The following is a 72,089-nucleotide window of genomic DNA, read 5'->3' as shown; positions in this document are numbered from 1 at the left end:
TCCTATTTCTTATCTGATATCAGCTAGTAGCCAGAAATCCTTGTTAACAGCTGATATTTACTGAGCACTCACTATGTGCCTGGGACTATTCTGAACTCTCGGCAGATACTGACTCATTTAATACCCACGATACTTGAAGGCTCATCACTTACTCACAAAACTAAGATTCCCTTTCCTTGGTGTCTGCAGGAACCTTGGTTCCTCCTCTTTCATCCACTTCCAGACTTCAAACCATTCTGACTTATTCCAAACCCAAGTTTATGTCTCGGAAGAAAAGAAAAGACTACCTGACTTCTGACCATTCGGGGTTCAGGGATAAACCCTCAAATTTTTACATCTTCTTTTGGAAACAAAGCAATTGACCCCAAAGGGCTACAGGGACCACTGTGAGACACAGACACTGACAGAGCCCACCTGAAGAGCACCACCAGCTGGCCTCCGCCCTGCACAATCTCATTGCCCCTTAAGTTTCTGACCAAGTGCCTGAAAGTACTTCTTCTCCCTTTTGTGGCCCTCACCTGTTCTCCCACAGGGCCATCAGGAACCAAGTGCACTGGCTGTTCGTTCTCCAGGTTCCGAGTGCTTGGGTCTGCCCCCTTCCTCATCAGCAGGCGGACGGCATCCAGCTGCGTCACCCGATACTGCAGACTGGCAGCGACATGGAGGGCAGTGTTTCCATTGTAAGCCTGAAGACCAAGAGATGAAACGACACCCATCAGGAAGGAAGACTTTCATGAAAGCAGCTCAAAAGCTTGAATAAGGTATAAAGAAGGTCATCCCAACTCTCGTGCAATTCTTGAATCTTTCTAAAAGTACCTTTGTGTTCACAAAAGACAGGCAACTAGGCAGTTCCAAAAAGAGGCGAATGAGTTCCAGATTTGCTTCTTCAGCTGCTAAATGCAGGGCTGTGCGGCCACTTTTACGATCCTTGTCAAGGCAAGAGGGGGAGAGAAGTGAATGTTCAGACACCACGCTCGCCGTCTCTCACATGTCTGACTCATTCTTGCAGACTCACTCTGAATACTCCCTTCTCCACAAAGCCTTCCTTCACCCCAAGCTCCATGGAATCTCTCATTCCTCCTAAATTCCCTGTTAATATGCCTCTTATCACATCTACCCTGTATTCAGGGTGGTCATAAAATGCAGAAGCATAGATGATACTGTTTTATTATGTACTGTAACATAATACAAGAAATCACTTATTATGGATTCACCTGTGTTTCCAAACTTGGTGGCCACTCTGTAACTTATAACAAGCTGTATCTCTCACCTCTTCTGTTGGACAGTAAGCTCCCCAAGGACCCAAGTTGCTTATGATTTAGGTATTTTTCCCCCAGAGCCACTAACTTAGTGCCCTGTATATAGGTGATACTCAGTAAATAAAGCTCAAACTTAAAGAGAATAAAATCTTTTCCAGTTTAAAAAACAGAAGATTAAGTCCAGATGCCAAAACAATGAAGAAATCCTTACAAAAAGCACTACCTTAATTATCCATGTATGACAGTGAAAGCCAAAATGAAAATATCAATTTTCAAGCATTTCCATTTCCTTTCAAAGAGTAACTTATTTTACAGCTAAATGATCTTTGGGATAATAATCCAAAAGCGAATCAAAAAAGCAGATGAGATGATCTTTTAAAATTTAAGCTTCTGAACTATCTATACATTACTATTCACTCCATTAATTTAAAAAGAGGGAAAAGCTTTAACTTATACTTGGGAACATGACCTTTTACTATAACCACTTCTCCCCTACATCCCATTTCCAAACCCTTCTGTGAATTTACCTTGGCTTCCACTGCTGCTCCCATTTGAATCAGACACTTAATGGTTTCAACGAGACTCTTATTCTTCAGTAAAAGCTCCTGAACTTCAGGTGAATGCGGCTGCTGATTTCTCTGGAGTTCGTGCACCACAGCATTGTGGGCCAAAACTGCACAGTGCAGAGGAGTCAGGCCTAGAAAAAGTATAATAAAGCAGCGGTCAAGCATCCCATCAAGTCTTTCAGTTGCTCTATAACTACAAGCCTTGAGGATGGCCTCTCGTATGATGTACACGTGGGCTCCGCATGAAGCAGTAAAGCAATCTGAGTAACCCCTCCAGTGGGTATTAGTGCTAACTCTTTCTATAGAGTATTTTAGCTTGAATTACACCTCTCTTCCTTCTTGGTATAGAACTTAATACCCTTACAACTAATGGGCCCCTCTCTCTGAATATTTCTTCACCCAAAAAATGAATGTGTCAATTGCTTACCATCATAGTTAGTTGCCTCAAGATCCACGAACTGATGACTCTTCACTGCTCCCTTCTGAATTGCCTGCAGAAGTTAAAAACACATATCTGTTAGCAAAAGGCAAGCTGCACAAATACTCATCTACAAGTATTCCAGAAAAGGAGTAAGTCAACTCAAAAGAGATTATTGCAACAGGCAACCTACATTGGACTTCTAATCTCCACGCCCTATCCCTCTGGCCCTATGATAATGGGAGCCTGGCTCGCTGCCTCTTACCTGGAGCACCTGGGAGTGGCCCTTCTCCGCACAAACGTGCACAGGGGTTCTGCCCCAGCAGTCAGTGGTGTTCACCTGGGCCCCGAGGTTCACCAGATCCTGCACAATGAGGTGCTGATTGGCAGCCACTGCCACCTGAAAGGCACTCTGTGGACATTCAGAGGAAAAAAAATATTTTTAAAAACATGTAACACTATCATAACAAGGAACATAAGCCTAAGCTAAGACTGAGAGGAAAATCCATGTAGAGAAAATAAATCCTATTAATAAGCAATAAGACCTTGTAACACAAGGAAACTAAAAAGCTTAGGGTGCGGCTTTATTATACTCAGTTGGTCTTTGATCAAATAACTACAAAGTTAATGTTAATAACTTCAAGGTTGACAGTGACAAAGAGTCAACATCCTGAAGTTAATATTAACTGAACTCTCTTGATCTAGGACTCTGAAATGACCTACACATAAATATGAGACTAGCCGTCATTTCTTCGCCATGACCACATCTTTGCCGTTTCCCTGTCAAGGTCCTCACCTGCCCATTGTGTTCTTTAATATCCAGCATGTGAAGAGCATTCATCTTTCTTGCAAGGACATAGGAAAGTGCCCTTCTCCCTTGGGCAACAGCAATGTGGAGGAACCTGGGGAAAAAGAGAAGGAAAAGAGGTGAATTGCTTCTGATTTCACTAAGTTCATCCTTCTTGTAAAAAAAATTCTTCCTTTAGCCCCTTTCTTGGTATGTGGGTGTACTCAAGTGAAACAGTACAGAGCATAATTTGTCTTTTCTGCCAGTTGCGACAAGATAAGCTAGGCTACCAGAAGAAGTGAGTATGCCAGTCACCATGCTGACTGCTTTAAGTCTATTATTTTTAATATTCATAAAAACCCTATAAGGGAGGTAGTATCATTTTGCATGTCCAGAAACTGAGGCATAGAGAGGTTAAACAACTTGCCCAAGGCCATAAAGATGTTAGCACAGATCAGGACTCAATCTACAAATCAACTCACACTTTAACCACAACCAACTAATCATGATCTAACTGATTTTGCTCCATAGACACAATCCAAGCTGGTCTTTCAAAACCAATTATTCAAAGACACATATATATTTTATTAACTTAGAACAGATAATTCATTCAGCCAGAAAAGAAAAAAGAAACAAAAACTCTTTCATAAAATATTAGCCATCACTGAACAGCAGCTTCTGCCTCCACCAGTCATCTTGATTAGCCAACCTCTTACTAAGACCTAATTTGGCAGAGCCTAGAGAAAATCTATGCCCACTCTGTCCAACAAGGATGGCTTACCAAATAAGGTAATGAGATAAAGGGATACTTACGTGTCACCATCTGCATCCTTGGAAAGAAACTGGTCTTGGGAGATATTCACCAATTTGCTTTCCTCCTGCTCTACTTGCCACTGGAAAAATGACTTTCCTAACTGTGTGGTGTTCATTGGATTTCCAACGATGTTCTGGAACGGCAGTGCCGTGCTTAAAGGGGCAGGGGTGGCACCATGCCCCGCCAGGGCCTCACACGCACCGTGTGGCATCATGTGGAAGTTTTGTAGGGGCGCGTCATTTGGCTGCTGAACACTGGGGGAGGTCTGAGTGGGAACAGCGATAATCTCAGATTCCCTGGGATCATTTAGAAGGGACGCAAAACTTTGGTTCAGGCAGAACTGTGGTTCTTGATCATCAAAGAAGTTTGGTTCATAGCTGGGGGACAGGGACGTTCTGGAATAAGGACTGTATTCCAGAGTCGGGTTGTGGGTGTAGTGCTGCGGCGGCGGCTGCACGGTCTGGCTCTGTGGGGAGTACTGGTACATGGCAGCCTGCTCCACCATGGGCGGGGAGCTGCTGACTTGGAACGGCTGGTATTTCTGAGGTGGAGAGAAGACCTGCCCTCCGTGGAAGTCCTGACACTGCTCGTGGGGGGAGCTCTGAGGGACCCCCACAGGGCTCATCCAGCTAACTTGGACAGTATTCAGGGACACCGGGCTGCATTCATTCTTAATGTTGATAATGTTCTGAAGCAGATCGGCACTGCTCTCCTGTTTGGATTCATTGTGATGAACATCTTCCATGCTCTCTGCGGGTGTGGGTGTTTGAGGTGGTGTCTGGAAAGGCAGGAAAAGTAAATTGCATACTCCCTTTCAAAATCATTCCAGAAATAACTGCCAAAGGGCATCCAGAAGAAAACAGTTAAATACATACCAAAAACTGGGTATGTAAAAAAGTTGATCTTTTGCAAACTGGTCCATCAGACAGTGAGTCAGGTCCTTTCCTTTTTCCACTATATGATACTGTGTTCTTCAATTCTGTACCCAAGAAGAAGAAATGAAATCTGTGAGCATTTTATTTTACAAATTTTTACCCATAGTCAAACTACATTATTTTACCCGAAAGCCCCCATAATATTATAAATAGAAGTAACTCTTACCTGTGAATTGCTCTCTGTTCACACCCTGTGTCTATAAGGAAAAAAAAGTTTCCAATTTAGTGTATATTAAATGGTTTCCTGATTAATATATACCAATAAATAGACTTATCGCTACCATTCTTTATAGCTCACCATAAACCTTGATACAGCCATTCTAGCAATATTTATTTTCTATGTTAATTTCCATCTTATCTTGCAACTTCCCCTATTTTCACTTTTCATCTTAGTTCAAAATTAATAAGGCCCTTTGAGTTTCCCCTTTCTAATAAAAATGCTCCGTTTTAATTGAACCCTATTAATCCCCTTGCCCCCAATTTACCTTCACTTATTCATTCATTAAATTTCTCTTGCACATCTGCCAAGTACCTAGCTAAGTGACAGGAATATTGGAGACAGGAAAACAAACAGGCTCTCTTTCTGGTCTACAAAAGACTTACTGGACCTATGTGAGCAGAGAGTAATAATCCTGACAGACTAACCTCCCTGATCCCCAACCCAAAACAAAAAAGTTAGGTGCCACCTTGAAGTCATCACTGGCTTGGCCAGAGGCCTTCTGTTTATGACTTCGGATGTGCAGCAGGAGTTCCTTCACTGAGTTCTTCACACGAACACCTTGAAAGGGTCCTCTTTGCTGCCTTCCAACCCCCATATGGGGCTCAACTGTTCAAAAGAAAACAAAAACGTATTTCAATTAAGTCTCTTCATGGACACCAATCTTAATAACCTCAAAAGCATAGCCGTCTAACGTAACAAAGTCTCCGACCAACAGACTGCAAAGTCTTTCCAACATGACCTTGCCCGTCAGGCCTCAGCCCTACTTAAGGGGACGATGTTGCCTGAAACCTTTCCCCAGCAGGCACTGTAAGGAATTAAAGCTCATAAAAACACGGTATGGGGGGTCCCCAGAGCCAACAGTTAAACCCAAATTAAGTCTCTGTCTCTCAGCCCCATCCACCCACGAGACAGGATCATAGATTTTGCCACGCTAACTCTCATAAATCTATAGTTATTCTTGACATTTGAAAAACCTTGGGGGAGCAAGGGATAAATGATGAACTTTTAGCTTTTCAAACCAAAGGCTTTATATCCACAGAGAAATTTTAAAGTCTATCAATTCCACTCACCTAAGAAGGCACAAAACAAACTTCCAAAGATCTCAATGTACCAAAGCCTAACAATGAACAATGTGTTAGTTTCTTATTAGTTCCCTCAGTTCAGCTATGCCAAGAAAGCTGCTTAAATTCACTGAGCTTAACACATTTCCGCGTACACACACAGGATTTCCCCTCACCGACTGCTTTTGGAATTGCTCACATAGGCCTTCTAAGTAAAAAGGAAATAATCTTCTTTCATATTGAAGCTTTAAAATACACTTTAAAATGGAGTCAATGAGTAGTACAGCATTCCACTCTGACCACTACTGTGTCACAACCTCTCGGGACAAGTTGAGCACAAAGTAAACACACAAAGAGTCAGGAAATGAATAATTTAGCAACTCCTTTGAGAGGGGAAAAGCTAAGATGGGCCAAAACAACAAGGCATAATTTGAACATATATATCATTAATATATGAGAGAAGCAACTCAATGATAGGGCAAATTAAACAACTAGTTGGTTTTATGTTTAAGTTTAGGAATATCTTGCCAGAATCTAACACAGCATTTCTCGGGAATGACAGCTATTTAATAATTCAATGTCACAGAGAAAAATGCAGTTTCAGAAATCCCCTACGGTAAACCAAAGAACTAGCAAAATACTTTCGGCCAGATGAAGGCCAAATGTGGAGAAAAAAACGTTTTAAGTACACACCCACATATACACAATTTTTGTATTTGCTACACGTTTAACATACAGAGAGTGTGTTGTACAACTGACTGGTTTAAACCACCTTTTTAAATGAAAGTGAAAAATCACATTTTAAAATAAAACATAACCAAAACGAGAGTGGCTTAGCAGTGGGGAATACCCAAAAGAGAACGTTCTTTAAAATCACTCTAATTAGATTTTCCAACATTTGAGATTATCTAAACGTTCTTACCCACAGTGGCATCCTGTTTTTCCCAATTAGGCCACTCAGTTCATTAAGAAAAGAAACTAACAATTCACAGCCGAATAAAGGAAACGATACACTTTTTCCTTGTCAGATACGGCCTAACCATTCTAAAGTACATAAAACAAACAAAAAAAAAGACCGCAGAAATTCTGGGCAGACTTCGGAAAAATCAAACTTAAGGTGTAAACTGGTTTTCAGTCCAGCTTCACCTTACATCTTGATAATATCGGTTTCCTTTCTTTAAGATTAAGTCGTTTTATTTAAAATTTCCACAAGTACCTACTTAGGAAGAAATAAATCATGACTTGAAACAGTACTTGAAACCCTTATGGCCAGCTACAGCCGTTCACTAAAACAGCCACAAGAAAAAGTTACACCTACATCAGATGCAAAATCTCGCCACAGTCTGTGATTTATAACTTAATAAAGGTGGTTTTTAAAACAAGAAAGAAGAAAAGAGAAAATCGAACGTGGGCCATTCCCGCCCCCTCCCCAGAAGTCAGAACTGTGCGTTTCAAGCTACGAGGGCAGCTGATGGCGCCTAGGACTCAGACGGTCAAAGGGCACGGAGGGCTATCACACGCCCAGCACTGGGCCGGCGTCCGGTCGCGACCTAATATTGATGGCTAGTGTGATGTTTAGCCATAAGGCGGGCGCAGGGGCCACCTAACATCTGGCCGAAACACTTCACATCTGGGCGGCACAGACCCCCGTCCCCTCCGTGAGGGCTGCCCCCGCCCGGGGGGGTGGGTACCTTGCAGCCGCTCGGAACGGGCGCCGCCTCTCGGCCGCGACTCGACCGCCCCGCAGGAGGACGCGGACGAGACGGAGAAGTCGGAGGAGTCGGAGCCGGGCGAGCCGGGCGCCGAGGGCCCGGACGACGAGCAGCTGGCGTCGCAGGCGCCGGGCGCGGCGGCGGGCGGCGACGCGTTGTAGAAGTAGGCCAGGTTGAGCGGGCTGGTCATGAGGCCGCAGTCGCCGGCCGCGTCCAGCAGCCCCTCTCCGCCGCGGCTGTCGTCCAGCAGTTTGTCCACGATCATGCTCCCGGGCTAGGCGCTCCGGGACCCCAACACCTGTGCCACCGGCTTGCTGCGCGCGGCTGCCTCCCGGCTGCGGCTGCGGCTGCGGCTGCGATGGACTCAGGGACCTACCGGCGGGAGGACGGCGCGGGCACGGGCGCGGCCCGGGGCTGCACGACTATTTAAACCGGCCTTCGAGGCCAGGGGCGGGGAGAAGGGGCCCCCGCCTCGGCGGCCTCCACCGCGCCCGGCCGGGCCATTGGCGGCGTCTGGGCGGCCTCCCGGCCCCTCCTCCGGATGCGCCCCGTTTCCAGTAAAATGTACAAGATGAGGCAATATGCCCTCCGCCCTCGCCCCGCCCGCCCGGCTCCGCCCAGACCGGCCGGTTGTTTTCTCGCCCTTCACCTAGAAACCCCGACACGGCGTGGCCTCCCGGCCCCCGGCCCGGTCGCCCGCCGAGAGATGCCGGGGCCCGCCCTGCCTGGGCGCACTCCGGCCTGGGCACCCGGGAAGAGTGCGCGCGGGGTGGGGCTCGGCTCGCAGAGGGCGGCGAGGAGGCGGGGAGGCGGGGAGGCGGGGAGGCAGCGGTGGGAACTGGTCGGCCTGGTTCCGCCGAGTAGGAAGCGCTGGAAGGTGCGCGCCACGCATCCCTTCGGCCGCCCTGGCGGGGAGCTTCTTGCCAACCGCAGCCAAGGCGTCTCTGGAAGGTTCTTAAGGGCCCGTCTCTTCTTAACTTAGTAAGAACGGTGCCCTACACCCCTGTATCCTTCAATACCGGGACAAAGCCGTCTTAGCCAAATGATAGAATACCTGTATGTGTCTGTATTTACATATATGTAGTTTTTATTCTGCATAACTTTACACTGTCGGATAAACACAGGAATTTCGCTCTTTCCTGTCTTAAGTACTTTTTTTTTCATGGAGTTACACAAATTTTTAAATTGTTCTATTACTTGCTAAAACCGTGGCTAGGAGTTAGCAGGAACAAAACATGATTGAAAACATGACTATGTCTGTCCTTTCAAGTACATTATAATCTTGTAAGAATGAAAAGTAAGTACGCACATACTGTATTAAAAGAAATCAATTATGAGTAAATAGGAGGGGTGCAAACTTCAGTGAATATCCTAAAAAGAAAGACAACGTCCAGTGGAGGGAAAGATGAGGCCATAAGGCATATCTTTGCAGAGAAGGTGGCATATGAGACAGGCTGAAAAGGATGGGTGGGATTTCCATCCACCGTATTATATAGGAAGAGGGAACAGCATGAGCAAAGAATTTTAAAAAGAGCTGGATAAAAGTTTACAGCCCATTTTAGGATAGTCAAAGGGAAGACGATAACATTAAATGTAAAAGGTAACTTGGTGCCTTCGGGTGGAGCACCTCCAGTGACAGGCTGAGATACTAGGTCTTTGTTTAATAAACACTGAGTGAACATGAAAGAATCTGAGGCAGGCAAAATTAATCTGGAGCTGCTCAGAGGAGATGAGACTGAGGGGCCCAGAGGCCATCAGAAACCAGGCCAGAAGAGAAGTGACCTGACCCTGGGACAGAGGCAGCAGGAAAGAGGAAAGTAAATGGAAAGAAAACAAGGCTGGGCAGCATTGCTAGGGCAGAATGCACAGGTCTGACTCGGCTGGAGGTGGGCAGCAATGAAGGAGTCCCCAGTAAGGCTATGGTTTGGGGCGGGATGACTATGCAAATAGGGATGCCAGCCTCAGATTCCAGGGATATCAGAAGTAGAATGTTAGGGTCTTAGGAGGAAGAAGTGAGGGAGGGAAAGGAGGGAGACAATGAGCTTAATTGTCACTCAGTATTAATAGGTGGTATAAGACCCCAGCGGGTGTTTCAAAGTAAGTATTTCCTTGTTTTTCACAAGTGTTGTATTGCCCCAGAAACTTCTTGCCACCTCTTCCTCCTGCTAATTTTTGGGGTTTGGTAAATTTTTTTAAAAAATAGAAAGGAAGCGACTCCCTTGATGTATCTGCAGAAAATATAAGGCTCCAGTAATTGTAGTTCCTCAGAAACCAAAATCTCTTAAAAGATACTCCAAATGAGATATTGGGCTTTCTTGATAAAATCTATTTGGATTTTTTTTCCCCTCCCTACTAACATATTTTATGTATAATAAAGGCCTTAGATGGCCATCAAAATAAATTCATGGAAATTTTTTTTTCCAAAATAAATCCTCCCCTAAAATTATTTGCTGTTTTACTTGGTATATAAGAATTCAAACTTCAAAATCATAGCTTCTGGAGAACTTAATATAGATAAATATGGTCAGCAGATTAATGTTTCAAACTAAAGTTTTCTATGAAATGTCAAAGCAATCATACTGTTTAAAAAGACCACAACCCTCAACACACAGTCAAGAATGATTGTTAATAGCACTACAAAAATAAATTTTAAATGTCCTTTGCTTCATTTAAGTGGTGAAATAGAAACTCAATTTGGTCTGTTGGCTGAGTGATAGGACACTGCCATTGTTCTAATCAAATATGGTAGAACATCCACTCTGTGGAGACAGCCAAGCATGTTATGAGGATTCTCTGGAAAAGTCCACTGAAGCCAACAGCCAGCACCAACTTGCCAGCCATGTGGGTGAGCCATTTTGAAAGCTGATCATCCAGCTCCATGTCCAGCCTTCAGATGACCGCAGCTCTGACCAACATCTTGAAGGTAGTTGGATGAGTAACCTTGAGTTAGAAACGCCCCCTCCAAAGCTACTCCCAGATTCCGAACCACAAAAACAGTATTCGGAAAATGAGCCCTAAGAATTTGCCCAATTTACACTGGTCATCATAGATAGAAGAGCTTAAAATCCTTATCTGACTGTGTCTGGAGCCCAATCTCTTGCTTTAAAGAGGGAAATCAGAAGACTCATTATTTCAAGGCTCAGATGCACTGTCTACATCTAAAGATACAGAAAAAGATGAAAACGACACATCAGAGAGTTCCCTGACTACTGGAAAGAAGAAACCAATTCCAAAGCAATTGGAAGGAACTGTAAATAAAAAATAAAAATATAAATGACGCTATCTTCCCCTTGGCTTTATAGATGTTAATAATTTACCTTATTGTGTCTTATACAATAGAACATTTCTGCAGAGTATTATAGTACCAGTTAAGCTGTAATACCATTCTGAAACCAACCATTCAGAGTTTTAAAAAAGGAATTGACTTTTTAAATGTAGGTGTAATGAACTTTTGAGAAGCCAAAAATTATTTGGTGCAGCTTTTCAAACTTAAGGAGAAAAAGCCAGTGAAGTATCTTACAGGGTAAGTTATTGTACTGCATTGGCTGTAGAAGTAAACATCACAGGTGAGAGAATAAGAAAGCCTGGTAGAATTGATCTTGCTGAATGCCTTCTAGATGAGATGTCAGCAAAAGAAACCATGGTGCTGCCACTTTCCAATGTCATAGGATTTAACTGCAAACATTAAACTGCTCTTTTCTGCAGAACTGCACTTTTGCCTTAGAGATAGACAGTTCTACAGCCTGTCTGGACTTGCCATTTTGGTTGTATTCATCAGGTGTCAGCCCCCGCTAATCATCAAAGATCTTTTATATGAATGCTTGGCAACAAACACAAGAGGTGATTGAAGCATACAAGTTTGGGGGGTTTTTTGTTTTGTTTTGTTTTGTTTTTGTTTTTGTTTTTGTTTTTTGAATCTTATCATTTATCCTAGAACAGTTGGGTTGACATTTGCACTGATGATATAAAAGTAACTGTTAGTAAACCTGCCGTTACTTTTATGCCTTACAACAAATCAAGCAAATGGCAACAAAATGAACTAGTAGGCATTGTTTTCTTCACCACTGCCCATTTGCAGAAAAAGGAAAAAAAGAGAGAGAGAAGCCAGTTTCACTTAAGAAAGTCACAGATGAAATGGTAACAATTACTAACTATTAAAACTTGATGCTTTAAATGTATCTTTAATATTCTATGGTGATTATCTGGAAAGGCATTTGGTCTATCAGGTTGAATGATATGCTATGACATGGCCATTTGTTCTAACCAATTGCTGTTTGAGTTGTGAGCTGACCTAATCACTGTTTTTCATGGATCACCAATTTTACTTGACCGGCAAAGTGGTTATTCAGACTTGGGTATGTGTCAGATATATTTTTTTAATGAACAAAGTAAACCTGTCATGTCAAGAAACAACTGAGAGTATTTGTCCCCAAGGTTAAAACTCAAGCCTTCAAATGAAAATTAGAATTTGGGAGACTTCTGTCTGACACCCTGAGCTCTGCGAGCTTCCCAGTATTTTCAGGGTGTTTTTGATGAGGTCAATTGTGATATGTTATTAACAAGTATGATTTTTTTCCATCTTATATAATGAAAGGTGGCAACATTTAGAAAATTTGCATAACTCAATTAACTAACATTTTTCAAATGAACAATGCGAGAGACATTACAAAGTCACACTTAGGTACAAGATCCATTCAGCGTGCAAGAGAGACCAACGGATATTAATATATCAGTACAAAAGTTCCACTGACATGGTTTCAGAGTCCACAATGCATTTACCCTTTAAGGAACTATCACTTACTTTTGTATATTATTAAAAAGGGATATCCACAATTATCTGAAGTAACTATTAAGACATTTCTTCCTTTTCCAACTACATATCTGTATGAGGACAGATTTTCTTCATATACTTCAACCAGAACAACATATTGCAACAAATTAAATGCAAAAAAAGGCATGAGACCCTATCTTCTATAAAGCCAGACATTAAGAGATTTGCAAAAATGTAAAACAATACTGCTCTTCTCACTATTTTTCTAGATTAGAAAATACAGTTTTTTAAATAAATTAGTAGGTAAAGATTTTTTTTATTTTATTGGTAGAATGTAGGCAGTATGTTATTCAAACTAACAGTTCCAGATTGGACAATTAATTGCTGAACACCTGATCTGGAACCTCTCTCTCTTCTCCATCTCTATTTAAACTGCCCAAGATGGGCCTTCATCTCTCACCTGAGCCAAATGTTTGCCCATCCAGCCGTGCCCACCTAAATTCTACCCTCCAGACTGACACCAGCATGCCATACGTACAACCAAATCTAAGAATTCCTCTGCTCTACTTAGGGATCCTTCAGTGACTCTCTATCAGCTCTAGTTTCGAGTTCAGTCTTCTTAGGATGGCAGGTGTCAAAGCCCAGCATTCCTCACAAGCCTTGTCTTCCTCATCACTTGCCATCTTACCAAACTGAATGCAGTTGCACACAGATCTGGGACTTCGCTCCTGTGGTTCCTTCTGAACAGAATGCTCTACCCTTCCTCGCCTGACCAACTCACCCTCATCTTCCCAAAGACTCAGGTTAGTTTCCATCACCTCTGGAGCCCTCCCTGACCCTCCCTGCTCTTCACCCTCACTCCACCCTCAGTCTGGCATAGGGACCCCCATTCTGTGTCCCCAAACAGACTTGGATCATAGTCCTTAAAATGTGTGGAAATTATCCATTTAGGTGAGTCTGTCTCCTCTATTCCACTATAAATTCCCAGGACATGTATGCTTTGTAAGTAGTCAACTACCTGTTACTTAGTACACATTTAATTGACCAGCAGAAACAAATGTAAGTGCTTCCGTAAGTATTTTACATGCAACACCACAGACATCACAATAGACCCTTTGGCCCCCCGAATTAGAATCCCTTCATTCTCAGCACCTGGATTACTGTAAAACTACTACATATGTCTTACAAATATAAAAAGCCCCTGCTGTCTTTGGTTCATATCAATTCTGTAAAGAAGGTGAAATGCTTTCAGGGGCTTTCAAAACAGATGTAACATACTGATTTTTGATGCTTTCTCTGAAAAATAATAATTTATTATCTCCATAGCAATGTAAAACACTTTTTAACATCTCACGAAACATTTAAACTTCTGGGTATTCTAAGAGTTGTTTTTGTTTTTTTTTTTAATGCACAGGAGCAAATTAGACCATCTATTTTTAAATTCCATGTATTCTTCAATATGATAGTGTCTTCTAAATGGCAGGTACTTTTCAGGGCACTGGGGCACAGCAGTGCATCAGATAAAAACTCCTGTCTTTGTGGAGCTTATATCCAGAGGTATGAACATTCTGGTCATAAATTGAGAGACTAGTACTATTCCTGAGACACATATACTCAGTTCTCCTGAGACTCATATGCTCCTCAACAGAACACCTACAACATTTGACCTTCTAGGCTATGGCACAGACATCTGTAGTTACTAAGAACCATAAACTGTTTCCTTACAAATGACATAACATTTTGTGTGTTCTGGCCTGGAAAGACCAAAAAATTATCTCTGGAAGTAGTTTCCTAGGTCCTGTTTGCAGCAAATTACTAACATCTGACATCAAAGGACACTAACCCTTATATTTCTGTTGAGGGAATTTCTCAAAGCAGGTAAATATACCTGTCTGGTATCCTAATCATCACACAGATGGATTAGCAAAAGATGTGCACATCTTGGAACACTCCACAGTGCTGTCCAAATGAATCTGAAACGCCTCTAAATACTGTATGTACAACTTTACACACTATGGACTGACTGTGTCAAGGCAAAAATCAATGCTGAGGTGTCCCTGGAGACATCTCTCTGGAGCTTTCTCTTGCCTCAAGTATCCATAAAGAGATGCCATTCACTTCATCCCACAAATATTTTCTGAGCATCTGTGATGTCTACTATGTAAAGTAACTCCAGTGCTTTCCACTAGGTATGCAAGACCTGTCCTCTGACAGGTGGGCAGAAGAGGCTCCTTGTACAAAGCCAGGTCACACAGCTAAATATCCCAGTCGATTAGATGCCCTGTACACAGAGGCTGCATCACAGCAGTGCGGCAGTACCCGAAATACCTTTCAGCCCAGCAACAGACTGAAATCCTAGTATGTAAACTGGAAGACAAAACAAATTTGTCTTCCACTTTAAGGGCACTTCATTTCCAAAGAAATAAACTTTTTCCCATTGGATTTGAGGAAATATTCACACACTATAAATGTATGATTCATGCAAAATCATATGATATATGTGATGGAGAAATGTTCAGTGTTGGTCAGAAGAGCTACCTGGAATAATACAGTCTTTAATAAGTAATGGTCAAAACTCGCACAAGACTTCCACATGAAACAAGTGCACTCTCCTAAAATTTACCCTTAGAGTAAGTTGTTCTTCGCTCATCAGTTTTCCTGGTTTCTATTTATAATAATGAACTTTATCCATAATAGACACATAGAAATATAGATGATGTAGGTGAGCTTTGTCTAAAATAGCAGAGAATTACAAGTTCTGTGATGGCTTCTGCTTTCTCTGCCTTGTTGACAATTCACATATTTCATTTCTACACATATGAAAGAAATCACCATCATATATACTGGATATGCGAACATCTGCTTTAGAGGTTACTAAAATCTGAACCACCTTAAATAGAATGGTGAAGAAAGAAGAGTATCTTCTCCCAGCTCTCCCTTTTCCCTCCCTTTTTTCCTCTCCATTTTCCTTTTTGCCACTCCTTTTCCCACACAAATCTATAGACTCCAGACAGTAACACAAAATCCAGAATTATCCTTCTGCATCTATCCTTATACTACTAAAAAACAACCTGCCAGCATTCATCATTTGTGGACTTTTGAATGATAGCCATTCTGACTCATTGTAGTTTTGATTTGCGTTTCTCTAATAATTAGAAAGGCTGAGCATTTTTCATGAGCCTATTGGCCATTTGTATGTCTTCATTGGAGAACTGCTTGTTTAGGTCTTCTGCCCATTTTTTGATTGGTTTGTTTGGTTTTTTTGTTATTACGTTGTATGAGCTATTTGTATGTTCTGGTAATTAAGCCCTTGTCAGTTGCATCATTTGCAAATATTTTCTTCCATTCTGTAGGTTGTCTTTTCATTTTGTTTATAGTTTCCTTTGCTGTGCAAAAGCTTATAAGTTTAATTAAGGTCCATTTGTTTATTTTTGCTTTTATTTCTATTGCCTTGATAGATGGCCCTAGGAGAACAGCGCTAAAATTTATGCCAGAGAATGTTTTGCCTATGTTTTCTTCTAGGAAGTTTATAGTGTCTTGTCTTATGTTTAAGTCTTTGAGCCATTTTGAGTTTATTTTCATGTATGGTGTGAGGGAGTGTTCTAACTTCACTGATTTACATGTGGCTGAATGGCCATCATTAGAAAAGTCCACAAACAATAAATGCTGGAGAGGGTGTGGAGAAAGGGGAGCCCTCCTACACTGTTGGTAGGAATGTAGTTTGGTGCAGCCATTATGGAAACCAGTATGGAGATTCCTTTAAAAACTAAAAACAGTCTTATTATATGACCCAACAATCCCACTTCTAGACATATATCCAGAGAAAACTCTACTTCAAAAAGATACATGCACCTTAATGTACATAGCAGCACTATTTTTAATAGCCAACATAGAAGCAACCTAAATGTCCACTGACAAATGATCAGATAAGGAAGATGTGGCATACATATACAATAGAATACTACTCAGCCATAAAAAAAATAATAATAAAATAATGCCCTTTGCAGCAACACGGATGGACCTGGAGCACATCATACTAAGTGAAGTAAGCCAGAAAGAGAAAGACAAACGATATCACTTCTATGTGGAATCTAAAAAAATGACACAAATTAACTTATTTATGAAACAGAAAAAGATTCACAGACACAGAAAACATAGTTACCAATGGGGAAAGGTGGGGGTGGAGAAATAAATTGGGAGTTTGGGATTTGCAGATACTAATTACTGTACACAAAATGGATGAACATGCATAGCACAGGGAGCTGTAATCAGTATCTTACAAGAGCCTATAATGAAAAAGAATATGAAAAGAAATATATCTATGTATAACTGAATCACTATGCTGTACACCAGAAATTAACACAACATTGTAAACCAACTATATACTTCAATTTTTTTTAATTTATAATAAACATGTTGATTGATTTATATGTCGACTTATCTTTTTTGAAACTTTCATAATCATAATCTCCTTTTCCCTTCCCTTTTAAACACAAGTAACACATATTTGTCGAATTAGATTAGGGATGAAAATGTAATTTCATGCCTTATATAAAGAAGTATTTTATCAAGAAGAATTTTACTTCTAGAATTTTTAATTCAGAATTTAAAACTTGAAGTTTGGGAGTTTTAGGGGAGGGAGTGGGGCTTGGGTTTTTTTCATATAAATCTACAAGGGATTTATTTTAAATTTCTATAAGCAAGGATAATAGTATGTACTAGATAGTAAGATTAATTATAAAATAATTTAAGAGCTGAGAAAGAAATTAAGCTAGCTCATATGCAGAAAAGACATTGTTACCTCAAATAATAATAAAAAATTATAGACCCACAATATAATAATACTTTCATATACTGATAAGGTTAATAGGAACTATTACTGAATGTACACCGTGTACTGAATACTATGATAGGTACCTTATATATACTTTATCTCTAATGTAATTAATGCCTGGGAGAATGGCCAAAGATCAAGGTGAAATATGCAGTTATGAAATTTTCCCAACCATCATTCATATTAGCAGACAAACTATAATAAACATGTATTGCTATAAGCAGATTGAAAGGATAATATTGGAATTAATTAATGAGGAAGTCCAAACTCTCCATTACTAAAAGACTATGCAAATTTCATACAACATTAATGACAATTATTTGTTCAGTCGCCTCACCTCCCCCCAAAATTGCTTTTGCTCACTACTGCAGCCTGCAGGCCAAAACTGGCCTATTTCACAGCCTGTCACTTAAGAATGGTTTTTACATTTGTAAGTGGTTACATTTTAAATGTTTATATAGGGGCCTACATGATATCCTCCATCTTGTCTCTTATTCCACAAAAGCTAAAATATTTACCATTTGGCTTATTGCAGGAAGAGCTTGCCAACACTTGCCTTAAGTGCTCAGAGGCACAGCAGTGTCGTGGCTTGAAGCCTGCAGACGCGGCGCTAACACCAGCCGTGCGATTCAGGGCAAGTCCTTTTGTTTCTGAGCCTGTTTACTCACATATAAACTGGGATACTACTCACGGCGAAACAAAATGTGACAATGAATATACGTACGTTCAGGTATAACTGAAAAATGATGCTCTACAATGGAATTTGACACAACACTGTAAAATGACTATGACTCAATTAAAAAAAGTCAAAAAATAAATGAATAAACTGGGATACTAGCATCTAAATCAAATTGCTATGATGACATGAGATAATGTACAACACATGTACAGCATGTGACACCTCCTAGACACTTTGTCAGTTCCCTTCCCATTCCCATAAATTATTACGACCATTGAGTAAATCTTCAACCAGCTTGTTTGCGTGTATGGCTGGGAGGAGAAGGGAGAACAGACTACATGCTGGACAAAAACTTGTCATAGCTCATGTCTGCAGAGCATATTCTCCCCAGAGTACTTTCACACTTGCGAGATCAAACTGGTTAGGAAGGAGCCCAATGTATTTTTCAAAATCATAACTGTAGAATTTACAGGTCAGGAAACTATTATAATGAACAATTCCTAAAGGTGCACTAAATTAGACATGAGCTTCAGTAAACAGATTCTCCTGTTAAGATCCTTCCATTTTTCTTTACTTCCAACAAGCATGTTCAAATTTCATCTCTTAACCTCACCACGTTGCCCTGCAGAGCTTCCTCGTCCCATTAGCCTACCTCATCCTGTACAGTTTAAAAGTTCCATAAAGTGCTAGCGCACAGGCTCTGGGGGGACCAGAAGAGCACCAGTGACACAGAGAAAAAGGCAGACAGAAACCAAGTCATCTTCTAGTATCATGTGCTCTGTTTGCTTTACCTCTCAGAATCTTTGACCAGTGCTCAGCCCTTCCCTCCCCCAGCACACCTGAGAAGCATGATATACTCCCACCAGGAAGCTGTTCTCTGGCCACAGTGATTTCAAAATGGGGGTGTAGGGCTCTTGAAAACACTTCCCCAGTGATTAAGAGAGTCCTTTAGGGAGAAATCCGCAATCTGTTGGAAGACTATTGCCTTAAATTATTTTACCCAATAATTCTAGTGCCATTTATACCACTCAGACTACCTGAAAAAAAAGGGGCTAAATTTAATGACTGTTCACGTGTGTGAAATATAAGCCGATTCAGATTTACTTTGATTATGATTCCTTAGAAAATAGGAGGGTGGACTTGGTTTCAATTCCTCTCCTACCTATAGTTAGATTTTATGAAACACCATATCATAACCAGCAGTCCTCCTGGAGGAAACTGTAGAGAAAGGTGACAGGCTTATGTTTGTACAAACTGTTAGCACCCACGTACGTACAGTGACATGTCAATCTTTAAATACAGGTATGATAAGTAACAGGAAAAGAGATCCAACAGAAACCAAGGACTTCACAAATAACCTATGAAAAAGACAACAAAAAGAGTACATACAAACAGCTAATCCGACAAGAGTAATCAGACTACTGAAACATCTGGATTTTTAAAGACAGTCGCACCTCCTTTCTCATAAAGAAATGCTATTGCAGAGAAGGGACTATTTGATCGAGATTTGGGGAAAGCATAATCTAAGGAAAAACACAGAGAAACAAAACTAAGTTTTTAGGTTGTATATTTAAAGATTCTCAAATATATGTGTCTGGGTGTTCATTTAACTACATCTTCTTGCTAAACAAAAAAATTTTATTTTAAGAAGAAACAAAAAGGCAATATCCAGCAATCTGTCTTCAATTTAAATTCTATTGATCATAAAAAATTAACGTATTCATAGATTCATTCAGCAAATATTTACTGAGCACCTACAATATTTAGGGCCCTCTTCCAGGTACTAGGAACAGAGCATTGTACAAAAACACAGTCTGTGTCCTCGTGGAGCTTATATTCTTTTGGGAAAAACAGACAATAATCAAATAGCTGTACAAATATAACGCCAGGCTATGATACTATGCTATGAAGAAAAACAAACCAAGTCAAAGAAAGAGAGCCAGAGGGGCTATTTTAGCTACAGAGGTCCTAGAAAGCTTCTGTAGTATCTTTCAAACCTATGTGACCACAAAGCAGTTTAAGACCTGAGAATTCTAGCCTCTTGTCTTTTTAGAACTCTGAGTCAGCTTCCCCACTCACATAGATTCAAATCTGATCTGTATAAAAACTCCAGATTCCTAGCTCCTGCTGATCTTTTCTCTGAGTTGAAATTCCCCGATGCCATATTCCTCCTTTGCTCCTTCGCCCCCACCGAAAGATGATCTTCTGTAAGATCCACTGTAAAAAAGTACTAAGAATTCCTTCTCCAAAACCCTTCCCACATACCCCACAGTCTTCCTTTTCACTAGCATCATGTTTAAGAGCAGCTGGAAACTTGTTTGGGAAAGCCACGACAGTCATGTCTTCCCCTGCTCAACCACAGTTGGACCCTATGACCTCCCATATAAAAACTAAATCCCTATGCCTGGCTTTTAAAGCCTTTAAAATCCAGCTGCATCAGATTTACATGTTAAAGACTGAACTGTGTACTCTTGAAATTCATATGTTGAAGCCCTAACCCCCAGTATTTCAGAGTGTGATTGTATTTAGAGATAAGGGCCTTTAAAGAGATAATTAAGTTAAAATGAGGCCATTAGGGTGTGCCCTAATCTAATCTGACAGGTGTCCTTGTTAGAAGAGAAAGAGACATGAGGGCTTCGTGTGAAGAGAACAGGCCACGTGTGGACACGTGAGAAGGTAGCCACCTACAAGCCAAGGAGAGAGGCTTCAGGAGAAACCAGCCCTGCTGGTGCTTTGATCTTGGACTGTGAGAAAATAAATCTGTTACATAAGCCGCCCAGTCTGCAGTAGTGTTATGACAGTCCTAGCAAACTACTGCACTATCCCTTCACACTTCTACCTACTGCTCAACTCACAGGCCTTACAAATAATCCTGGAAAACAGCACATTAATTCCTGCCCCAAACATCTATCCAAGATAGAATTCTTGCCCATAACAGTCTTCATCCCTTGCTTAAAAGCATAGGGTTTTGAAGTCAAACGAACTTGGGTTCAGATCCCAGCTTCACTCATTTAATAGCCATGAAGCTTTAATTAACTTCTCTAAGATTCCATTTTCTCATCCATAGAATGGGTCTCCCACCTGCATTTAGTCAGTATATAGGTTAAATGAGGCAGTGTACATGATATGCCTAGCACAGCTCCTGGCACACAGCACACATTCCATGGTGGTAGTTGTAGCTGTTATCCGGTTTTCAAAGCTTCATTTAATACCTGATTGTTGAATATGAAAACAAATATATGTATATATATGCATGATTGGGACATTGTGATGTACACCAGATACTGACACATTGTAAGTGACTGTACTTCTAGAATTTTTAATTCAGAACTTAAAACTTGAAGTTTGGGAGTTTTAGGGGAGGGAGTGGAGCTTGGCTTTTTTCATATAAGTCTACAAGGGATTTATTTTAAATTTCTATAAGCAAGGATAATAGTATGTACCAGATAGTAAGACTAATTATAAAATGATTTAAAAGCTGAGAAAGAGAAATTAAGCTAGCTCATATGTACAAAGTGAGTTTAAAAAAATCATCATGGTACAGCTTTTTTTAAAGAAAACAGTATGGCAGTTCCTCAAAATATTAAAGACAGATCCAACAATTCCACTTCCGGGTATACACCCAAAAGAATTGAAAGCAGGGACTAAAAACAGATTATTTGTACACCTATGTTCACTGCAGCATTATTCACAGTAACCAAAAGGTAGAAGCCACTCAGATGTCTATCAAGGGATGAATGGATAAACAAAACAGGGTATATACATAAAACGGAGTATTATTCAGCCTTAGAAGGAATTTCTGACATATGCTACAACCTGGATGAACCTTGAGGATATTACGTTGAGTGAAATAAGCCAGCCACAAAAGGATAAATATTGTATGATTCCACTTATATGAAGTTTCTAGAGTTGTCAACTTCATAGAGACAGAAAGTAAAATAGTAGTTGCCAAGGGCTGGGGTAGGGATGAATAGGGAATCATTGTTCGATGGATATGAAATTTCAGTTTGAGAAGAGGAGAAATTTCTGAAGATGAATAGTAGTTATGGTTGTATAACAATGTGACTGTGCTTAATACCACTGAACTATACACCTAAAAATGGTTAAGATGGTGAATTTTGTGTTATGTATATTTTACCACAATTTCTTCAAATATTAAAAGACATTTAAGGAGGGAAGTGGGTATAGCTCAGTGGTAGAGTACATACTTAGTATGCACAAGGTCCTGGGTTCAATCCCCAGTACCTCCATTTAAATAAATAAATAAATTGTAAAAAAAAAAAAAAAAAATTAAGGATATAATAGAAGAAAATGTTCCTGAAATAAAGAAAGAAATATGGAATAGATACAAATTACTATATATAAAACAAACAAGGTCAGAGTGTATAGCACAGAAAACTATATTCAGTAACTTGTAATAACCCATAATGAAAAAGACTATATATAACTGAATCACTAGGCTGTACACAGGAAACTAATACAACATTGTAAGTCAACTATACTTCAATAAAATAAAAATATGGGTAGAAAAAAGGAATCATCCCTCTTCTGGAAGCAGGTACTTTAAAAATCCATGGCAATGATGCAGACACAAAACAAGATACAAACAGACCACAAGCTAGAGGAAAATCTTTTTGACTTCAATTGAATAAGCATGTGTAAGAGCACTTACGGCTGTGTGTCTCAACCTTGCTTTCATTATCACACCCACTTAAGGAGCCTTTGTAGCTATTTTTTCCCTGATTGTCTCCTGATGAAAGTTTTAAACCACAGATATACTTTGTATCTGTTTATGTACTATGGTCCTTTCGAGGGCCCTAAACCAGTGTAATATCTGAGATATTTCCCCTCAATAACCAATTTTGCCCTCTTGTGGACAATATCACCCTCTTTGAGAAGGCATGAGTGGGAATGTAGTTTTGTGTAGCCATTATGGAAAACTATATGCAGATTCCTCAAAAGACTAAAAATGGACTTACCATATGAACCAGCAATCCCACTCCTGGGCATATATTCAGAGGGATCCTTACTTCAAAAAGATACATGCACCCCAGTGTTCACAGCAGCACTATATACAATAGCTAAGACATGGAAACAACTTAAACATCCATCAACAGGTGACTGGACAAAGAAGCTGTGGTATATTTATACAATTTATGCAATACTACTCAGCCATAAAAATGAATAAAATAATGTCATTTGCAGCAACATGGATGAACCTGGAGAGTGTCATTCTAAGTGAAGTAAGCCAGAAAGAGAAAGAAAAATACTATATGATATCACTTGTATGTGGAATCTTAAAAAAAAAAAAAAAAAGGAGAAACTTATTTACAAAACAGACTCACAGACATAGAAAATAAATTTTTGGTTAGAAGGCAGGAAGAGGGTGGGAAGAGATAAGTTGGGAGCTGGAGATTTGCAGATAGTAACTAATATATATATAATAGATAAACAAGTTTATACTGTATAGCACAGGGAACTATATTCAATATCTTGTAGTAACTTACGGTGAAGAAGAATATACATATGTTCATGTATCACTGAAGCATTATGCTGTGTACCAGAAATTGACACAACATTGTGAATTGACTATACTTCAATAAAAAAAATATACAAAAAAAGGCATGATTTACAGTATCAGCCACTCTATAAAATGGGTGCCATGATAAATAGCAAATTTGACTGAAATAATCAGAGGACTGGGGATATACAATATACTAACTAATCCAAAAATGTGTCCCAAAATCTTATACCAATATTAAAAGTATCTGCACACTATTAAACATCTGGACAAAAAGTGAGAAATTCATTTTGTGTCTCCAAATATTTAGACATTGCCATTGTACAGATGGTATAACATCTAACTGACTAACAGAATTTTGAGGAGTTTAATTCATATATTTGGTATCATGTATAGAGAATGTACATTACCACTATGCCCTAACATAACCATGACAGAATTTATTTTTCTACATGGTAAAATGATACGTGCAGATTTTACAGAAAAACTCTGTAATTTTTCTTATTATCTGGAATATAAGGAGCCTAATAATTTTGCTACTCAGAGCGTGGACTTCAGGCCAGCAACATCACCATCATGTGCCAAGGTATTAAAATGCAGAATTACAAGCTCCATCCCAGAACTACTGAAACAGAATCTGTAGTTTAGTGAGATCTCCAGGTAATTCTCATGCACATTATAGTCTGAGAAACACTGCCTTAAAAGACACATGCAGAAATTCTTTTTTAATTCATGACAGTATTTTATTTTCTAACCATCCAAATAGATTGATGTATCATTCTACACATCCTATACTATAGAACCTATATGAAATGCAACTAGAAAAGAATCCTGCAAAAACAAATTGTAAATCACCAGATACAAAATGTGCACATTTCTACCCTGGGGGCTATTCTCAAAGAGGTTAATTCAAGTAGTTAAGTCACTCTGCAACAGCAGGGATGGCAGAGAACTGGTGAATGGGTTTGCCAGGTGCCCAAAGCTCCTCTCTCCAGAAGCAGCAGCAGAGGGCCCTTCACCAGAGGAGAAGGAAGTACAACTAGGAATGCTCTTCCAAGCCTTAGCTCTCCAGCACAGAAGGAAACGTCCTGAGAGGAGCAGCATGAACGAGCAGCAGAGTTCCCTTTTCCCTATAACCCCAGCTGTTGTGTAAGTAAGAGGCTGCCTCTCCCCAAACATTAGCCCAAACATTCCCATAGATTCCACCATATAGCTTCACTCTTCGGCGTCTGAAAGATTTTCCTGTGGTCTTCTTAAAATATGCAGGGTTATGGTGGTCATCAACTACCGTAACTAACTATCAGTTAAATCTGAACAGGGAGTAGATGGTATTCAGGTGTGAGCTCGGGGAAAAGGAAAGACCTTAGGGAAATCAGAGCCCTGGAAGGAGGTTGACCTCTCCCACTGAACCTCTGCTAACATCCCTGTGCCAAGGCAAGAGTGCTGGCTTTGGAGACAAGGCCCATCAGATTCAAATCCAAGCTCTGCCACTTACTATCTGGGGGGCCTGGAACCAACTGCTCAATCCCTCTGAGCCTCAACTTCCTCACCTGTAAAATAAGCCTAATTATGCTGACCTCAGATGCCATTATGAGGGCTAAATGAGATCCTGCTGGTCAACTCCCAAAACAAGTTAATTCTCTATTCACTAACTCCCCAAAAGAGCAGTAAAATATTTTCATCGACTAAGTTAAGAAGGAAAGTGTTTTACCTCACAGACAGTCCCAAATTAAAGGAACAGGAAGTGCTTTAATCAGAAACCACGTATGCTAGCTTTAATGACCCGCTTCACCAAAACCGTACAGGGCATGCTGCTCTCTGAGACTGCGAAAGATTACATAACCCCGAAACTGCCAGTCAGCAGAGAGCCGAATTCCCCTCTTAGACCCATTCATGCATCCTCCTCTCATGGAAAATAGTGGAAATTCAAATTAGTTAAAATGATCCTAACCACCAAAAAAAAATTATAGTTCACAAGAAATCACAGTAAAATGCCTATAGTGTAAAATTCATAGCAACTTTAAGACAACTTCAACAATTGATTAAGAGATGCAAGAAATCACAGATATTTTAGAAAACACCCACCCCCCGGCCGCCCATTTTGACTCTATCAGTCAAGGCCCGGTAACATCTGGATCCTTCTCCAGGAGCCAGAATGGCGGGATTCTGGAATGGAGTGGTTAGGAATATCCACCTTTCTCACCATCAGGAGTTCAGCATCAGGACAAGAAAGCCAAAAGGTGAAGTCAGCCTCCTGATCTTCCTGTTAACCTGAGGGGAAAAAAATCAAGAGGCAACAGATCAGTGTCAGCTAAGAGATAAATGGAAATGGTTTTCTCGGGAGCAATTCATCGTGGGTCTCAGAACAGTCAGAAAGTCTTTCCTCTCGGTAGTGCTCTCCCTGGCTCTTTAACTTCAGAGAGGGTTTCTTTTGCTTTCTGACTTCTTTCAGGACAAAGTAGAATGAGAGGGGTTTGCCTCAACTTCCTCAGCGAGGAAAAGTCTGTAGCTGGACAGCTAAATGATGCTGAGCAGGGTCATCCCCTTCACGCTGGGAAGGGTACCGCCAAGCATTTCACATTGTATGTGTTGTGCCGACTTCTCGTGCTAGCTCATCCTAGACTGACTCTTCTGTCACACCTGTACCCTCCCCAATGGCGTCCTTAGCCCAAGCAAAATGTTGCTGTAACAGAGTCGGGGGGGGGGGGGGTCATACATTGTATTCTGAGGCCAAATAAAAAGACTTCCGGATCATGAGTGTTTAAATGATCTGTGTGGCTGACTCCCTCCTCTATCAGGGATTATTAAGGGTAGTGAAACTTTTCTCCTTTTATTGTCTAAACAACCTACTAAGAGAGGCAAAAAAAATTCCACCCGACCAGGATAATGTATTTCTTTGGATACCAGATTTAAAGTGCTTAAAATTTACCCAGTGCTTAAAATTTACATAATAAATGTCCTCCTCTTTGGGACACCCCAACCCCATGACAGCTAGTTCATGAATCCTTGTGGAGACAATCTCAATCCATCCTACCTAGAAATGTGCTTTTATTCACACAAAATCCCCGATTGCTTTAAATCTGGGGGTCCAGTCAAGTCATCAGATTTCAGGATTTCCCTCATTCATAAAGTGGTCTTGTAATAGATGTCTTTAATTTTACAGAAGTAATATAAGAATTACACACTATATAACATTTCCATCTACTCAGATACATCTTTCCATAAAGATACAGTTCTATGCCTACCCTTGGTAAGAAAGTATACCTCTAAACCCACACCCAAACCTCCTGGGAGATTTCTGCCAAGGAGTACCACAGTTCTACATCACTGGCTAAATATAAGGTTTTATGTTAGATTTATTATATTTTTGTTACCCATTCAATCCACCTCCTTCATCAGTATCTTAATCTTTCCTGGGCCTTCAAGGCAAACAGACGATTCAGAGCCAGCCATTAACAAACTATAAAAACAGCCCAAATTTTCCTTCCCCTCAGAAACTGGTCCCTAATATTTTGCCCCCAAACAAGTATGATCATCCAAATACCAGAAAGTGACTCCAAAGTAAAGAATCCGAATATGGGAAAAGCAGGAAAAAAAAAAAAAAGAGCTTAACATTTAAGATACTTTTTCATACTAAATATCGAATAATAAAAATATACCTTCGTGTTTGAAGAGTCAAGTCATACAAATACGTAAAGGCAAAGCAATTGTTTCCAGCTGTAATCAGCGATAATAACCCAAGTACGTGAGAGCATGAGAAAGATGAGCAGTTTCCTTTTGAGGTTACATGATAAGCAGCAGCAGTTAAGCAGCCTTTTTCTCTAAGAACTCCGTGTCTGACCTCGTGGCAAGAGGAGGGCAGCCCCTCTGCGGGTCCCCTTTATAGCGATCGCTTTCTGCTCACCCCTCTGAAGAGGGATGGGGGCGGGGGAAGCTAAGGACCTGATTTCCGAAATATAGAATACGGTCAAACTCTCGTTAGAAAGGGGCTGCGTGGGCACAGAGGAGGGGCAGAGGAGGCAGGAGGGGAGCAACGAGGACTGGCTTGTGGATTTTTTTTTCTGCACCCTGGAAATTCCCAGGCCAAAAAGGTACAGACCCGAGTCCCGGACATTCCCCTCAAGGGCCGGCACCAAGACCTGGACTGGAACCGCGCAGAGGAATCAGAAGCAAATCTAGGAACTAAAAGTTTTTCTTAGGGATGCCTTTTAAAAATGTTGCAATGAACTCACGGCAGGGCATTAGAGTTGCCTCCTCCTTAGATTCACCATCTGTTTTTCTTTCGTTTTTTTCTGCCTCTAAGTGTGTGTGTGTGTGTGTGTGTGTGTGTGTGTGTGTGTGTGTGTGTGTGTGTGTGTGTGTGTGTTGGGGGGGTTCTACAGCACAGCTTTTGGGTATGGCAATCAGAACGTAGTATCCCTATTACGTGCCTTCACTGACAAATTAAAGGACAAGGAATCTGCGACATAAGTAAAGCAGTGGTCCTGTAACATGAAGATCACATTTTCAGATGGGGTAGAGCCTGGTGAATTTAAACAGAGAATGAACATTGCACAACACTGAAAGGATTTCTTCTATGACACTTGGTTTCACTGTGACTTCTTTTCCTTTTTGGGGCACTTTCTACTGTAATCTCTGTAACTACTTCCTTCCTCCCCTGCACCGCCCCCCCACACACCCACCCCGCCACACCGGTGTTAACAATCCAGCTTTATAATTAGACAGATGTCTGGCTCTCCAATAGCAATGGCCATCTAGACCTAAACACTAGAGGCCGATAAAACTTAAAGACAACAGAATGTTCTTCTTGAAAGAAGCCTGTCTTTCTCTCACTTCATTCAGAATATTAAAAAGCAAAAGATGACACCCTTAAGTTCACGCTTTTTCTAAAAAGTTAAAATGTAGGTGCCCTTTTGAGACAGGTCAGATTGAAGCTGGTGAGGTGCGTTTTGTGCCCTTCCACCTCCTGCATCTATAAACTTCTCTCTCAGCAACCCTCTTATCTTCCACTACCCCAACTCCCCAAGGATTCTAGCACTCAGAGTCTGTGTCTCACCTTCAAAGAGAAAAAGAGCACCTCCCAGATCATACTTACTTATTGCACATCGAGGAGTCAGACGAATGCACAGAGACTCCACTGTTGATATAAACTCTGGGGAGAATAATGCTTAACACAGGAGAACACACTGCAAGTGGATTTCTGGCATGAGCAACTAGCTAATCTTTAAAAGCTGAATTTATCCAGATCTACAAAGATAATGCTGGGCAGAATTTTGCGGGGGAGACGGGGTTGGTGGTGCTGGGGGAGGTCTCATTTCTGTTGCTTCCCTTGGGGGTTAATTTCCCAGTACTCTGTGGGGAATTGCTATCTCCTTTAATAGAGCCCAGGAACAGACTCACCTCCCTCTGGCATGCAACAAACAAATATGTAAAGGCTTACCGTAGACATTCTTGTCAAGCACCCTGATGTATCGATCTAAAACTTAATACTTGAACCCAGGAAGTATCAGTCAACTGGTATTTAATAAAATGATGGTTGTTCAGAATGATAAAATGGATCATATTGGAACACCAAACTTGCATTTGCTTAAGAAAAGTTACTCTTAACTTCTATAAAATATAATTTGTATGGAAGGGCCTTATTATAGATTCTCCCTTTCACAAGTAGCATCAAATCAATCGTTTGAGTTCTAGAATCTGAGGAGATCCACAACTGAAGTTAATGCTCTCCTTCGAAAATAAAAATCCTTGTTTTAACCCAATGAAATTGTATATAACTCATTGTTTTGACATTTTATTATAAATCTAAATGTCTGACCACAATGGCCAATTTATTATGTAAATCATGATGTAATTTAGCTAAACTATTAAGTAGATTTTAATAATTAAGTCATGAAGACTAAAAGAAAAATATTTGTATGTTAAATTAAAAAACACACATACAAATTACATGTTATCTGTGATTACAGCTATGTGATTTTTAAAAATCTAGAAGAAAATAAACTGAATTGCCAAGGCTTATTGGAATTCAAATACTAGAATTATGGATTCTATAGATAGGTTTTCTTCTTTTAAATTTTATAATTTTTTAAACTTTTTATATTATAATGGAAAATACACATACTTATATATACATACTTAAAACAAGATATATTACCTAGCTGGCCCTCTATCCCCAGGCTGGGGAATGGAGGGGCACCCCGTCTCACAGAGACATGACATGGGGTGCGCCTCCACCCCCAGGCAAGAGATAGTTACCCCAGGCCTTGTGATTGATTGATTGATTGACAACTCAGTTTCCCTGCGCTCTGGCTGATTGAGAGCTCAGGTTTCTTGTGTTCTGGATTTTTCTTTTCCCCTTCCTCTCCCTTGAGGTCCAATCCTCATGTCTGTCTAAGCTACCAAAGACTCCCCCCTCTAGTCATAAGACCCCCATTCTTGGGGACGTAGAGAGCGAGGACCGCTCTAGCTACTTCCTGCTGATCTGGGGCAATAATGGAGCTCGCGGGGGTCCCAGACTAGCTCGCTGTCCTTGGGCCTGATGTGAGCGAAGGGTTGGTGTTCATTGAGGGGCTTGTATAGATGCGGTCTTGGCTGATTGGTTGATTACCTTGTTATATAATCATTTGAATTTTATCTCTAGTCAAGAAGAAACACTTTTCATAAGAAGGTCAAAAAGATAGAGGTCAAATACAGAGAGCTAATCCTAGCCAAAGGATGAAAGGGACAAACAAGGGTCTTAAACAACATTGATTTCTGTGCCTTCTGTTAGTTTAGGTTTTAGAAAGCAGGTGTTGGAGCTTAGTCCAGTGAACTAAAAGAGGAGTCAAAAGAGGGACCCGAGTGTCAGAGACATTTTAAATTAGTACTAAAACAGTTTGCTGGGGGCCCTAAAACAGAAAAGATTTGAACCAGGAGACATTTAAGAGGTTTATCTAACGGGGATCCATAGTCCCCTAGGGCGAGGGAAGAGTCTCACCAGAGTGTTGCTCAGAAAGCAGTTGCAGATCGCTAAGAGGTTCACAAGAATATGTGGCTCCCATCAGTGAACCAGACCTCATCCGGGTTTTCCAGGGGTTGGTCGGTGAGATCTGTTCTAGTTCCTAGAGAAATGGATAGGGTCTCATGACATAGGCGGAAGGGAAGAGACTTGTCTGGTGATGGTAATAGTGTAGCAGGATTGAGTGTCCCACAAACAGAGACACTGACATCTGAGTTTTCCAGTAAGAATGCCTGCTATTTAAGAAGCCGAGCATCTGAGAGCCAGAAATGTCCCTTGCCTTTTAAAAGGTCAGAAACTTGATGGTTAGCGTATTCTTGTATAGGGGCCCCCAGAGTGAGCTTAAAAGCATCCTCCGGGAGAGTGGAGAGGGCTCCCTACACTCTTAGGCAGGAAGGCCAGCCTCAAGCAGTGGGATCTAGCTGCGTGGAGAGGTATCCCATAGGCTGTTGGGTAGGACCCAGCCGTTGGGTGAGGAACCCCAAGGCTATTCCTCCTCTCTCAGGAACTTAGAACTGGAAGGGCCTTGTGGGATCTGGAGGCCCCAAGGCCGGGGATCTTACTAGGAGATTTTTTGAATTCTTCCATTGCTTCCTGTTGGGAAGGATGCCACTGGAGTTGTCTTCCCAGTCATCTACCCCTAAGGCCCCTTCTGGGCAGCCGGGGACCCCAGATCCCCATGAATCAGCTCATGGATCTGGTGTTTAAAGTATTGAACAATAGAGACAGGGCTAAAAAGGCAGAAAAGGATTCAGGGACAACAGCAAAAGGCGCAATTCTTAGCGGCAGCCTTCATCTCTCCATCACCTCAGGGTTACCCTCCACCGAGACCCATGGATCCAGGGTGCCCGCATCAGAGCCACTGTCTCGCCAAAAAGGGACCTATTTTAAGTATAGCCAGGAGGGCCACTGGGAAAACAAATGCCCCATGTATGGGAAAAGTCCACCATAACCCTGCCCCATATGCAAGCAAAAAGGCCGCTGGAAGCAGGACTGCCCCCAGTCCCGAAGGGGGCTTGCGGCTCCCAAACCAATGATGGCTGAGACGACTAAAGACTGACGGAGCCCGGGACACTTCCTGGCTCCCATAGGACACCGGGTCATTTCTCTGGCAGAGCCTTGGGTAACCCTTGACGTGGCAGGTAGAAAAGTTGTCTTCTTATTAGATAAGGGAGCCACCTACTCTGTGCTGACTGCTCTCCCTGGACCCTTGTGCTCCTAATCCTGTGTAATAATGGGGAATCCATAGAAGGCCCGAAACAAGGTGCTTTCTAAGAATTACTTTTACACAGCAGTTTTTGCTGGTGGCTGAGTGCCCCATCCCCTCATTGGGAAGGGATCTACTTGCTCAGTAAATCCCAAGAAATAATCCCATTCAAAGACCCTTCCATGAAAGACACGCACCCAAAAAAATGTCTGCTCTTGGCTCTGGGAGCCTGCCTCAGTCCCAAGCCAGAAGAGGTCTCCCTTCTACCCCATATTGATTCTCAAGGAAACCCTGCTGCCTGGAAAAATGAGGTCCCTGACAGAGCTACTGTTGTCAGGTTATCATCAGAAATGGGACCATGTGAGGCTACAGGCAAGCCTCTTCAGATCAAAGGCCAAACCAAGAGCCTTAATGAAAAAACCTCTCAAACCCAGGAAGGCTCCTCAAAAGTGTTCGTAAATAGATGGCCAAACGGGAGGCCATCGGTTGGACTAAACTGACCATCGCTGATATTCAGAGCCTAGTAAAAATTTCTTGGAAAAGTCTCCCCTAAGCTAAATGAGAAAAAATAAAACTGTCTTTGTTTTACAAATCTAGTCTTTACAGGACCAGAGGTGTGGTTCCAAAAAGGATACAAAGTTCACCAATCCTTCCACCACTCCCAAAACCTCCCCTATGTATTTACCTTAAGAGACAACTATTAAAAAAAGACGTTTTTTTCTGGCCTTTGAAAAACAAAGTTCTTCTAGGAGAAACTTGCCTTCCTACGCCTTAGAGATACAAATATTCTACCTTGTCTTCTCCGGGAGCTCTGATCTCACCATTTTTTAAAATGCAAATTTCAAAAAGGGGTGGGGTATAAATAATTTGGAACTTAATTTGCTAAGGACAAGTGAAAATTTTATCTCTTTCTCATAAATATTAGTAAAAAGGCTTAGCCATCTAGATGGGTGACTTTGATTTGTTCTGTCAAAAACCCCAGTTTAAATCCAACCTCTTTTGTAGCCAGTGGGTTTTACTTTGTTCTACCTGATTCATGACTAAAATTTTAAAATGAAAACTATAAGGTGTCTGGTTTGTATGCCATAGATGTACGGTATCGGCACAATTAAACGGTAAAAGAGCTCTTTAACTGGCTGAAAGGAAATTAAGTACTTATATAAATACTCAAACATAGAGAAAATTGGTCAAAATAAATTTCAGGTTCACGTTATCCTCAGTACTGGTATTGGTATTGAAGCCAGCTTAAGCTTGTTGGTTTAATTAACATACACATGTCTTTAGAGACATCAGTGTTAAGTATAATAGTTCGGTTGGGCCTAGGCTTACTGGAGGTCAAGCAAACCTTTATTATATCTGTTACAATTTTGTCAACAAAAAATGGAACTCAATGTAAAAAAAATTTCAAAAAGTAAACAAAATAAGAGCTTTAGGGTAAACTCTATAGGCATTTTCTTTTGAAAGTATCTACCTAAAAGTGTCTCTCCAAATTTTGGTACTTAAAACTAAGTTACAAAGTTCACTGACTGTCTGTATCATTTATAAAATATTAAAACATTAATTGCTGAGCAGATCTAAGTTTATCTATCTTTGCTTTAGGGAAAAAAAAAAAAAAAACTAAAACGTGTTTCCAGTCAGGAAACGGTGATATGACAACCAATTCACAGTTGCTTGCTTCTTGGTTTTTGCCAGAGATTTAAGGTTTTTGATGGTTAAAATGGTAATATATGTAATTAAAGCTCCTAAAATAACTATTTCACTATACAGTAGGAAAGTAAGGTGTATGTTTTCAGTAAGAGTTTCATAAACAAAACTACAAAAAAAAGAAAAGGTTTCATACATAATCACAATTTTAAATATCTAACAAATTCAAAAAGTTCTTTGTAGCCCCAGCTAACTTTAAGATGATTTAAAGACAACCTGAGACATCTCAGCTATTAAGTTAACTAGGATTATTTAATATGTTGTTAAATATAATCAGTGCTAATTCTATTTATTACAAACAAATCGCTATCAATTACAGGTGTTTCACAATGCCTTTTAAGTCTTTTTGTTGTTACAGACTGTCAAGTGGTTACAAAGGTGCTTCATCTTTAAAAAAATTCATCAGAAGCCAGGGGAAACAGTGGGTTACAACAGTCCCACATCAAATGATGGCCCATACCCTCAGCACTCTGGACACGAAAACAAAAGGCTGTCCTGCCGCGGGGGCCCCTAGATTAGACATTCAGAGGATTTTTACTCCCTGACAGGTAGGGTGAACGCCCCTCCTCAGCCTGGAAGTGGTTTCAGAAGAAACCCTCCATCATCCCTCCACAACCCTTAAGAAGATGATGGGAGTAAAACCTCTGAGGGGGGAATGAGACAGGAAGAGGGCAGGGCACAGCCATTCAAGGAATAACACAGCAATTAACACCAGAATGGCGAAAGATTCAACCCCCAGGAGGCCTTGAGGCTCAAAATGGTGGGAGATTTGACTTCTAGTAGAACTTGACCTTCATTATACAACCATTGAAATGCATTAGCAAGGTGAATAACATGCCACAGGCACCAGACAGTCCCAAGGCCACAGCCCCCTCTCTCTCCCTCTTCGTACACAGCCCGCACTCTAAGGAGTGTGTGCCTACTTTTACTCTACTCTGAGCACCCAACCCCCACATCTCATGGCCTTTCCCTTGCCTCTTGATGGATCTCTAAATAACTCTACCTATACTGAAACAAACAAACAGAAAAGATGATTGGCCCCCAATATGAGCTGAGGTCTCAGACAGGACTGGGGGTGGATGTACACCAATATAATATACATATATTATGTATGTATATCATATTATATATGTAGATATTATATTATGTCTGTATTTTATACTATATATGTGCATATATCAGATGATGTACACATGATATATATACATATCCATACACAGACATGTGTATATAATATTTTTATATATATCCATACACTGACATATGTATGGATACACACATATATAATAGACATATTATATATCTCTATATATTAAATGCACACATATTATAAAATATATATTAAATATATACACATCCATGCACAGACATGTGTATATGTTATATTTATATATATATCCATGCAATGACATGCATATAGATATACACATATAAAATATACATAATATACGTATATATTATATGTATATATACACAAATGATATACATATTATATATATATATATCAGTACACAGACACAAGTATATAAAATAAATATATATATTCATACACTGATGTGTATGGAAATACACACATATACATATAGTATATGAGTATATATTATATATGTACATATAAGTATATAATGCCTACCATACTTAGGACATATATACATATTCATACACAGACCCATGTAATTATGTACCCTCATATAATAGACACATGATATGAGTGCGGATCCATTCCGAGACCTGTGTATGGATGTGCACACAATTAAGACACATGACACAGCTGCATTTCGCAACCAACCCCAGGCATGTGTGCGGAGAGGCAACTCTGCTCATAGACACGTGATAAAGGTGCACTGGGCCTCCACCAGAGTGAATGAGACTACTTTAAAAAATACTATGTCATCAAATCTTTAGGATCTTATTTCACCAAATCAAAAAATACCAGGAACTGGATGACATTACAAGAAATCATTTGCACCAACAAGTAATATCACTCCAAATCCCTGGAGAGGCCGTGGAAATGGAAATTCTCTGGGGAAGATATGACTCAGCCTCCTCAGTGATCCTTGAGAAGATGCTCAAAAGTTCTCTCATGAAAAATAAACCCTTTCTTTATAAAGTCTAAAAAGTTCCAGTTGCAAAGGGCTATGGAGTCTCACATACTTTAGTTCAAGTCCAAACTCAAGTTCCTCGTCTATAAAATAGAGCTAATATCATCTACACTATTAGATCATGATCAGAAGTAAATGTTACGGGCAAAGCCCCTGAAATAATGGACAAACAATATTAGTTCCCTCTTCCCTCAGTGTTTCTCAAAAATGTAGAATGCTACCATTGCATGAGAATCCCTGGGCACTTGTTTGTCACTAAGGTTGATTCCACAATTTCCAGAGGCATAGCCTCTAATTCTGCATTTTTATCAAATATTCCAAGTGATCGTTAGGCCCTCTAAGGCTTAAAGACCATGCAAATTAAGCTATCTTAATATAGTTAACTACCTGGTCCCCTTCAGACTCAGAAGTTCAAGTTTTAAACCCAGATTCTTTGACCCAGTCTTCTAAGAGTATATTTTTTCAAGCTTTAGGCATCTGCCTTCATCTCTAAAGCTTCCTTAGTTTCTTCACATATCCATTTAGGGATAAATAAAACTAGACTCTAATCTATTGTGGCTCAGAAAGAAAAGGGTAATTACTAGATGGCCACAAATTAAACTTATTTGAAATTAATAAGATAAAAACAGTCAAGTAAAATTGATAATTCAATTATTTTAAGACAGCCAGTAGGAATGGCACCTTTTATTTACAAGCATGAGAGAATGGGTGTTTCTTATGCCCAAATCAAGAAATACCTGTCAGAGACTTTGATACCTAAGTTTAGTTTTTAATTAGATTTTAATTTCTAATTTTGGTGTGCAATTCAAAATAAAAACCGAAAAAGAAACACTCGAAATTGATGGAAATAATTTCCACAACTTTATAACAAATAATAGCATTCTTTACATAAAAGTCAATTCTCAAAACCCTCAAACTTCAGAAAACAAAAATAAATTTCCTTTTATAGACTTCCCCTTTCCAGTTCCAAAAGTATTATTTTAGAATAAGTATACATGATGTAAAATTCAGCTGAATCAAGTAAGTAACAATCACCCAATGCAAACATCAGCTCTATGCACAGATTTTATATATACTGCTTTCGTATTTCCCTTCTGCTGCTTCTCTAGATAAAAGCAGGACATTGTAAATACTCTCATTAGAAAATTCTGACCAAGAGCACTGGCCTTTTCAAGTAATTCAGAAAAAAAGTGGACCGTCAAGAGAAACCGCTGAGACACAGCAGTCTTCAGTGTGTCACAGGAACCACTGACTCTAAGCCCCGTTCGTTCACCCCGCTGAAGATGGACCGATCGTGCTGTTCATGAAGATGTGCTCCGATTCCTTTACCAGATAGGCCACAAACACTCCTCTGCCAACCAAACTTTTCCCTTCCAATTAGGTCGGAACATTTTCCACACTTCTTAGCACAGTAATATCTCCTCCCAGGAGAAAGCGAGTTCAAGCACACTTATTAGCATCTTTGGTTAAAAGGGCAATATACTGTGTAGATGCTGTTAATAATGGTTCTCCAATGGCTACGTCAAGATTGGAAAAAATACTATAGGTAGGTAGATACGAATAATCTGCATTTTCTAAGCTCCTTACAAGTCATTATATAAAGTCCAGCTCTTTTTTAAATTTTGTTCACCCATAAACTTTCTGTAGTGCAGGTGATAAAGAAGGTCACTGAATGTGATTCCTCCAGTCCCCTCCAGGGCAGGCTAGGTCTCCAGGGGGCACACAAAGGATAAGAACATGTCCAGTTGGTTCTTCACAATAACTTCATCTGGATGTAGCTTGTGGGGTAGATAATGGGCCAAGGTCATCTCCCAGGCATCGACGAGATACACTCCAACCCCTGAGAACATCTTCCGAAGGACGGTGTCCAGCTGGAAGTTATACCAGTCGCTGTTGAAGAGGCTCACTTCAGGTCCCAGCTCCTGGGCATTGGCTGTCCGTATGACGACCACGGTCTTAGGGCTTCGATCCAGGAGCTGGACCACAGCTCGACGGATGTTCCTGAGCCGCCGGATATACACTTCCAAGGGGAAGGTGCTGAAATGAGACCACACAGCTATGGCAACCACTGTGTTCTTCCCTCCCACAATGCCATTCAGCTCATTTGCCACATATCGGAGGTCATTGCTAAAGACGGTCGTGAAGCGGATCGGTGGGCCGTGGCAGCGGTATTTGAGCAGGATGTTGTGCTTCTGGTCCACCGCAAGGAAGGGACCCACATTCTTGGGACTACCCAAGTTAAACTCCACTAAATCTGAAACAAGGAAAAATCAGTCATAAAAATGTTCAAACAAAGGTACTCAGGCAAAATTGCAAAAAGATACTTGCATAAGACCCTTCATTGTAGGACTTAATTCTTCGAGTTCCCTTTGATGTATATTTGGGTTTGATACTATGCAAAAGAAAGAAAAAATTCTATACATATTGCTATGGAGTAAAACACTAAAGTAGGGGGAAAATGTTCAAACCAAAATATTTTGATTATTCTTTACTTAGTGGCTTCAAAGAACAGTTTTTAAAAGTACAACAATAAAAGGTGCAACACAAATATAAAGGGAATCCCTATGTCACTTCACCTTGGCCCCCCTGGCTTCAATGGACCCTTATTCTAACACACTTATTATCTAAATCACTCCATAAGCACGGCATTACATGTTATATCATCAGCGGACAGTCTGTATCTCAGAAACAAAAGAACCTGTTTACCTCTATTAGGCCTAGAAATCTTCCTGTTGGCACTAATTGTTGAATATTTTGAAAACAATTTGACATTTACACATTATTGTTCTAACACACAAATATTATTTCTTCCAGGAAAAGAACTGTAACTTCTGTTTTTTTACAAACACATAATAGTAACCAAAAACATCTTTTTGCAATAAGTAGAAGAAGGGAACAATCCTGGCTTTTATTTACTTTGAATTTCACCCTATGGATGGAAAATTATGTGAATGTCTTAGAGAACTTCTCTCCCTGTCATAACAAAGACAGCAGCACAAGTCACAATTCCCTTCTCTCTCTCCCCTTTATCCAAGTTGTGTTTCCAAGTCCCGCTCCTCTGAAATCTTCTGAAGATCCCAGGAAGCAGTGCATTATTCTCCCTTATTACTCCTAAAAAACACTGTACAATTCATCACTTAACATTCACGCCATGAGGAAAGACGGTCTCTCTCATACCCCTAAAAATTCCTGTAAGTGCCTATAAATTACAGAGAACAGATTAAGTAACTTTAGGCAACCCAACTATATGAATATTTCCTAAGCACCTACTCAGTGGCAGCGCTATTGTGCGAAAAGCTAGCAGTGCTCAGATGGGTAGGTCACTGCGCTTGTCCTCAAGGAGTTTAAGTCAATTCTGAAAAAGTAACATCTCTTAAGGGTTAAAGTTAAGGTGTCACTTTTATCATCATTGGTCCTAGGCTCCTCTTCTAGTTTCTCATACCTAATTCATTACTACTTAGCAATTGGCCCCACTTAAGCTGAATAAAAATTCAACCCACCATTCTCTCTTTTGATTAAGATTAATCACCAACACAGGGCTTTATCGGGCGAAAATCTGTCTGCAAAGGGTATGGTGGAAATGATCAAGAAACTCAATGTGATCACTGCTATGAAAGGAAATACCAAGCTACGTCATTAGAACTTAAGAATCAGGCAGCTACAGACTCCTGGAGGGCCCTGCCCAGCCAGCGCCAAACCGTGTCGAGCATCGTGCCTCACAAATTCTTTCCCTTCTCCTGATTTTTAACTCATACTTTATCAGCTGGAACTCAACTATCCCTGTTTCAATAAAAAACAGCAAAATAAAAATGGAATTAACTTATTACTTTTGGGGGTCATGTTTTAATTCTCCTTTCCTTTCAAAAATCAGATTGGAAGTAAGTCGATGTAATAAAAAAAAAAGAGAGAGAGAGAAAAGAAAAACATCACACACAACAACTCACAACAAACCATGGAATTTGCTTTATGAAAAGCCCTGTCCGCAGTTAGCCACCAAAAAGAGTTCCCACAGAACTATTCCTCAGCTCTCTAAACTGTCAGCGGGATCTTTAGTCCTGCCACCCAGGATCCACCCCTCCTCATTCCATCCACACTCCCGCTGGGAAGAGGAAAAGGTCCACCATGAGTAAGGGATGACCCTCAACAAGCGGGGTTTTATTCTGAGTCTGGAGAGCCACCCCAAGCCCAGCAGTGAGGCCAGGGAGCTAGGAAGGCTGGACTGAGCAGACTCCCTTGCCAGGAGCCAGCCCCATCTCAGAGTCACACCAGTGGAAGGCCCAACGGATGACACAGGGATGGCTCTGCTGCACTGATGCGTGAATACGGACTACACTTTCGCTGCTTCCTTCCAGTTAAATCTACTATAAACTTAGAGGTGGCCCAAACAGAACTAGAAAAGAAACAACTGGAAATGTTCACCTTTATTTTACATCCCAGAAGGTGAGACGTGAAAGACACCTGGGAAGTGACAGTGTCCAGCTGCCTCACCTCACACGTGGAGAAGTGAAGCTCTGAGAAGTAAATGACTTGCCAGCATCACACAGCTAATCAGTGACACGAATTCATCCAGCAGCACCCGGTGCGTTCATCAATCCGTCGCAACCGCACCACTGATCGGAAACTCTCACACATCTCTCCAGGGTTAGGATACCTCTCAGTCCAACAGAAAGTAACTGCTGCCTCTTCTGACGTCTTTCTTCAGGAACCAGAGTGAGTCTGCTTTTTTCAGAGCTGATTCTGTACATGTGGGAAAGAGTTATGAAACAAAAACGAAGTACTAACCTGGAACAAACGTAGTAAGGTATTCAAACCACTGCCTGATGGTCGAGTCACCAAATAAATACACCACTTTTCTCTGTAAGCATTCTGTAATGTTGTCGGGGTCATTAAACTGGCGCATCTTAAACTTTCTGGGCCTCCACTGATCTTTGTAATAATAACCAGAAGGAAAAGTTCCCGAGCCTTGAAATAGTTCCAGGTTGTTGGCTTCTGGGGGGAGGGGGAGGAAAAAATAAGATATTCTGAAATTCTTCTCCAATGAACCATACATGAAAATTGTTATAAGGAACACAATTATGCCCCTGTGTTTGTTAGCCTGCTGGCGTAAGGGTAACATTTCCTGCAGTCATCTCAAAGAAAGCCCAGACTTTCCCCCTCCTACAAAAAGTTCTTCTTTGCATAAAAAATGAGAAGATGTGAAATGGGTGTGAGGGTGTTGGAGGACAGAAGGGGAAAGGGGACTCTGAGCATTCCCTCTGATTATGCAGGTTATCGAAGCCAAAAATAAAGGCAGGCAAAAACCAGGGAAAAGTGTAGATCTAAGCATTGTCCAACATTATCCCTGAACAGAAAGGTTTCTCCTCCAAATACCTGTGAGGTGAGTAGCAGCTTAAACTCACACTTTACATGTGCATAGTAATATTAGCCCACTCTGTCTCAGCCCATTAAAAAGAAAGTTTTAATCCATGGGTCCTACAATCAGATATTAATTCAGAAACCCACCAATGAATACAGAAAACAAACCAATAACATACAGTCTAAAGAACTGCTCCTCCAGTACAAAAGGTTCAGCCGTCCTTATGCACAACGAACAGTATGTAAAATGCAGCAGCAGTGTGTACGCACGCTTGTAGCCTCGCTGCACATAATGACACAAGCGCCAGGACACCTTTCAGAGGGACAGTCAACACTCTCCTGCCCTAACACCTCCCTCAGAAAGTGCCACTGTGGAAACAGCACGCTTTACATGCTTCAGATCAAACAGGGATGGCGAATACTTCTTGCGAGTTTTACTTTGCACCACTGTTCTGAGCAATTAAAAGTATCACTTCATATGCTGCTCAGCATAGCCCTTTAAGGTAAATCCTATTATTATCCCTACCATTCAAAACAGTTAAGCACCTTGAGCTCAGCCCCAGAGCTAGTAAGTAGCAGATCCAGGACCTAATACAAGCAGGTGAGGCCCCAAGCCCATGCTCTCAGCCACGGTGCTACGTCGTCTCTCAAAACACAAATGTTTATAGGTATCAGCCATTTTCTTTTTGGCTTTTTTCCTGAAAGCGTACACTTACTCATTTCTAACACTTATTATTCAAATCTACAACCTCTAAAAAACCACCAATCATTTTATATCACTTCCTTACATACCCCAAGATTCAAACCTTCATTATAACCCAGTAATTCTACAATCTCACCTGTTAAACCACAATTCAAGATCCAAATGCTCATGACTCAGAAATTTAAGTGAATCTCCTATTTGACTGTTTGCAGCTTATTTGACTTCTTGATATTATCTGTATTACTCAAAATTATTTTGGTTTTATTCCCTTCAAAGAAGATACCCTATTTGACAAATAGTGCATATTTAATCTTTTCTCTTAGGTATCTAATTCTTTGCAGGTCCGGGGACTAAATTGAAAAATAAATAGCATTTTAAAATCTTTTCTACCAAATGTGATTATCAAAGAGAAGTGAGGGGTAGGGTAAACATCTGTTTGGCTTATTCAAAAACAGTTTCTCAACATGTTACCAAGTGTGGCTCTACCACGTCACCACATCTTGCCCAAGTGCCTCATTATATCTGCACGTCAAGGCCACACAGACCAGACAGCTCCGGGGCTGACACCTGGGGCCCCAAGGAAACGTTCACTGAAATGTGAATTAAAAGTGATTTTGAAGTTACAATTTTTAACCATGGTTAATTCAGTAGACTCAGCTATTCTATGTCAAATAAATGTTACCAAAAAATGGATATATCACACAGGAAACAATTACCATTTCCATTCAAATGTTAATTATATTTATTATCAGAATTAAGTCAAGCAAGCAAATCAATTACTGAACCTGACATTAAATTCTTTAAACATGCAGCACTAGATGAAAATATTTTTAAAGTGAAATGTGTGTACCTACATTGCCCTCTTATGGTCAGCTGGGACAAAAACATTTCCTGATTAATGTGGTATTAAAGCAGTCTGAAGTTGTTTAGAAAGTCAGCGTTTCTTGGAACTCAGAATGCATTTTCAAATAAGATCTGACATATGAAAGTCTCTTAAATCCATAACATAATCCTTAATGTACTTAACATGTGGAATAAAAATAATTAAAAACAAAAATACATTATTACTCAATTTTATGGTTATCTTAAATATCAACGGTGAAGGAAGTTTACATGGAGACAGTTGTAAAAGTAGATATAAAGATCTTTATGCAAAATCAGAAAGAATAGTTTTGATTATTCGCAAGTAACGTCCCTGCTTCTCTGAAATGTCTTGGCTTCTCTTTGAAGCCCACAGCTTACATTGTCCTCTAAAGGGCATCATCCCATGTCATCCATCAGCCATAATGAGGGCCATCTGGGCCTCGAATGGGACAAAATAAGAGAGAAAAGGCAGAGATCAATTTCCCTAAACTATCCAGAAACAGCAGGATGAGAGGGATACCATGCAAATTAAGGGTGGGAGGTGTGTGTGCACATGTGCGATACAGGTCCCTTAACTTCATGGTGTGGAATTAGCCACAGAACAGTACAGGGCAGGTCAAAGTGGGGTACATGGTTCATAAGGGGAAAGAAAGACACGACAGAGAAGACATGGAGGCGAACGACTCCTTGACCAGGGAACACGGGCGGCACAGGAATGCCGCCTCAGGAGATAAGGAATGAGGATAGAGTGTCAAGCTGTCTGGGCACACCCTGCCGAGTGCTGGGAACACAAGGAGGTCCCAGCTACACAGCAATTATAGTGGCTTGAGGCCGAGTTTACCCTTGAATTCCCCCTACAAAACCCTGGGAATTTGATTTTTTTTTTCTTTATATTTCAGTCGCTCAAAGCTAAGCATTTCACGGAGGAAAGCCAAGAATGCCACATAAGGTAGAAATACCTGTGGATACAGAGAATGTTGGAAGGGACCTCAGAGGACAGCTACTCCGGTACCTCTTACAGGTGAAGGAAGCAAGTCACAGAGTGACTCAGAAGGCTGAGGAGACAGGCTACGTGGCCGAGGCAGTACCGTTTACAGACACATTCACCTCGCTATGGAAAGAGTTGTGGGGGTGGCCTTCCTCTCCCCAGGGGGATCAGCTTGCTGGATGTCATACGTAGGATATAAGTCCTTCGGTTTTCTAAGTTAACTGGACCCAGACCTTGGTTTCGTTATCTATAAAATGGGTAAACTACTAGTTATTTTGAAGAGTCACTGTGAAAATTCAATTACACAATAGTGTGAAAGCCTGTTTTTAACAGTAAGGGGCTATACTGGAGTGCTGGAAACATTCCATATCTTGATCTGGGTGGTAATTTATTAGTTTTCTTTTGCTATGTAACAAATCACCACAAGCTTAATGGCTTAAAAACAAGGGGTATTTATTTCCCCACAGTACTGCAGGTCAGGAGTCGGGCATGCGGGTTCTCCGCTCAGGGTCTCACAGGTGGAAATCAGGGTGTCAGCAGGGCTATGATCCTTTTTGGAAGGCTCTGGAGAAGAATCTGCTTCCAAGCTCGTGGAATTTGTCAGCCAAATTTGGCTCCTTGTGGTTACAAAACTGAGCTTCTCATCTCCCAGCTGCCTGTCAGCCAGGGACGCCCTTCAGCTCTTAGAAGCTGCTACATTCCTTGCCCCCATGGCCTCCTGCATCTTTAAAACCAGCAACAAAGAAATCTCCCTCACACAGACGCCTTCTCACACTTTCAATCTCCTTCTCAAAGAACCTGGTCCCTGTTAAGGGCTATCTGACTCGGTCAGATCTACCCAGGATAATCTCTCCTTTTTTTAAAGCCAACTTTGTTACAGAATTGAAGGGAAGGGTGTATGTGGGAAGGGAAAGGCATGCATCACTGGGAGTCACTTTAGAACTGACCCTACCTCAGTCACAAAGATATGCACAGACATAAAACTCCATTGTACTATATGCTTATGATCTGTGTGCTCTATTGTATATAAGATATATTTCAACAGATAAAAATAGTAAAAAGCTACAAAGATGTTAATCTGTTGCTATCAGATCTAGACCTATCCTAACTTTCAGTAAGCTCCCCACAAAATATGAGTTGTAGTTTGATTGTTGATGAGGTTTGAGGCCATCAAGGTCCCTAAGCCATTAGGCTATGATGGTTTGAGGACAACAGCGCAGGTGATTATGGAAATTCAGCCATGATTCTGGCACTGGGAGGGCCTGGCAGGAATCAGGGGCTTGCCCTTGACAAGGTAAAGCTGTGTTCCCTTGCTGGAATTCTCCCCATGCGTGGGGGGTGGCAATCTCAAGCAATCCATCAGACTCTAAAAATGCAAATGTACATCTTAGAACAACTTTACCTTGTGTGCAACCAATTAATTAATACACAAATAATGAAATGTCACAGAGAAAAATAAAACCTTCAAAACATAAGGTTCATAGCTGTAAAGACTATAAACCCTTACAAGGCTAGGGCAAAGAAAACACAAGATGGACCTGAAATACTTTGTGGTGCCAGAAAGTAAGAAAGTGCTCAAAAAAAAAAGTAAAAAATTCAAAAAAAGGATGAGTATGTCAAAAGGACACAGAAGCCAAACTGGAAAAGTTCCCAATTTGCAAAGCTGGAACAATATGAGCAACAACTGAGTTGGATTATAGCCCAAAGCATCAAACCGTCATGAGTCTCTATGGATATAATCAAATAAATGGTAAAGAAGAGACATCTCCTCCTTGCAGAAAAATTCCAATTAATAAATGTCTTAAGAATGAGAGATACAGCAAGTCACCATTAGGACACCGCAGAAACAACCACTGCGGGCAAGGTCTACTGAGTGCCAACACGAGGGGATGAAAATTTAAGCAGAAACAGAATGTTTACAGTCCCTGTCTTAATTTCCTGTGGCTGCTGTAACAAGTCACCACAAATTTCGTGGCCTAAAATGACACAGACTTATTCTCTTACAGTTCTGAAGGCTGGAAGTCCAAAACCAGTATCACTGGGCCAAAAGCTCTCTCTGGAGGATCTAGGGAAGATCTTGTTTCCTGCCTGTGCTAGAGCTGTATTCTGTGGCTCACAGTCCCTTTCTCATTTCTAAAGCCACTGTCATGGCATCTTCAAATCTCTCTCTGCTTCTATCTCCCGTCTTCTGTGTGAAGTCTCTCTCTGCCTCCTCCTTAAAAGGACACTTGTGCTTGCATTTAGGACCCACTCAGACAATCCAGATAATCTCTCCCCATCTCAAAACCCTTAACTTAATCACATATGCAAAGTTTCTTCTGCCAAATAACATTAACAAATTTGAGGGATTAGGATCCGGATATCTTGGGGGCCATTTTCAACCTACCACAGTCTCAAAGTATCTCCCCAGAATACTGAGTAAACACAAAGATTAAAATAGTAAGCTTACAGTGGAAAGCCCAGGCAGGTACCACTTTAACCAAGTGGTCAAGGTTTGCTAACATCCTTAGCAATACACATCATGAGCCCCCTTAAAAGGGTACAATATCATTTCTGTCCTATTCTTCCCAAAAATGCATAACCTCATTCCAATCATAAGAAACTATTAGACAAACCCAAATTTAGAGAGATTCTAAAAAATACCTGATCAGTGCTGTTCAAAAGTGTCAAAATCACGGAAGACAATAAGGGACAGAGGTCTGTCACAGAGGGAAGACTAAGGAAATGTGGAACCAAATACAGTGTGAGAGCAACACTGGATTCTGGAACAAGAAAGGGGGACATTAGTGGAAAAACTGATGAAATACAAATAAAATCTATTGTTAAAATAATAACATTGTATTGATGTTAAATTCTTAGTTTTGATAAGTGTTCTGTGATTTCTTAAGATGCATAAGGGAAACTGGGTAAAGGCAACCATGGAGCTTTGTACTATTTCTATAACTCTTACTTAAGTCTAAAATTATCCGAAAACAAAATATTGTTTAAAAAGTACGAAGGGAAATGACTACACTTCAATAAACATATACATATATACCAAAAAAAAAAAAAAAAAAGTACAACGAGAACAGAGGAATGGAGGGAGGCAGGGACATAAAAAGGAAGAAATGAAAGTAGGAAGAATGTGAGCCTTTTGTTTGGGATCTTTGAGTGCCCACTGCTGGTCACTAAGATGAACTTCAGTGAAGTTCCCCTAGGCTGGACTTTGATAACAATTGCTTTTCTCTTTCCTTCCCAATTATTTACCTGCTCCGAGATGATTTTCTCAAAGTCAGGCTACTCTGCTCCTACTGATTCATGGTTGCTTTATTCCTCTAAAAGTCCATCAAAAGCCTCACTAGTTACTGAATCTTTCTTGTCTCTAAACAGAATAGGACATCACAAACCCACAACCACTTCCTGGCTAAACCCTAAGACTTGACAGGTGCAAGTAAACCATGCAAAGCTCCTCCCACTGGCCATCCCACCGGCCAGCCGGGGACAACACAAGGTGGACAAGCCAGCCAACCGGGGCTGTGGAGGAAAAGGACAGATGCAGCAGTGGGTCGGTGCCTGCTGAGGGGTCAGACGTGAGAGAGCGTGAGCGGTCCAGCACTACTGCGGGGTATTATGTCTACTAATATCTCGGCTGTGGGGTTGACGGCCAGGCAGGTAAAAGGTAAGCAACTTCTATTAACGACGTTTCACTTACGTATCCTTGAAAATTAGTAACTCACTGGGTTCAAGTAAATCAAATACAGCTCTTCACTAGGAAAAGACTGGGATTTCTTGTGACACATGACAGTAAAGACCAGAGATACAGTGTCCTGCCTGCATACGGGCCACAGATACATTTTATTTACCCCACACAATATTTTTAAAAGTTTTGAATTGTATTGCCAATGCTTTGACATCTAGAGATACTACATTCGAAACTTAAAGAATTCCGTATTTTCAAAGGAGAAAAACTATAGATCTGGCCATACTAGGTCTCCATTTCTGCATGACAACAACATACAGGTACTGAGAGGCTGCCTCCTTTAGCTGGCCCCTGCTCTTGGGGTCCTTGACCACCACTCACACAAGACATGCATACGGCTAATAGCCACCCTGGTGTGTCGTGTACCTCGTCCCTGTGGCATTAGTGTTCGCACGATCTGCTCTGTGGGATACTATATATGTGCTTTCAACAGTTAAAAGGGCCTCGTCTGCCATATGCATTTGATCTTAGCCAAAAGGCCGAGAAGTGATCACCTGTCATCTGCATCAGCCTCCTTAATCATGTTCCTCCTCTCTTTCTACTACAAGTCACTATAGCTAATTATATCCGCTCTGCAAAGAAAAAGCACATACATTTACTCTTCTGAATTTCTTTTATTTTTTTAAAACACCTTTATTGTGGCATGATTCCTGTACAGTAAATTTTCTCTTACTTTTAATAATATCCTGTATCAGTGGATCAGAATCATCTAGGTTTGTTAAAACAGTATTAAAGGAGAAAGGGTGGGCTTTGTAACATCAATGAAACTACAGAGATTCAACATACTTAGCAAGAAAAACAACAAATCATCAAGCTCATTCCTTTTTACCTTTTATACTCCTGGGAATCACAGTCACCCAGTCAGGCCCACTGGAGTTGATTGGCATTTTGATATTGACACCACTTTAAGAGGAAGAAAAAGAGTACAAAGTTTAGATTCAGGAACATTTATTTCCCAATATGTATTTTTATTTCTAAATTTTTTAATGGACATGATTTCATAGAGCTTTATTAAGATGAAATATTCTTATAAATGTTAATCAATACGCTTGATAATTAACAAACTAGTTATAATAAGCATGTCATATGGATATATAAACTGAATAAGAATTACATAGATTCTTAATTTTTCTCTGCTTCACCCTTAGAGTTGCAAACTCCAAAATGACAAATTCTGTTCAAATTACTTACTTCCCCTTGACTCAGAGAATGGCTCGCCTGATGAGAATATCTATTTCATCATTACTTAGTTTTCAGGCTGCAAGTCTATGGAGCAGTAAGTCATGGGTCAGAGCAGTAAGCGGCAAGGCCACTTAGGCCTTGCCCAGAGTGGAGATGAGTCCTAACTGGGAACACCTGTCCCCAGGTACATGCTCATGCAGCACTCTGCTCATCGTTACTATGGCTCTGTAGGGTCTGTCCCCCCTACTAAAACATGTCCTCCTCAAAGACACGGATTGTGTCTCACTCGCCTTTTGTCTTCAGCACTCAGCACAGGCCCTGGACTAGAGTCCATGTTCAGGAAATATTTGATGGAGAAAAAGTGGAGGAGAATGGAGTCCAGGAGAAGTGTACTGAAAACTCTGTGTAACTATTCCAGAAACTGGGTCACAATAATTACGCCTCTTGCACTTAGACCAAAAACAAACAAACAAACAAAATGCTAACTTTCCAAATTTGATATGGGAAAGTGCAGTTGTAGTATTTCATTTTATCAAAAGCCCATTCAAAACAGATTTGCTCTTAAATAATTCTTAAGCTTCTACTGTGTGCCAGGCACTACCCTAGATACCAAGGATGTAAAAGTAAACAAAACACACCACATCTCCTCCTTCGTGGCACTGGCATTCAAATGAGGGAGACAGACAAAAAATCAGGAAGGAAGGAATTACAGGATGCTATATCAGAGAATAAGAGAATTTCATAGATTTATAATGGTGACGTTTAATAGACAACATGACTTTAAGAGAGCACACATAAACTGCTCTCATGAACTTAGAGCTTTAAAAATAAAACTTCACATCTCTGTCATTTTTCTGTAAAAATGTTTAATCTCAATCTAATCATGCAGAAACAATAAAGCAGAAAATCCAAATTAAGATACATTCAACAAAAACAGTGACATCAACATTGTCAATGTAAAAATGCAAAACAAGCTAGAAAATTCTTCTGGATTAAAGGAGATTAAAGAGACAATTAAATAGACTGTGTGATCATAGATTTGGTTAGTTAAAATAAAAGAGCTAGCTATAGAGAATATTCCTGGGACAACTGGAGAAACCTGAATATAGACTGCATATTAAATAATAACATTGTATCAATGATAAATGTCCCAAGTGTGATCACTGTGTTATGGTTGTATGTTGGAGAAAGTCTATGTTCCTAGGAGGTGCCTAGTCATGGGGTGCAGTGCCATGATGTCTGAAACTTACTCTCAAATGGCCTGAGGGGGAAAAATTATACACAGACACACACATATAAACACACATACAGAAAGAAAGCAAGTGTGGCAAAACATTAACAATGGTGACTCTAGGTTAAAGGTATATAGGTGCTTAACTTTTGTTATTCCTGCAGTGTTTCTACAGATTTGAAGGGGTTTTTTTTTAATACAAAGTTAGAAAGGGAAAAAAAAGTACAAATCACACTAAAATAAAAGGTAAGCTTTTAATGTGATAAGCTCATTCTTTCAAAAGGAGTTCTCTTATGGGATCTTTTAAGCAAAATACTGTTGTTCTTTCCAAAACCAACATTTTTTTCCCTTATGAGTAAAGAACAAAGATTAGATCACTTTAATTATCCAACTGTCATTTGGGAACCAAAGCCCAAAGCTAAGCTTCTTAATCCTTTCTGAATTAAGCAACATTATGAGCCACCGAGGAAGAGCAGTGAAAATCAGTACCAGCTTAAAAATTCAGGCCATGAGCTCAAAATAGTACACTCAAAGACCCCTCAAATGATCTATTTCGATCTTTCCCTTATTCTTTTCAGTTAGCCTAATGCAAAATTTCAGATTTTTAACAGAGTAAACAATGCAAAAAATAAAATCAGTATCAGGATTCTGTCAAATATTATGCCACCTCAATCACTTCTCCCAGCAAACTTCCAGGTAAGGAGAGTCTTTTAATAACTCTACTACGAGGTATCAACAGCCAGCCTCATCCCCCACATACAAGTAAAGGCACGGGCAGACACTGCTTTATCCTTCGGGAGTCACGAGCGTTTTTTTGGTTTTAACGGTACCATTTAGTGTTACATTTTACACTAACTGAATCCTCTAACCTTTTCCCCACTGTTTTCCACGTGGAACTTCAGTAACTTGCGAGCTCTGCTTCCTCCTCTTCACTAAGCCACTAAATGGACTGACAACACAACTCTAAAAGGGTGAAACTGAACAGTCTTCATACAGAGGCAGAAAGTACACAGAAATGAAGCAATCTGCTCACAGTCATCGATAAATAGCGTGTCTAAGATCGGAACCCAAGAATAAAACTAGAGCCCTCCTGCACTGAGCCATGCAAAAAGCTAGGCGGCTCTCTCACAGAACAGTGCAGCAGCGCACTGGGAGTAGTGCTCCCTCTGCTGGCCTTCTCAGAGCACACATGAGCCCATTACATACATACTTCAACTGGACAGAAAGCTGACTCCAGGAAAAGCAAAAAAATCAGTGTTTTATTTAGAAGCTCCTATATAGACCACACATCTTACATAGGAACTTTTCTCCCACCAAGGAATGAGTGGACATAGAATAAAAGAATTTAGGGTGCCCAGATATATGCAACAAAAATCCCTCTCTACCAGGGAATGTATAAAAAGCATGTATTTCATTTCAAAATAAAAAACATGTTACGTTCTTTCAAATAATTGTATTTTTGACTATGTAATTTTTCTAACTTTTTATTTCTTAGGAATGTTATTTTATTTCAGAACCATATAGAATGTTGAAGAAAATAGAAATTTAAATTCATATTGATTCTATACACTTCCTTCTGGACATTATTCCATATATTGATCATTATGAGGGAAAAGTTTTACATTTATCTTCAAAAAAACAGGAGTATGCACACAAGTCTGGAATAATTTCAACAGCTGTTAACTTAAAAAACACAGTTTGCTGTGGTATCCCTGGCTTCCCACGTTTATCACTAAATCCACTCAGCAATGCTACCACATTCACAGTCTTTTTCCTATCCGTAAATGTTCATATGATTTTAACAACAGGTAACATGTACGTCACTGGAGATTTTTTAAGTTTATGAGACATGAAGATAAAACACCGGCCTGACTATCAGATCTCTCTCTGCCCTATTCTTAGGTGTTTTTTTTTTTTATCTGCTTTGTGAATAAGCGATGTTGCTTACACAGATATAGACATGCTATGCAGTTCTGAAGTGAAAGACAACGAAAGTAAAAGAACAAAAACTTAAGGTCTTTAATTTGAACTGAAATAAGCACACTAATCACAAATGTAAATCTTCAATTATTTTCTTACTCACCACCTCTCCTGAATTGGGCCAAGTTCAGAGAGATATAAGCAGCATATAACCAAAACACGAAAGTCTCCTACACGGGACAAGGACAATGAAAGGGGACTCTTAAATCACCCCCTAGAGCAAGGAGCACATACCTCTGGAAGAAAGCAGTTTCTGCAGCCGTTAGAAGGCCCTTCAGGTATCCGCCTTTGAAATGGTTAATTCTGCTACTGCACGGGAGCTTCTTTGGTTTGAAGCAGAACCAGGGCTCCCCAGTGTAGAGATCTGTAAAGTTGCACAGGGGAAGACCCCCAGGAAGACACACGTTGCACTCAGTAGTCTCAGAAATTCTCCCTGAACGGAAGAGACTCTTGAAATACACCCTATCTGGTTTCCCTTCCTGTAGGTGCTGAAGAACTCTGATCCCTTCGCTGGGGTGGACCAGAGATATGGCCACTTTAACTTTGCCTGGCCAGAGCAGAGTGAAAAAGACCTTGTAAAACCCATTCTGGTAGTCTACCACTCTGCCCACGGCCCCCGCCTGCAGCTTAGGAGAGTGGATTCTGGCCTGCAGGTAGTCTCCACCATACTTCTTGGGCTTTCTTTGAAAATCCTGTACATGAACCAGAACCTCTAGCTGGCTTCCCACCTTGAAGAGGGCTGCAGAGTTCAAGATGACGAAGTAGCTGGAAGAAGGGTCAGTGCTCTTCAAAAAGGGGACTGGGCCCACGTCAGGCACCTGCCACTGGAAGGCAGCCAGCAAGGAGTCCTCCTCCAGGCGCTCCTGGCTGGACAGAGTCTGGTGCTCATAGCCACAGTACGGATTCCGGCTAACTCCTGTCAGCTGGGAGGAAACAAAGTGTCCACTACTGTCGATGAATGTGGCTGAAGCAGTCTCATGGTCCAAGTACTGAAGAGAAAGACACAAACAGCAGAAACCACAGCTATAATGAATCTCCTTATATTCAACCAAATAAATCTCTACTGCATTTTTAATTTTAATAAACCTTACTTGGGACAACATTATTTCAAAAACCACAGCTCACTATTTTTACAGGTTCCCACAGTAAATATCAGAGAAAAATTCCCTTGGTGCTTCCAGAAAGAGAAGGGGAAAAGGACTCATTTTGAAATACAGTCGTCCCATGTTATCCACAGGAGGTATGTTCCAAGACCCCCAGTGGATGCCTGAAACTGTGGGTAATAACAAGCCCTATATATCCTGCTTTTTCCTACACATATATGCCTATGATAAATTTTAATTTATAAGTTAGACGTAAGAGATTAGCAACAAAAACTACTAATAAAATAGAACAATTACAGCAATATGCTGTAATAGAAGTTAGGTGAATGTTGTCTCCCTCTCTGTCTCAAAATATCTTATTGTGGTGTACTTGTCCTTCTCGAGATGTTGAGATGATAAAACGCCTACGTGATGAGATGAAGTGAGATGAATGACGCAGGCACTGTGACATGGTGTCAGGCTGCTACTGACCTTCTGACCACACGCCAGAAGGAGGATCATCTGCTTCAGGTGATCCTGGACTGAGTCATGATGATGTCGAGGGCTGAGGGTCCTGGGTGGGACAGAGCAGGATGGCATGAGATTTCATCATGCTACCCAGAACAATGCACAACTCCAAACTGGTGAGCTGTTTATTTCTGGAATTTTCCGCTTAATATTTTCAGACCATGATTAACCACAGGTAACTACAACCACAGAAAGTGAAACTGCGGATGGGAAGACTACTGTATATCAGAGTATTCTGTTCTTCTTGACAAGGTCTGCCCTCAAGAAAAACTATGTGTTTTACCAGAGCCTCATCTCTTGGGGTTTTATCAGAGTCTAACCAAACTAGGGTAAGGGACAAACTCAGCTCCGGCCCATGCTAACCATTCCACCCAACTGAAGGACTGAAGGTAGGACTAAGAAGCAATTTTGAAGTTCTAGGCCCACTAAAGGACTGAGAAACCTAAGGCTGTAAAGCACTTCGCCTCCCTCACACCTCACCACCACACCACCGCGAGCCAATTTACTGGAGTTCATTTTACCCAGTACATCACAGCCAGCTTTCAACAAAAAATTACAAGATATACTAAAACATAGTTTGAAAACATAGATCAAATATCAGAACCAGACTCAGATATGGCAAGGATGTAAGAATAATCAGACTAGGAATTTAAAACAACTGTGATTTAAGACAACATGCAAGAACGAATGGGCAATGTAAAGACAGAGATAAAAATTCCAAGAAAGAATCAATAAGAACTGTCAGGCAGAGCAGAGAGGATTTTTAAGGAAGGGAAAATACTCTGTATGATATTATAAAGACTGGCAGATATCCTTGTACATTTGTCCAAACCCACAAAATGCACAACACCAAGAGTGAATCCTAAAGTAAATATGGACCTTGGGTGATCATGATGTGTCAATGGAGGGTCATCCTTGGTAAAAAAAATGTACCATTCTGGTGAGTGATGATAGTAACGGGGAGGCCATGCATGTGTAGAGGCAGGAAGCATATGGTGAGTCCTTGTGATCCTCCTGCAGTGAAAGCCCCGTCAGTTGGCTTTTCTTTTCTGTAAGGCAAGTGCCTGACTTTCGCTGCCAAGACACCCACACGACTAGGTAAAGAGCCAGGCTCTCCCCTTGCCTCCAAGGCTTCTTTGATTTAGAGATCTTGGCTGACCTAAGTGATCATTTGGGCTGCTTGTTTTTCTCTTCCCATGCTTTAAGCTCCCACTCCTATGTTTTAAATTCACCAGTAAAGAGTAAATCCATGAAACCCGAGACCCCCTCCCTTGACACCATTAAAAGCAGAACCCCGGGCCCATGCTCTCTTTTTCTCTACCCATAACCTTGCTAGGTGGCTTCAGGCTTGCCATTACCCGCCAGGACCGATGAGTAATAAACCCTGATCTTTTTTTCAGAGTTTCCTGATGGTTATTGCTGAGGACATCTTGCAATCATAATAAGAACCACAAAGGTGGGGGAGGGTATAGCTCAAGTGGTAGAGTGCATGCTTAGTATGCATGAGGTCCTACGTTCAATCCCCAGTACTTCCTCCAAGAATAAATAAATAAGTAAACTTAATTATACCTCACAACCAAACAAAAAAAAAAAGAACCACAAGGGCCGGTCCAGCCACAACATTGGTTATTGACAGGCTGAGACAGACACAGAACACTTCCTCTCAATTTTGTTGTAAACATAAAATTTCTCTTAAAAAAATTACTTGACTGGATAAAGAAGTTGTGAGATATATACACACACACACAATGGAATACTACTCAACCATAAAAAAGAATAAAATAACACCATTTGCAGCAACATGGATGGAACTGGAGATCATTCTAAGCCAGAAAGAGAAAGAAAAATACCATATTGTATCACTTATATGTGGAATCTAGGGGGAAAAAAAGTAAGACACAAATGAACTTATTTACAAAACAAAAACAGACTCATAGACATAGAAAACAAATTTACAGTTCCAGGGTGGGTAGGGGGTGGGAAGGGATAAATTGGGAGTTTGAGATTTGCAGATACTAACTACTATATATAAAATAGATAAACAACAAGTTTATACTTTATAGCACAGGGAACTATATTCAATATCTTGTAGTAACCTATGAGAAAGAACATGAAAAGGAATATATGTATGTATATGGATGACTGAAATATACATAATACATAAATATATATGTATATGTATGACATACACATATGTATGTGTATATATGCTGTACAACAGAAATTGACACATTGTAACTCACTGTACTTCAATTTAAAAAAAGCTCCAAATGGACAAAGAAAAAAAGATTATTAAAATAAAAAAGAATCAATCCATAGAGTGTACGTTAGACTTAATTACAGTTAGAGCAATAAAACTAAAGATTATAAAACCTGATGATGCAAAAGAAATATGATAGCTAACAGAGGTCAAATGTAAAATAACGCAGGAGCATTTTTTTTCTTCCTCACTTACAGGAAGGTGTTAAGATGTACTACCTATCTAGGAAAAGGAAAGGCCTAAATACAGTATCTAAAGTGCAGAAATAAAATAATTTTACAAATTTTGGAAGGAGAAATGTGTGACAAAGTGTGAGTTACCAGAAGACCTCACTTTTCATTACCTTAACTGGAGCAGTAGTATCAACTCATATCTATTAAGCACCCAGTGCCGGACACTCTTTGAAGGACTTTACATAAGTCTTTCAATACAACATTCAAATTATCCCATGAGATAAGTCCTATTATTATGTCCATTTTATAGACCAGAAAACTGAGGCAGAGAATGGCTTAATAATTTGCTCAAGGTCACATAGGTTACAAGCAGCAAAACAGATTGAAACCCAGCAGTCTGACTTCAGGTCTGTGTTCTTAACCACCCACACTTCACTGCCTGGTGTAGAACAGTCAGGAGGTAGAGTGTGAAGGTGACAAATCAAGATAGAACTATGTAATGTGTAATCAGTGCTAACTACCCAAATAACTAAAAACTGGCCATTACATCAAAGAAACAACACTAAGAGTGAAGACTGGGGAGGGAATTCAATTAGGAACTTAATGCCACTCTATTCTTTGAAGTGTTTTATATTTTTCATTCACTACTTTCTTTTTTTTTTTTTTTAACATTTTTTATTGATTTATAATCATTTTACAATGTTGTGTCAAATTCCAGTGTTCAGCACAATTTTTCAGTTATTCATGGACTTATACACACTCATTGTCACATTTTTTTCTCTGTGAGTTATCATAACATTTTGTGTATATTTCCCTGTGCTATACAGTGTAGTCTATTCTACAATTTTGAAATCCCAGTCTATCCCTTCCCACCCTCCACCCCCCGGTAACCACAAGTCTGTATTCTCTGTCTGTGAGTCTATTTCTGTCCTTTATTTACGCTTTGTTTTTGTTTGTTTGTTTGTTTTTGTTTTTGTTTTTTAGATTCCACATATGAGCGATCTCATATGGTATTTTTCTTTCTCTTTCTGGCTTACTTCACTTAGAATGACATTCTCCAGGAGCATCCATGTTGCTGCAAATGGCATTATGTTGTCAGTTTTTATGGCTGAGTAGTATTCCATTGTATAAATATACCACATCTTCTTTATCTAGTCACCTGTTGATGGACATTAAGGCTGTTTCCATGTTTTGGCTGTTGTAAATAGTGCTGCTATGAACATTGGGGTGCAGGTGTCATCCTGAAGTAGATTTCCTTCTGGATACAAGCCCAGGAGTGGGATTCCTGGGTCATATGGTAAGTCTATTCCTAGTCTTTTGAGGAATCTCCACATTGTTTTCCATAGTGGCTGCACCAAACTGCATTCCCACCAGCAGTGTAGGAGGGTTCCCCTTTCTCCACAGCCTCTCCAGCATTTGTCATTTGTGGATTTTTGAATGATGGCCATTCTGACTGGTGTCATTCACTACTTTCTTAATAAACAGAAGGACAGATGAACAAATGGATGGGAAAAAGAGTTATGTACCTGCAAAATTGTAATTTGTAAGAAATGTATGTTTGGTCTTCATCTATAATTCCTGGCTCACAGCTCCCAAAACCCTTTGAATTTCCTCAGTGATAAGAGCAATGGGAGCATCTTTGGCTGTAACATTCGGTTTTCTGTTCTCAGTTCCTGAAAACACTTTCAGAGCCTAAAGGGGAAATGGATGTCTTGTTATTCATAACAAGCTCCTTTCCACCACAACTGGGTTTATGTTAATGAGGTAGCTTTTGGAAAGCACCTGAGGATGGGGGCTGATTGTCAGGGGAACCAACCTTGATTAGAGGGTTGGAACTTTCAGTCCCACCCCTGACCTCCAGGAAAAGGAGAGTGGCTGGAGGCTGAATCAACCACCAATGGCCAATGACTTAATCAATTGTGCCTAAGGAATGAAGCCTCCATAAAAACCCAAAAGGATGGGGTTTGGAGAGCTTCCAGGTTGATGAACATATGGAGATTCAAGGAGGGTGGCTCACTCAGAGCATGGAAGCTCCCCACATACCTTGTTCTACACATCTCCTCCATCTGGCTGTTCCAGACTTATTGCTTTTTAAAATAAACCAGGAATCGTGTAAGTAAAATGTTTCTCTGATTTCTGTGAGCTGCTCTAGAAAATTAACTGAAGCCAAGGCAGGAGCCATTGGAACCTCTGGTCTATAGACAGTCAGTCAGAAGCACAGGTGACAACCTGGAATTACGACTGGCATCTGCAGGGGCGGGCTTGGGGGAGTCTTGTAGGACTGAGCCTTAACCTGTGGGACCTGACGCTGTCTCCAGATAGACAGTGTTGTTACCAAACCAAACTTGGGTCCACTCGCCTGAGCACAGTAAAGCCAGTCTTTTCAGTGGCTTGTGGGGAAGGAAAGGGCAGTGTTTATCGTAAGGTGCCAACAAGGAGTCCAGGGCAACTAATGCTCAAAAACACTAAGACTCCTGAATGCTTGTCAGGAGAGCACTTCTGAAGGCAAGGTGAGGAGGGGAGTCACAGGGTATGTGACCCGCTCGTGCACAGTGCCCTGACTGGTTGATGGCAAGGTAACAGGGTGGTGTCACAGGGATTAATGTTATCAATCCTCAGGCTCCAGTAGATCTGGGGGCTATGTGCTCATGGTCATCAAGTAGTTAACTTCTTCCATTTGGTGGGGATTTTAGCATCTGTAAAACAACTTAGGAAATGGGCATCAGATATTGCTACCTACATACTTCAGGCAGGAACTAAATATTCTGTGACTGCCCTATGGCTGACTAACTGTTTCCCTTGTTACCAGTTCTCCTGGCCCAACTGCTACTTTTTCACTACACATTCACATCCTTTCAATCATTAATTCTTGAGCCAGGCTTTCGTGACTCAGGGGAGGCTTAGGAGACTATAGCTTTCCTACAAATGAGAGGCAGGCAGAGGACACGGGGGTGTTAGAGCAGGCAGGTAACTAGGTATGAGCAGAGAAAGAGGGCCACAGGACAAATGGCAGGAAACCATACATCCTGTAAAAAACAGGGGGTCCTTGGACAGAGAGAGAAACCTAGGAACCTCTAGACTAATACAAAAGCACACATTTTGGGATGATGAGTGTCCTGGAGGCAGATGAAGAAGGGTGGGAAAAGATGGGAATCTCTAGCGTTTGAACGTAACCTTTTGTTCGTTATGCCCTCATTACAATAAAATTAGCCCCGTAGGTTAGAAGTACCCATCACGTACCAACACCATGACACTTCTGATCCAGACTAAATGAGGACAAAAATCCCTCTTCCCCTCAGGAAGATGGAGCTGGGATGAAAATCAAAGATACGATCCCAAACCCCTCTCTCCTCAGTGAATATCCCACTTATTCATTTTTACACCCCATGTAACCAGCTTGCCAAAGAAACTCAGCAGAGCTGCTCACCTGGGTTTGCCCACTCTCCCCTTGAGAGCATTCTATCACTAATAAATCCTTGCTTTGCTTTCTTGGCCTCTGCACCTTATCTCTGAATTCTTTCTGCTACGAGGCAAAAACCTACTCTCCAGTAACAGGGGGAGGGGTCTGTCCCGTGAAGGCCCCATAAGGTCCTGCTTGGCTACAGTGTCAGAACTGAGTTGAATCATAGGTTGCTCTGCCAGTGTCCAAGAATTGCCTGGTGGTGTGAAAAAAATGCTTCCTCCACACATTGGTACTGGTTGCAGAAGCTTTTGGGTACCTAACCCAGGAAACTCTATCTTACATTACACAATAAGTTAAATTGCAAGGGAGAACAACAGCAAGGCAAAACCGAAAGTCACTCTCCTCAATAAACAGTATTAGCCATTACAAACCACTTAAGCAAGGCTTCAGGCTCCCCATCTATGCCAAACCACTTCAAAATCCTATACAAGGTAAACATAATCCCAAAGTAAAAATAATCCCAAAATACAGAAAGATTTTTAATGATCTTCTTAGATTCTGTATCTTATCCCTTTCATTTTATACTTACATCCAGACACTCTCAATTGAAAGAATTTGATTAGGTATCCTCATTTTAAAGGAATACATAGTAGTATTTGTTCATTAAAAAGGGTAATAATGACTTTGAAAATTTTCCTCTAGAAGAGCTGACCTCAGCATCATGACGTGGCATAAGACACTCCTCCTTTTCTGTTTCCCTTTTTAACAACAAATTAGGCACCCATCCACAAACAGAAGTGCCTCTGTGGGAACCGTGGGATCCCGCACCATGCACCAAGGGGCCTAGGAGGACTCTCAGCCACATGTGTATCTGCTAATAGATAAAAGGTAAGTGCAGACTGCAGAGCCAGTGACCTCGCCCCAACCCCTCTTGGCCACAGTCAGGGAAAACCTGGAGTGTGCTGACCAACAAGCGAGAAAGAAGTTTTGGAAATCTAGCCTTCCAAAAGGGAAATTCCAGAAAGGAAAAAAAAAAAACAAAAAACAGGTTTGGATGCAATGGAGAGGGTAAGAGGAACTTTGCCAGCACTGTCGCTCCCCCAACATAACAAGCCCAGGGCTGAATCATCCAGCAGCATCCTCTCCCAAGAGGGAAAAGGAGAGTGGTGAGTTAGTGTCCAGCTACCCCCATTCAGAGAAACCCATTTAACTCCAGCAGCACCCAGAGGACTTTAGTGGGACCTCCATGACTGGTGGGAGGGAAGAGACCAGGAAAGAGGCAGATAAGAATAACAAAGGGCATTGAAGGCACACAGTCCCTGCTAACTGCGTTCAGGACTTTAGCAGGAAATCCACCCATGAGCCTGTGGGAGAACCTCACCCAACAATCTCCCCACAGAGCCCACCAGCACCCCCAACACCCTGAGTGCTAAATCCACACCTCCTCCCATTCTGCAACCAGCTCTTTGTGTATGCTCCCACATGAGGCAGCAGGTGAGACTGCTAAACAGAGCACTATCAGAAAAACAGACCAGGATCTGTGGGCAAGGAAGAAACACAAACTTGAGCTATAGTACCACCTTCTGGAAAACAAAAGATTATCAGCAGCCAGCCTGTTGGGGTGTAAAAACCAGAGGAGACATGAAAGTTTGAGAACTGTGCCACTAGAAAAAGAAAGATATATGAAGCAGGTATACCCATACAAGGGCAGAAAAAACAGACATAATAGGACTGATGAACAGTTTACCTAGTAAGATACGAAGAGGTGTCTGCTACTTCAGATGTGAAAGCAGCAACACAAAACCACAAGGAACATAAAGAATCAAGGAAGCATGTCATCACCAAAAGGTAACAATAATCCTCCAATAACCAAGCTCTAAGGTACAGAACTTAGCGACCCAGATGAGAAAGAATTCAAGATAATTACTGAGAAACTCAGTAAGCTACAACAAAACATGGACAAACAATTCAATGAAATATATGAACAAACCAGAAATTTACAAAGAGACAGAAATCATAAAGAATAAGGCAATGAAATTCTAGTGCTGAAAAATTCAATGAATAAAATAAAAAATGCAACATAGAGCATCTACAGCAAGGGAGATCAAATGGAAGACAGAATAAGTGAGCTGGAGGACAGGAACTTTGAAATAAACCAATCAGAAGATAACACAGACAAATAGAATGAAAAAGAGCTTAGAAAGCCCATATGATCCATAAGACACCACCAAACATACACATATTAGTATACTCAGGGTTTGAGAAAGGAAAAGAGGGACAGAGAGTTTAAAGAAATAACAGAGAACTTTCCAAACCTAGGGATATACTTGGACAACCAAATTCAAGAAGCTAGTAGATCATCCTGTTATCTCTATGCAAAAAGACCTTCTCCAATTCACATTATAATGAAACTGTCAAAAAAAAAAAAAAAAAAAACAAGGATAAAGAGAATCCTAAAAGCATCGAAAGGAAAAAAGATTGTAATCTACAAAAGAATGCCCATTAGGCTATCAGTAGATTTCTAAGCAGAAACTCTACAAGCCAGGAGAGAGTGGAATGACATATCCCAAGTGTTGAAAGAAAAAAAATTGCCAACCAAGAATACTCTACCCAGAAAAGTTATCCTTCAGAATATTATGTTAAGTAAGATGAGTCAGACAGGGAAGACAAATACTGTATACCACTTAGATGTGGAATCTAAAAAAGCTGAACTTGTAAAAACAGAGAGTAGAATGGTGACCACCAGGGGCTGGGGGATTGGGGAATGCGAGATATTGTTTAAGGGTACAACTTGCAACTAGTAGATAAATAGTCCTGGAGATCTAATGCACAGCATAGTGATTATAGTCAACAACACTGTACTGTTGTGTTGATATAAATACAGTAAGTTTATGTAATAAACTTCAAAGTTGCTAAGAGATAAGATCTTAGTTGTTCTCACCATAAAAAGAAATGATAATTAAGTGATGTGATAAGTATTAGCTAACACTATGGGGGTAATCATATTTCAATATATAAATGTACCAAATCAACACATTGTACACCTTAAACTTATACAACATTATATGTCTATTACATCTCAATTTTTTAAGAACAGAAAAATTTCCCTTACCTACTGATTATCTTTTAGGAAATATTCCAGCCTCCCTCTCCTTTTCAGTTGTGAGGCTATGACCAACCATTAAGAACCAAACCACACTATGCACTCACAACATACTCCCTTCTCCTTCCTATCTTTTTCCTCTCTTCTTCTCCCACTGTCACTCATGTTCCTTTCGTGGCCACCCAGCTACCAATTCAAGACCAGCAGCCTGACCCATGCAACCCAATCCAAGAATAATCAGACACTTGGTGCTAAGTCACCTGAATTTTACTTGGAAAAAAATGCAAACGGGTCAATTTGCTTAATTTTCCTAAATGACAACTCTATTCTAGGCCAGTGACAAGGGCAACTTCAAGTCTGCTATCTTTTTAGATTCACAACCAAGAGGAAACACCGACGGTCACCCCTGGAGTCACTGTAAGGCATGGACTAAAGTGAATATTGTGATTGCCTGTCCCACATTCATTTCACTCCTCGCCTACTGAAAACCAGCACTGCAGCTTACTGACCTGTCAGCTCAGGGGTAGGCCTGACTGATGAGAGGATAATCCCAAGTGACTGATTCAGGAATGGGCCTGTGACCCAATTCTGGACTACAAAAAACGCATGCAGCCAAATCCAGACACCATCAGTATTCTGGTAACAGCTATCTGACTTCTACTTTGAAATAAAAAAATGCAAGTAACTTGTGAGAAGGTTTTGACAGAACAAATGTGTCTCTCAAGCTGGATATGTACAAGAAAGCAACCACCCGTTGTTATGGCAGCAACCTACAATCCAACGAAGAAAGAAGATGCCATAGATAAAAGCTAACGCACAAAAGAGGGCGCAGCTGAGACTTACAGAGAAACAGAGCCTGAATATGCCCAACACAGCAAAATGAACTATGCCCAGCCTCCTATTCTATTCTATTCTAAATGAACAATATTCCTTAACACTAAAGCCAGATTGAATCAGGTTCTTTACTTGCAGCCAAAAGCCCTAATACACTGGTATTATTTTTATAATGAGAAAAAAAATATGTATTTAAAATATCAATGAATAAAGAGAAGACAAATAAATACAGGTCATGCTCAATGAGAGCTTACCAGAAAAATAATAGATGATTCTCCCTACAATCTTTTGCTAATAGTAACACATATACCTTCTCCTCATATGTGTTTTCCCCCACCATGGTTTCAACCTGCATCACTCTATCTCCACTTCCATCATCACATCACCTCCATTTTCTTGCCACTCTCTGATAAGGACCCAGGTGATTACATTGGGCCCACTCAGATCATCCTGGATAATATCCCTATCTCAAGATCCTTAACTTAATCTTGTCTGCACAATCTCTTTTATCAGATAAGTTAACATATTTGCAGGTTCTGGGAATTGAAACATTGACATCTTTGGAGGGCTTACTCAGCCTACTATATATACCAACATGACAACAAATCCTTTACATTCAGAGACTTTTAGAAATTCACAAATCTGTGAATTCACTGTAGTAAGTGTTCTATTCACAATCATCTAACTAGGGAGGTTTTGCTTGTTCATGGGTTTTATTTGTTCCTCTACTCATCTAACTGAATTTGGCTAAATCTTAGGAAATACGGGGATTTTTGTGTGATACATTTGAGATGGGGCAGATGAGATGTCTTAGGATTTGTATTTTTTAAAAGCCCCATGAATTATTTTCAATTTATTCAAATTTCATTTAAAAATATTTATTAATGTTTTAGAGGCTGAAAAAATTAAAATATCTAACCACATTTTATGTTGGAAAACTAAAAATTTAATAGTCATGACAAATGAAGTATTTCTTAAACTGCAAAAATCTCCATACATACAATATGAAGGAGACTAACTTAAAGCATGAGATAAGGAAACAAAAATGTGAAGGAGACCTGTTACCAATGGAAAGAATACTTGCCATGTTTAGCATTGTTTGTTTTGTTTGTTTATCTTAACCAACTCTGAATTTGGCACATCTGAAAATGCTTTCTCTCCCCTCACCACCTGTGAAGGTTAATCTTCGTATGTGATATTTTTAATTAAAATTGAGCCTGTGCTTTTTAGAAAATGCTTGGATACTCTAATTGCAAGAAGAGTATAGTCAGGATCAGAAGCACAGGATGAAACAAAGGTAAATGATGGGAGACTGCCAGGTTTCAGAGCCTTTCCCACTCCCTACTCCTCACCCCAAGCCTCTATCAGTTATCATAACAGTAATAAACTGAACAACCTAAAAATCATGACAATATTGTCAGCCTGGACAAGATGACCTCTTTAGACAAGAGAAAACATTTTACCACCAAAAGATTTATTTATTATTTTCTATATCAAAATTGTCCTCCATCATTTATTACTGCTACCTCCCTTCTCCATTATTGTTCAGTTTATGTCTGTGCAGGTAACTAGAGGTGCTGTTAGCTGACATTCAGTCCAGAAGTTTCCAAGAACTGAAGCAGGACCATTAGGGGAATTCCTAACAATAATTCCCAACATGCCTTCACGACTCTGGTCTACCCTCTCAAGTCTCTCTGTCTCCCTTTTCTATCCCTTCACCCATCCTACACTAACAACTATCTTCTCTGTTCTTACACCCAGGCTGTTGAACGTGGTGAACAAAACATAACCCTCACTAAGCCAACATAGGTGAGTGCCACGTACACGTATGGTCTCGAAAATCATTACCCCTCTTACCATCCTGCAAGGTCAGCGCCATCTCCCACCCCTGTTCTTTCAAGCCCCTGCATACAGACCTCCTGGCCTTCACCCTCCCTTCATCTTCCACCTCCTCCACAGGCAGGAACTCCCTCAGAGTCTTAGCTTCCAGCATCAAATATATCTACATTGCCAACCATCATAACATCCTTTCCTCTTAGGTCAGAGGAAGAAGCATGGCTCCTCCAACATAATTAATGATGAAATGATAACAAGAACATTCATGATGTACCATGTCCCTCATCCTACAGTTACATGCTCCATTTGTGCTCTGGATCCCATCCTCTCCTCCCCACCTTGGTCCAGTAATCCTCCTCTCCAGCTTTTCTACTCTTTCCCCCAAATTCACTGCAAAAGAAACAGTGAGATTTACCTTCCACCTGAAACACTGGACACCAGACAACAAAAGAAAATGATGCCTGAAAGATGGGAAATAAAGGCAGTATCCCCATGATTGAATGCCCTTTGCCTACAGCCTTAAGAGCATCTCCAGGCTGCAGCATAAGGAGGGGAACCCAGGTGGAGCCTGGTGAACTGGCTATGTTGAGGAGATGGGGCTGGGAGTCTTAAAGGGCAAGCTGACCAGAACCCACAGAGCAGAGTAACAGGAGGAGAGAGCAGCACAGAGAGAACTCAGGAGATCTACAGAGGGTTCCACTCCAACATTCAGCAGAGTAGTAAAGAGCGTGTGTGTGTAAAGAAACTCCTAGAGGCTGGCGAAAGAACCACCTGAATGCAGGAAAGAGAACAGTAACCTGAGCTCCCACAGGGCCGGGATGTTTAGGGGACACAATCAATCAGTCTACTGCAAAATCCAGTAAGCAAAGAAATACCATCATGAAGTTGGACCTGTAACCTGAGAAGTACCACAAGCCAACAAAATAAAAGGGGCAGCATCATTTTATACAGAAACTACTTCATAGCTTTTGGTGATATGTGTGTTCATGCAGGGAATGGCAGAGAGGGGGAAGGGGACTACTACTAAGGGCCTTCTTAGTGCCAGGCACCTGTGAGGGTTCAGTAAGACACAGCCCCTGCCCCTGAGTTCCACACAGTAGTCCTCAAAACAGACCCATCGTCAACTCCTGCCCCTGAAATACTCCTTCAATTTCTGCTAGGAGTGAGCTAAAAGGTCCCCTCCTTGAAAGGGCTTTCCTTCACCACTCTAAAGGTGCTTGAGGGTAACCCACTTTCCTTTCGCTACAGCACTTCTCACTTACTATTACTATATTATAGATTATGATTACTTATTACTCTTATTTTCTCCCATGCACATTTGGAATATGAGCTCCACAGTGAAGAAACCACTGCACCCTTGGTGACTAGCACAGTATATAACCATTGAAGGCACTCAAATACTTATTTAAAGAAAACAAGAACTATGACTGGGATGAGTTTCCTGATGATCAACATTTTCTTGGCTAGTTAGCCCCAAATCCCTAGATTTGGTTCCCTTAGTCATGAAGGAGTATGCTGAGTACTCACCTCTACCTGAGTAACATTGATGACCAGCACCACCACCATCAATACTGCAAGCAAACAGCAGAAAAGCCGCAGATTAAAGAAATTGATCCACATTGTCCGGCTGTGTCTTGATCACCCATGGCCGACACCATGCTCCCTTCACTCCTCAAAACTCCATGTCTTTGTTTTTCGGAGCTGCAGATGAGCTTTCAGTTTAATTCGCTTTTTTTTTTGGCTAGTATCCGTAAGAGTTCTTTGCATAGAAGAACAGCTGGGGTTGATTTAAGCAGTACATTTTTCTCCAAAGGACTCCTTCAAAAAGGGGAGATGAGAAAACAAATCACCAATTACAATAGCCTAGGGTGGAGTAAAAGGAAAGACATCACATTTCCTTTTTGTTAACCTTATCAAAGCTCAAAGTCACGAAGAGAAAGCAAAGAGCCAGAGCACAGTAACATCTCTTCCATACCTGGACAATCTACTCAAACCCAACTCCAGGCTTCCGTGGAGGACAGGGTGGAGAGGTCATGGTGAAAAGGGTGCATAACCATGGTGCAGAGGATCTCAGAACACCTCAGCTGCACCAGCCCTCCCTGCAGTTTTGGGTTGGGTCCCGCAAGCCCCCTGTTCCCTCACTCCTCTGCTCTTCTGGTCTAATCCATCCCCAGGCCCCACGTCCCATACCACAAGGACCACGACGATCCTTCCTCACCCCAGCTTCATAAGGGGGACAAGGCTAAGCAATTTCAACACGCTTTCCACCCTCAGAATCCCCACAGCACTCACTTTTTCCTCTTCTCAGCTGATCTTTACATTTGTGGGTATTTCTTGTCTCTACAACTATACTATACCAATTAAGACTATATTAAAAAAAAAAAAAAACAGAAACTATAGATCTGAGAAAAGCAACTTAATTGTAATAATATATCATACTTTTTAATCCCCTCTCAGTACCTAGCTCTTTACATGATATATGCTGATTCAACAATCCACACAACCAGTAATTATGGAGGCCTCCTCTATACCAGGTGCTGTACTAAGTGCAAAGCTCACACTCCTATGAGGCAAGAGGCATTTCCCTCCTAAATTAAAGAGGAATACCTCCCCCACTCCTGGTCACCTCCACAGGGACGCCAGGTAGTGTGACAGACTGCACTCAACCATCTCATGGCCCCCCAACGCTGCCCTTCTCCAACACCCAGGTACCTACCCACCCTGAAGTGCCTGTAAATTCTAGGAAGGGAATGGTTGTGAAATAGAGGAAATAATTCTGCCACCAAGTCCCCAGCTGTTCCTCTGTAGAAACCTTTCTCAAGGAGTTGGCCACAAGAACCACAGGTTTCCCTGATGGCCAGAGAGAGAAGACCGAAGATGAAACTCCACAGGAATTCGGTTGTACCATGGTAGGCATGGTCTACGTACTGTGTGAAGGCCAGCAATTCAGAAGACATCAGCGTGGGCAGAGCCGGTCAGCAGCAGCAGAGCAACGGGCAGTGGTGCAGATGGATGGCAGGGCAGCAGACCCCACAGCTACAGGAATGATAGGGCTATAGCACGAATGCAAATATGCAAGAAGCCCCTCACAGTCAGGGACTTCTACTGAAAATTGTTACAGAGGGTCATGTCTCGGAAAAGATCTGACTTCCTGCCACAAACTAGTAGAACACTGAGATTAGAAAGACCCAACTATATGACCTGCCGTGTACTAGACAGACCTATCTTTGAAAAGACATATACTAAAATGCAGGTACTTGTCACCTCTGGGCAGGTTTTGTTTTTCTCCTTCATCTTCACCAGGAAATAAAAATCACAAATTTAAGGATAAAGCCCGTTTCTAAAAGTAATAATTAAAGACGAGCCATAAACAGAAATCATGTTCCCATCGGGCTTGGGAAAACAATTTAAAATGAAATCTTTAAAACGAAAGATTTCAAACTGAAAAAAGAAATCTGTAACAGATTTCTGATTTTTTTCCTACAAATATAAAACCTAGGCATTATAACAAGAAGTCTACTTGCAAGGAGAGCAGAGAATAACACTGGGTATCTCAAAATGCCACGGAACTGAGTGAGAACAATAGTGCTAGATACAAACAACTCCAAAACAAGTTTCCTAGATCAACCAAAAAATAAAAATATGTAATTGAATTTGATTTACCTTTTTTTAAAAAGAGTCCAGTTCCCAAGATGTTTATTAGAACTAAAAAATTCGAGTTTACTTTCCTTCCAGTGCAAAGTCTGAATTCAAGCAATCATGATAGCCCTTATTCTTTTCTCGTCACATGTGAAGCAGCACATGTTGATGTTTTTCATTTTTATACCATTCTTCCTGCTGCAACAGAGGTAAGCACATGAAATACAAGTTAAAGATACAGAAAATGAAGTAAAGGAAAATACATTTGAAACCAAGAGTACAATTTTATAGCAAAGAGATGTACATAGATTTCAGTACAAAGTAGTGAGAGGAGTGAGGACAGGAACATTTCCTTTCCTAGTAACAAAAAACAGTAGCTAGTTATTTATATTCATGAACTTAAACATAGCAAATCACTCTAAGATCTGAGCTGAAAGGTCAAAAGCCTTATAAATAGCAGTATGACTGTGAAAAAAATAAACCAAATATAAAAGTTCCATATGTTACTTTTCTTATAGACTAGAATAATCATGTAGTTCAATGATCCACCCTACTCCTAGAGGAAACAAGAGGTACCCAGATACACCTAAAAGTTACAATCAATCCGTGAGGAATCTCAACTTCAACAGTCTTGTTTTCAAATCTTTCTTAAGTGTTAGTACACCACTCACTCTTGCTTCATATATATGCTCAAAGGGCAAGGAAAAATTAGAATCCGTGGTCTTTTGGGTTTGTTTTGCCAAATTTTGGCTAAGACTATTTAACAGCCAATCTAAATTCTTTATAGTCTGTGGTGACAACCCTAAACTACTATTAGGTACCTGACTTCTTACCCCCATCTCACAAGAGAATTACAAAGTGATTGCTCACATCACTTGGAATTATAATTGTCAGTACACAAATGAAATACTTGAGTTTGGTACTAAAAAGGAAAACAGGCAGCAACCCCACTCTCTGGGGGGCTAATAGTCTTAGAAAACCATTTCACAAAAACAATACACTATTGAACAACCACACATCCAGTTTGTGGGACAGTCCCCATCCAAAATACTCTGACTTGCTATCCACATAAATATAATTGTACTTGTCAGAGAAAGTATCTGGAATTTTAGTTCAGAATACAAAGACCCCTACATCAAAGACAAAAGCACAGATTTATATGGAATATACCCAAACTTAAATGCTCCTATCTCAAACTTTCCAAAGAGCAGCTGTATTTCATAGGGTGCTAAGACTTTGAAACTTAACAAGGCAACATCTAGGGAAAGAGCTGGAGACTCATCCAAGACCATGACAATGATGGGTTAACTAAATAAGAGCAATCCTTATACAAAGTTGAAGCAGGGACAAAAGTCTGCACAGGGACTGAAGTCTGCAGGACTGTTTCCCCAGATTCTATTCCATTTCTCTTTCATGTACCCCCACCTCACATGCCCAAAATGCTGACTCATCTAGGCCTTCGCTTCTCCTTCTTTTAAAGTAGCACCCCATGCTTTCATAATGCCAGGGGAGGGGAAGGAGTAGGGTAGAGAAGTAAACAAATCAGTTAAATGAGTCACAAAGCAGTAAGTGCTTTAAGAAAAAAATTGGGCATGGAGATAGGCATGATCTTTAACCTTACATGCACATTAGTATCGTCCCAGAAGCCTATAAATATTCCACTGCTTGGACTACACTCAACCAACTGGACCAGAATCTAGGGCAACAGGGGCCAAGAAACAGCTTTTTTTTAAGGTCTATAGATGATAATATACAGCCATGTAGGAGAACCACGGGTACAGAGTGGCCAGAGGGTGTTATTTGTATAAATAGGCCAGGGATGGTCTCTCTGAGAGGATGTTTAGAATTGTAACTTACATTGTCCCTCCAGGACAATCCGATTCTGGGACAACGGGGACAGCCAACCCTACTTCAGTGATCTATCCCTCTGTTTCCTTTCTCAGTAACAAATAACAGCACTGTTATCAGGCCCAAAGAGATTGTGAGGATAACAGACACAGAGAGAAGATATTAAACACAGTCAAAAGAAAGCAGAACCCAAACACAATGGAAGAATAGTGTGCTGCCCCCTCCGCTGCGTGGATTGAGACTATTAATTATCAGGGTCTGGGAGTGCCGCCAGCTTCAAGGACACCCTGATGTTCCAAATGATAATTAACCACAGCGAGGAGAGGGGAGGCCCATCAGAGCAGCGTGATACTTTATCTATCGGAAATGTGGCAACGGTCCTTCTTTACAGCAAATAATGAAAAACAAGAAAAATTATACAGACAGACAATTACACATTTTGTATAAATCCTGCCTGAGAACCCCTGTTATCATAAGCTTAGTGGTCTCTGATCAAGTAGAGATGAGCGGCAGGCCAGGCAAGGTCTCCACATCACTCCTTGTAAAGTCACACTCGTTTCTCCCCATTCGACCTGAATCTGATGTCCCAAAACTACATCTCCGTGAGACCACAACAGTTAAACTTGTGAAAGGACCGCCACCCTAGAGGCGGCTGGGGCCCGGAGAGCGATGAGACTGGGAATGAGGTCTGAGGAGGGAGGCATTGCCAAGTGCCCCGCAGACGGTTAGAAAAGGTGTGGGGGGGAGGGGTCTTTAGCTGCCCAGAGGTCCTGGCTCTGCCGCGTTGCGACTGCACCTGCGGCGTTGCAAGTCGAGAAAACTGAGGATGGAGATGCTCGCGCCCAGCCCCGCCCCCTCCCTGCCGGGACCAGCAGCGGCTCGGGGACTCCGGTCCTAGGCAGTCGTGGACTCCAACTCTGCCCTGCCTTGGGCCTGAGCCTCCTGTTCCAGACTCGGGTGGCCCCTGTCATTGCCCCCTGGAGCTGCAGCTCCCCAGCACCGGGCCGGGGCCTCGGGAGCCGGCGCGCAGAGAAAGGGGCTTTGCAGCCGAGAAGGGCGCGCGAGGAGCAATGGTTCGCTCGGGCGGAAGGAGTTGGGCCCGGGGCCCGCGCACACCCACCGGCCCGCACTCACCTCCAGGTCTCGCCTCCCGCCGCGCGCTCTCCTGCGGCCGAAGCCCAGGACTTCCTGGCCCGAAACCACTGACCGGGCCGCCAGGCGGGGCTGTCTGGTCCCGCTGCGTCGCCTCACCCTGGACCCCCGGCTACGATTGGTTGAGCTGTGGGAGGGGCGGGCCGAGGACGCTGACTGACAGCCGCAGGCGCCGAGCGCTGAGCGTCAAGCCCCAAGTCGAGGACGCTGAGTTGGCGCCCCTCGGCTCCGCGCTGTGTGGCTCCTGCGTGCGAGGGGATCGTGCAGCTGTCACCCTGTGGACTGAACTCTGGCCCCCATCGGGAGCCGACTCCTGTCGCCTTCGGACATCAGGGTCTCCCCAGGGAGCATCTGTTTCAGAGCTTTTTTCATCTCAGCGAAAGTAAGCAAACCGGAGGATTCCCCAATTTGGGCCGTCTTTCCTCCCAGTGGAGGAATGTATTGTTCGCTGTACCGGAAAAACATGATTTGCCAAACTCGAGCACCTAGCAGGCAGGTCCTTGAATCTTTCCTTACTTGAAATTAGTCGATTTATTCTGTTGGTCCTTAAAACAACCCCGTTCCTTTTACCGTCCCTGTTCCTGACATGAGTCTTCGAG

The 72,089-nt window shown here is 41.0% G+C and overlaps 2 protein-coding genes across 4 annotated transcripts in view; both read right to left on the bottom strand.

The window, feature by feature from the left end:
* NFKBIZ (NFKB inhibitor zeta) overlaps positions 1 to 8,421 on the bottom strand; it is an 11,217-nt gene extending 2,796 nt beyond the window's left edge. The window contains exons 1-11 of the mRNA XM_010966369.3: positions 7,752 to 8,421; positions 5,466 to 5,605; positions 4,946 to 4,976; positions 4,720 to 4,823; positions 3,844 to 4,622; positions 3,040 to 3,145; positions 2,509 to 2,655; positions 2,253 to 2,316; positions 1,787 to 1,956; positions 817 to 927; positions 519 to 686 (exon numbers count right to left, since the gene is read on the bottom strand). Coding sequence (XP_010964671.2) covers positions 519 to 686; positions 817 to 927; positions 1,787 to 1,956; positions 2,253 to 2,316; positions 2,509 to 2,655; positions 3,040 to 3,145; positions 3,844 to 4,622; positions 4,720 to 4,823; positions 4,946 to 4,976; positions 5,466 to 5,605; positions 7,752 to 8,037 — 2,106 coding nt within the window. The 5' untranslated portion in view covers positions 8,038 to 8,421. The remainder of the gene's footprint in view (positions 1 to 518; positions 687 to 816; positions 928 to 1,786; positions 1,957 to 2,252; positions 2,317 to 2,508; positions 2,656 to 3,039; positions 3,146 to 3,843; positions 4,623 to 4,719; positions 4,824 to 4,945; positions 4,977 to 5,465; positions 5,606 to 7,751) is intronic.
* Positions 8,422 to 36,428: 28,007 nt separating this feature from the next.
* On the bottom strand, positions 36,429 to 71,621 carry NXPE3 (neurexophilin and PC-esterase domain family member 3). Of its 3 annotated transcripts, none has more exons than XM_045503827.2 (8): positions 71,473 to 71,621; positions 68,515 to 68,688; positions 67,780 to 67,887; positions 66,379 to 66,669; positions 51,867 to 52,621; positions 48,069 to 48,142; positions 40,373 to 40,579; positions 36,429 to 37,844 (listed from the first exon to the last, which is right to left on the bottom strand). In XM_045503827.2, the coding sequence occupies exons 4-8, from the start codon at positions 66,469 to 66,471 to the stop codon at positions 37,294 to 37,296; spliced, it is 1,680 nt and encodes a 559-aa protein (XP_045359783.1). In that variant the 5' UTR covers positions 66,472 to 66,669; positions 67,780 to 67,887; positions 68,515 to 68,688; positions 71,473 to 71,621; the 3' UTR covers positions 36,429 to 37,293. The 3 variants fall into 3 exon arrangements, with proteins under 3 accessions (XP_045359783.1, XP_045359784.1, XP_010964672.1); XM_045503828.2 differs by lacking the exon at positions 67,780 to 67,887 and adding an exon at positions 53,207 to 53,288; XM_010966370.3 differs by lacking the exon at positions 67,780 to 67,887.
* Between the last annotated feature and the right edge of the window lie 468 nt (positions 71,622 to 72,089).

The sequence above is a fragment of the Camelus bactrianus genome, chromosome 1 (genome assembly GCF_048773025.1).
Source record: "Camelus bactrianus isolate YW-2024 breed Bactrian camel chromosome 1, ASM4877302v1, whole genome shotgun sequence".
Taxonomy (NCBI): Eukaryota; Metazoa; Chordata; class Mammalia; order Artiodactyla; family Camelidae; genus Camelus; species Camelus bactrianus.
This window is presented reverse-complemented; position numbering and strand designations above follow the sequence as displayed.

Bases quoted from the DNA above. Each gene is read 5' to 3' on its own strand.
- NXPE3 (XM_045503827.2), bottom strand. From the start codon at position 66,471: ATGTGGATCAATTTCTTTAATCTGCGGCTTTTCTGCTGTTTGCTTGCA. The intron at 52,622-66,378 runs GTGAGTACTCAG...CTTTCTCTTCAG, and splicing joins TCAATGTTACTCAGGTAGAG to TACTTGGACCATGAGACTGC. The intron at 37,845-40,372 runs GTTAGTACTTCG...TCCTTGTTTCAG, and splicing joins CCTTACTACGTTTGTTCCAG to ATTTAGTGGAGTTTAACTTG.